Source organism: Puntigrus tetrazona, unplaced genomic scaffold (assembly GCF_018831695.1).
Source record: "Puntigrus tetrazona isolate hp1 unplaced genomic scaffold, ASM1883169v1 S000000001, whole genome shotgun sequence".
In the NCBI taxonomy this organism is placed as follows: Eukaryota; Metazoa; Chordata; class Actinopteri; order Cypriniformes; family Cyprinidae; genus Puntigrus; species Puntigrus tetrazona.
This window is the reverse complement of record NW_025047681.1, coordinates 21649-75036: the sequence shown is the minus strand read 5'-3', so window position 1 is coordinate 75036 and position 53388 is coordinate 21649. Positions and strand designations below refer to the sequence as shown.

At 38.8% G+C, this 53388-nt stretch overlaps 1 protein-coding gene and 2 long non-coding RNA genes across 3 annotated transcripts; 1 reads left to right on the top strand and 2 right to left on the bottom strand.

The window, feature by feature from the left end:
- The first annotated feature begins 4330 nt into the window (after positions 1-4330).
- On the top strand, positions 4331-4903 carry LOC122331686. The gene is made up of 3 exons (XR_006248267.1): positions 4331-4542; positions 4653-4765; positions 4827-4903. It is a non-coding gene; the product is annotated as an uncharacterized LOC122331686 (long non-coding RNA).
- A 906-nt stretch (positions 4904-5809) lies between these two features.
- LOC122331687 lies at positions 5810-6381 on the bottom strand. The gene is made up of 3 exons (XR_006248268.1): positions 6254-6381; positions 5974-6032; positions 5810-5887 (listed from the first exon to the last, which is right to left on the bottom strand). It is a non-coding gene; the product is annotated as an uncharacterized LOC122331687 (long non-coding RNA).
- Positions 6382-13360: 6979 nt separating this feature from the next.
- On the bottom strand, positions 13361-33606 carry LOC122331690 (probable serine/threonine-protein kinase DDB_G0280717). The gene is given in 14 exon segments (XM_043229190.1): positions 13361-14189; positions 14191-14771; positions 14774-14887; positions 14890-15190; positions 15493-15549; positions 15688-15769; positions 17616-17683; positions 17765-17854; positions 19568-19677; positions 19922-20012; positions 20144-20268; positions 25406-25490; positions 29534-29591; positions 33446-33606. Coding segments are annotated over 14 exon segments (1881 nt in total). The 5' UTR covers positions 33484-33606; the 3' UTR covers positions 13361-14108.
- Between the last annotated feature and the right edge of the window lie 19782 nt (positions 33607-53388).

Below are 53388 nucleotides of genomic sequence, written 5' to 3'. Positions count from 1 at the left end.
GCTCGTCAATAATTGTTGTTCGTTCACAATTTATGATATTTTTGATGAAAACCGAGAGGCATGTGACTGTCCCAATTGCCACTGTAAAGTCACAGGAACTTATTAAAGACGTCGTCTGAATCTTCCATCAGTGGTTCAATCGTAAAATTATAAAGTTACGCGAATACTTCTTGTATTATTGAGTGATTCGCCATTTTGTAGATCATCCGGTGCGCCGCACATTATGTACGCAGTTTTGGAAAGATACATCTTGTATGTGTATTTTCGCTTTAATTTGTACAAACAGCGTATCTTACTATTGTGTCTAACACAGTTCTGCGTATGTAGGATAGCGTCCACCGAATGATCTACAAAATGGCAGTTTTCATTCTGAAATTTTGTTCCGAGGATGAACTGAGTTTTCAGGGGTTTGTTAAGTGATTTACTGACAGAATTTTCATTTTGGGGTCGGGCAACCAAATCTTTCCATGTATTCGCGATGTATATGGATGCTAAAATGTTATTTATTGTATAATAATAAAAACTGGCAATCTTTTGCAAAATAAATACAACTGTAATATAATAAAACTGCAATGCATTCGCGAAATAAAGAAAAATTTTCTGTTGTCTCATTTTTCTTTTATTATGTAACAATAAACTAAAACTCAGCACATTGTTTCTTTTTGTTAATCTGTCGTTAATTTAGGTAAAATATATTTCATGTACAGGCCTATGACTTTCTTACTAAGTAAATCTATAGTTTTTTCCCCAGTCACATAAGTGTTGCGGTTGTATTTGATCTGTTGGACTACCTGTTATTTCCTGCATAGTTACTTGTTAGCAATGGGCCTTTATTTTAAAGTGTTACCAACAAAATTGTTTAAAAAAAAAAATGTAATAGATGTAACCAGTTTACATTTATTGCTAACATTTATGAATGGTATAAGTGTTTTTGCTGAAATGCAGTGTGTACGTATGTTCACATGTCGTGGGTTCTGGGGGCTTCGTGACAATTTAACCACTTAATTCCTATTTCCTGTAACACAGAAACAGCAAACAGGATGTGGGTGCACTGGCACATGTATGTGTTAAACACACACGTGTTGAACATACAACTTGAAAACTGAAAAATTATATAATAAATTCCATTATAGTCATGTATCTATACTGAAAACACACACACACACACACATATACATACACACATATATATATATATATATATACTACTTATTTAGTCTTGTGAACATCTAAAGGTTAATACTTAACTTCCAATCCAATTGTGAACAAAAATGCACATTTCTTTGGATTAGTTTGTAGGTTAGTCTTAATTAGAAGCAATTGAAATATAAATACCATGCACTGGAATGACATGTTTTTATCATAGTTTCTGATTATTAATGCAATTCAGGGACATATTTCGTGACATATCGTATCTGCACGTTCTTTGTAAGCAAGACAAAGCATTTATTGCAAAATGAAGCACTGCATGCAAAATATAAAAAAGATGCGTCAAAAGCAATCATATGTATACATAATATCATAATATTATTCTTGTTTGATTTTTGTGTTAGGCTTGTTTTGCAAAAACCTATGAAGTCATAGGCTAAGAATTCAGTGCATAAAAGTTTTAAATGATTCAAATATAGTTAGTCATATGAAATAGGACTAATACAAATATCACTATTTTTAAGTCAAAAATACTATTATTATTATTATTATTATTACTGTCCCTCAGAAACTTCAAGAGAGAGTTGTAGAGTCTCAAATCAGTGCATCAGAGGAAACCACAAAAGATTGTGAAGTCACTGTCAAAACAGCTTCTGCAGTCTAAAACAAATTTAAACCCATCTTTGCTGCAACAATGGAATCAAATCAGTATTTGCTTTAAACCAGTATCTACCAAAACCTGTTAAAAATGTCAAAATACAAATCTATAGTGATGTTTCCATCATGAGACCATTTTACAAAAATGTATTATTAACAAACATGAAGCAAGATATGAATATAAACACATTGAAAAATAACTGCCTCAAAATCTTATCTAAATGTTTTAGGAGCCGCATAACGGTGATTAGTTGCTGTATTCTGGATCGGCTCTTACCAAAGGACAGAGTTTACTGCTGTTATATGTCATATGTGTTGCAAAATAATCTAACAGGAGTTGCCTTAAAACATCTTTTAAACTAATTTCTTGAACATTTTATTGGTACCCGAGACTACATACCTGTTTAAAGAAACTTTACAGTGAGATTAGACATTATGAACCTCATTTTGATTGTGTATCATGTTGAAACATTGGGAACAAGAGAGAAACACCCAGTGCATTGTGCTGCCTGTGAGGCAGCATTTGGTTCCGTTTGTCAGTCAAAAGTGACCCAATTCTGATTTTTTTTTGGTCATATGCGGCACAGATCGGAACTGGTTTTCAATGACAGTGTAAACAGGAAAAACCCCAATGCATTCTTAAGAAGTATTAGAACCACCTGTTTCTTTTAGTTTTTGCTTTGCACATACTTCTCATAAACTATTGCAGAATTAATGATAAGTCCTTTCATAAAGTTTTGGACCGGTGACCAAGCTGAAGTCCCAGCGGTAGATTACTGGTTCCGAGAGAGCGAGAGGGAATGGGACTCAGCTCATGTCCATCTCCAGCAGGCAGTTTGGAGACATCAACGCCAAGCAGATTCCCGCAGATCCGATACCCCTGTCTATCACATGCGTCTCCAACTCCCCGGTATATAGGTCCTTTTACCATCAATCGGCAAATTAACAATGTCACCTATCAACAGATACCGGATATCCTCTTCTTTCCATGTGTACCTTCTTAAACCCTATACAGACCTTCTTCTTCCTCCCTCTCACAAGAACACCCGGAACCTCCCCCTCCTCCCGAGGTTGAGAACACAGAATCCATCTACCGGGTCAAAGAGATTCTCGACTCCCGAAGGCGAGGCCGCCCTTGCCGTTGAGCCAGAGTGTCAGGAGACACTCGTCGAGGGGGGAAAAATGTCACACCATCACTTCCGCCTTCCACCGAACTCACCACCTGGACACGATCTCAGTCACCTGAGTACTAATCACCAACACCTGCAACCACTCGTCTGCCACCCTTTATAACCCACGCAAACCACTTCATCTATGGCTGTTCTCAAGGTTACCAACCTGGAACTTTGGTTGTCGTCCGCCCGCTCTGTCTGTCTGCCTGCCTGCCAGGAGTATCTTGTCCTGCGATTCCGATCCTGAGAAAGGAAAGAACTGTTGCTTACCTGATTGCATTCTTATTTAGGTTTTCTCTTATGTTCGTATCTGAGGCTTAATGCGGATGTCTACCTAATTTTCATTAAACACCTTATATTGGATCTTACTTTGTGTTTGCTTCCTTGACTAGAGTGTGACAAATAAAGTAAAAACAATGATTTTAAGCTCTGTTTTCATGTCAATGTACAGCACATATTTACATTAAACATTACACTCTCATTAATTACATAAAGTCATTACGAAGAAGTTAAACTTAGTGGAATGGCTAAGGAGAAAATAATTTTTTAGTTTGAACAATGATCAATGATATTAATCAATTACTTCGATATAATGGCACACTATTGGATTTGGTGGCCGAACTGTCCATTTTTTGGATTGAATAAGTTTAATGATAGCTAAAAGCTTACTGTTCAACTGCAGCTGCTTACATGGAGGTGTTGATGTTGTGTGAAGGCATCTCTAAAAAATTATGAAAAATACTGCCATTTGAAAGGTAAGTCTACAACTATAGCTTGATAAAGTTGTGTTTGCTTGTAGTGGTAAGGCATTTGAGGTCAAATGAAGAAAGGAGTGAATGGAAATCTGAAGCATGAGATTTGTCTAGATGAATGTTGAAGAGTTGGGGTGTGTTGGAAACTTTTTTTTAGCTTCTTTATAAGAAGAGACCTGGGGGGTATTCCAGAAAGCAGGTTATGTGACATACCTGGGTATGTTTAAGGGTAAGTTCGTGGATAACCTCAACTTTCAGTTCCAAAAACGGAGGTAACTTTCTGGGTATGTATGTAACCATAACAACTGACTCTCCGAAGATAACCTGCTCGGGAGCAGGTTATGTTTCAGAGTAACTTCGTTTCAGAAGGTTGGTGAGCATGGCGTGCCCTTTTGAGGAAGATCCTGTGGACGTAGAAGCCCAACTTATACGAGGTTTTTTTCGTCGGGAGAGGGTTATAAGACCACGTATTGACGTGTTTGCATACCCCAATGAATATTTGAAAGAAGCGTTATCGTTTTCAAAAGATTCCTTAGTTTATTTAACACGTCTTTTAAAACCGCATGTCGCAAAATGTGACAAACGCAGTTCTGCGCTTAGCACAGAAAACATTCTGTGCATAGCACTTAGGTTTTTTGCGTCTGGCCATTTTTTGTACAGTGTGGGCGATTCGGAGCATGTGGGAAAGGCAACTGTGTGTCGAGCCGTTCGTTCAGTATGTCTGGCACTTAAACAGTTCTTACCCACGTTTGTACAGTTCCCTGGCCATAAACCTCTGTTTATTATTAAAGACGAATTCCACAGAGTGGCAGGTTTGTCCTTTGTAGTAAAATCTATGACGCATATTTAATCATATTATTGATATCTATACATGTATTCATTATGCACACACACTTCATACTTCCATAACTTTCTGTTTCAGGGTTTCCAAATGTAATTGGGTGCATTGATGGCACTCACATTCCTATTAAAGCTCCATCAATAAATGAGAGAGACTATGTTAATAGGAAATCTGTTCATAGTATCAATGTGCAGGTAACAACTTAACTTTTTTCCCTTCTTAAAATCATGAAAGTCTACTTTTTCCACTACATAGGTAATATGTGAGGCAACCCAAATAATTACCAATGTCGAGGCAAAATGGCCAGGATCTGTGCATGATGCCAGGCATTTCAGCAGGATATGTTTTACTTTATAGAATTTTTTTTTTCCTTTTTACTATATTTGTGTTGTACACTTCAATCATTACAGGACAGTACAATGGTTACTTGTTGGGGGACAGAGGATACCCTTGTCTGCCCTATTTAATGACACCCTGAACCTGAACCTGAGCCTGGACCACAGACACGCTTTAACCTGGCTCACAGCCGAACACGGGCCAAGGTGGAGATGACTATAGGGATCCTCAAATCTCGGTTTCAGTGTCTGCGTGGGCTCCGGGTTAGTCCAGAGAGGGCATGCGACATTATAGTGGCTTGTGTTGTGCTTCACAATATTACCACTATAAGAGGAGAGAGCCACCCTCCTTGTATTAAGGAAGATGGCCCAGAGGAACATCTACAGATTTTACAGGCCAACAGAGATGGAAGACTTTTGAGAGACAGGATCTGTCAAAATTACATTTATTAGTTTTTTTGCACTGGTCTGCCAGGCACTTCATTTCTTTATTTCCTGAAAAAATAAATAAAAGTACAATTCAATAAAATTTTTTTGTTGTTGTTGCTTTATACACACAGATATATACATATATACATGCACCCAACACTTTTATCATGCAACAGATTGTTCTGACAGAATATTCAGACAAGTTCTCACCTTAAGGCGATGCTCCAGTAATTCAACTTCAAGTGCTGCTTTTTAACGAGAGCCTTTTCTCTTCCATTTGAAGCTGTATAAGGTCCATCTCCACATCACTTTTCCTTATTTGTTTTTGAAGATGGACCTTATACAGCTCCTTTGCTGGCAACTAGGAAGGTGGAAACAATTTAATAAATGAGATTGTTTGGTCAGACAATATAATTAAAATATGGACACTTTAATGCAAAAAGGGGCAATACATTATAATGATATGCATCATACCTCAGTGGATCTACCAGCATTGTCCACTTCTGTCACAGCAGATGTGGTCTCTTCATCGTCATCTTCATCATCTTCATCCTACAGGAGAAATATTCAAGTATACATTATCTGAAAAAAAAAAAAACCTAAAAGCAACTAAAGGTACCTGACAACAAATCACTTACAACTGTGACAGACTGTGTTCTTTCTGGAGAGTCCAATAATACAATCCGTCCATCAGTTTCTATAAGAACACACAACCCATAAAATTCTCAATATTATCAAAGAAAATAATACATGAAAACAGTAACATGCCACTCTAAGATCACAGTAGCTTATACATCATATGCAGTTAAATAAAATAAGCCTACATAAAACATTTATCTTGTTAAAAAAGCCTTTAAGTGACAGAGATAGTCATTTATTAGGACAAAAAATTAAAACAAATCATAGAGGTAAACTCACATTGCACCATTTTTTCACCATCACTTGTGGTGCATGGTGTGTGTGATGAACTGCCCCCTGGATGCTCTTTATTAAGGGACAGTGCCAGCTCCTTGGACGGGGTGAGGGGAGGTGGTGGTGGGCTTCAGTCTTCTTTCTATTAGCTACATGACTGAATGAATACACTAAATCCTGTTATAATAATAGTTCAGTAATTGTGTAATCAAATATTACCTTTTTGCAGAATGTTTTTGTGTTTCATTTTGACTTGGCTTAAACTTCTTGCGGCTCCAGAAGGATTACACCTTATTAAATAAGAAACATACATTATTATTTTAAACTAAACAAATAAATGGCAGCAAAAGTAAATGCTTTCATAGTGATATAACATTCAAAAGGATGTATAAATCATACTTCATTATTTTGCATTATAATAAAACAGGAGCCAATATCAAATTTGTAATTTAATACACACTCACGCATTTACTCTGTCGGTTATTTTTTGCCAAGCCAACTCTCTTGCTTTAGCTGATGTAGCTGTATTGCTTCTTTTTAATATTATTGGCTTAAACTTCTCATAAGCGTGCATTAAAACCTCCAACTCTGTCTCTGTGAAATACGCGGCTCTCTTTTTTTTCGCTTTGAGTTTCCATGGTGACTCGTGAAATCGGCGATCCATTGAAAATGTCTTTCTACATGCACCGTGCACACGCACTAACTCTGGGTAACCAGTTGGAGGTTGACTAAACTAACTCTTCTCAGGTGTTTTGGAACCGACATACTCATGGTATGCCTGTTTGGGGTAAATCAACCCAGAGGTTTTGATTTATCAAATGGTAAGTTAACCAAGCTTTCTGGAATACCCCTCTGGGGGGTATTCCAGAAAGCAGGTTATGTGACATACCTGGGTATGTTTAAGGGTAAGTTCGTGGATAACCTCAACTTTCAGTTCCAAAAACAGAGGTAACTTTCTGGGTATGTATGTAACCATAACAACTGACTCTCTGAAGATAACCTGCTCGGGAGCAGGTTATGTTTCAGAGTAAGGTTGGTGAGCATGGAGTGCCCTTTTGAGGAGGATCCTGTGGACGTAGAAGCACAACTTATACGAGTTTTTTTTCGTCGGGAGAGGGTTATACGACCACGTATTGACGTGTTTGCATACCCCAATGAATATTTGAAAGAGCGTTATCGTTTTTCGAAAGATTCCTTAGTTTATTTAACACGTCTTTTAAAACCGCATGTCGCAAATGTGACAAACCTCGGTTCTGCGCTTAGCACAGAAAACATTCTGTGCATAGCACTTAGGTTTTTTGCGCCTGGCCATTTTTTGTACAATGTGGGCGATTCGGAGCATGTGGGAAAGGCAACTGTGTGTCGAGCCGTTCGTTCAGTATGTCTGGCACTTAAACAGTTCTTACCCACGTTTGTACAGTTCTCTGGCCATAAACCTCTGCTTGTTATTAAAGACGAATTCCACAGAGTGGCAGGTTTGTCCTTTGTAGTAAAATCTATGACGCATATTTAATCATATTATTGATATCTATACACGTATTCATTATGCACACACACACACTTCATACTTCCATAACTTTCTGTTTCAGGGTTTCTAAATGTAATTGGAAGCATTGATGGCACTCACTTCCTATTAAAGCTCCATCAATAAATGAGGGAGACTATGTTAATAGGAAATCTGTTCATAGTATCAATGTGCAGGTAACAACTGAACTTTTTTTCCCTTCTTAAAATCATTAAAGTCATTACTTTTTCCACTACATAGGTAATATGTGAGGCTTTTCTCTTCCATTTGAAGCTGTATAAGGTCCATCTCCACATCACTTTTCCTTATTTGTTTTTGAAGATGGACCTTATACAGCTCCTTTGCTGGCAACTAGGAAGGTGGAAAAAAATGTAAGAAATGAGATTGTTTGGTCAGACAATATAATTAAAATCTGGACACAAATTGTTACCCTGCTTAGATTGTGTGCTGAGGATGAAGGACCCTCATCTGTGGGCAAACACCTAGGTATGTTCTGTGAAAGGACAATGACAGTTTGTTACTTTAATGCAAAAAGGGGCAATACATTATAATGGAATGCATAATACCTCAGTGGATCTACCAGCATTGTCCACTTCTGTCACAGCAGATGTGGTCTCTTCATCGTCATCTTCATCCTACATGAAAAATATTCAAATATACATTATCTGGCAAAAACAAAAAAAAAAAACCTAAAAGCAACTTCAGGTACCTGACAACAAATCACTTACAAGTCTGTGACAGACTGTGTTCTTTCTGGAGAGTCCAATAATACAATCCGACCATCAGTGTCTATAAGAACACAACCCATAAAATTCTCAATATTATCAAAGAAAATAATACATGAAGAGTAACATGTCAGTCTAAAATCACAGTATGCTATACATCATATGCAGTTAAATAAAATAAGCCTACATAAAACATTTATCTTGTTCAAAAAGCCTTTAAGTGACAGAGATAGTCAATTATTAGGACAAAAAATGAAAACAAATCATAGAGGTAAACTCACATTTCATCACTTGTAGTGCATGCTGTGTGTGATGAACTGCCCCTGGATGCTCTTTATTAAGAGACAGAGCCAGCTCCTCAGACAGGGCCTTCAGTCTTCTTTCTATTAGCTACATGACTGAATGAATACACTAAATCCTGTTATAATAATAGTTCAGTAACTGTGTGATCAAATATTACCTTTTTGCAGAATGTTTTTGTGTTTCATTTTGACTTGGCTTAAAGTTCTTGTGGCTCCAGAAGGATTACACCTTATTAAATAAGAAACATGCATTATTATTTTAAACTAAACAAATAAATGGCAGCAAAAGTAAATGCTTTCATAATGATATAACATTCAAAAGGATGTATAAATCATACTTCATTATTTTGCATTATAATAAAACGGGAGCCAATACCAAATTTGTAATTTAATACACACTCACGCATTTACTCTGTGGGTTATTTTTTGCCAAGACAACTCTCTTGCTTTAGCTGATGCAGCTGTATTGCTTCTTTCTAATATTATTGGTTTAAACTTCTCATAAGCGTGCATTAAAACCTCCAACTCTGTCTCTGTGAAATACGCCGCTCTCTTTTTTTCGCTTTAAGTTTCCATGGTGACTCGTGAAATCGGCGATCCATTGAAAATGTCTTTATATATGCACCGTGCACACGCACTAACTCTGGGTAACCAGTTAGAGGTTGATTAAACTAACTCTTCTCAGGTGTTTTGGAACCGACATACTCATGGTATGCCTGTTTGGGGTAAATCAACCCAGAGGTTATGATTTATCAAATGGTAAGTTAACCAAGCTTTCTGGAATACCCCCCAGGAAATTCTTGGTAAAGCAGGAGTTCGTTTTTATTTCATTTATAAGTGTCCACCTTTTCCTGTATAACGGAAATCCAGAGGCCCTGGTCGAAGGTCAATGCGTGTTCAGTCTTTTCTTTGCGTCTCGTTAAAAATCACTAATATTTATTAATCTTTTGTGTTTCCAATTGTAGTACTGACCGTATACATAATTTTATCTGACTCCAATCTTTCGTGATTTTAGTTATATTTATTAAAATGTGACTGCTGATCCCTCTAGTTGTGATTAAATTTGGATCATTAATTAACTATAATATTTCCTGGTTTTGACTTATCGTTTGTTAGGAGTCTGGGTCACTTAGAGACCTTGTTTGGCCAGAACAGACTCACGACACATCTGGGCTAGTCCAGGTCTTAGTCAGAGGCTACCCCGTAGATCGCTTGTAATATAAGTGATTACTGTGAAATTGAGACCAATTTACCAATCGCACTGAGACTTTTCAAATGAGACCAAACATGAAAGTGAAGAACAATAGGTTCATAAGACGCATGACATATAATTCCTTATTCTTAATGAACTTTAAACCAAGTCTTTTGATTCACCTCCTTACAGCATTAAGAAGTTACTCATCATCCAGTTTTTCATGTTGACTATGCATTCTGTTAGATTCTCAATTTGGTGTGTATCACCAGGCTGCGCTGAAATATAGAGCTGAGTATCATCAGCATAGCAGTGAAAGCTAACACCATGACTCCTGATAATATCTCCCAGAGGTAACATGTAAAGGTTGAAAAGTAACGGTCCTAGCACTGAGCCTTGAGGAACTCCATATTTCACTTGTGATTGATATGATACCTCCTCATTTAATGCTACAAACTGATAGTGGTCAGATAGATATGATTTAAACCATGCTAAGGCGCTTCCTCTAATGTCAACATAGTTTTTTAGTCTATCCAAGAGAATGTTGTGATCGATAGGCAAGGCAAGGCAAGTTTATTTATATAGCACATTTCATACACAATGGTAATTCAAAGTGCTTTACAAGAGAGGAAATAAAATAATTACAAGATTTAAATAACAATAAAAGAAATTAAAATAAAATAAAAACACTGATTTAAGATAAATTGAATTTAAAGCAAAAAGAGATTGATTTAAAACAGTTTAAAATAAAACAAGCAAAATGTTTGGACGCAGCACAGTGCTCATTCTGTAAATGCACAACTAAACAGATGAGTTTTGAGTCTGGATTTAAAAGTGACTAATGTTTCAGCACATCTGATCTCTTCAGGAAGCTGGTTCCAGTCAGGATAGTATTGAATGCTGCGCTAAGATCTAATAGCACTAATAACGAGATAAAACCACGATCCGATGATAGAAGCAGGTCATTAGTAACTCTAATGAGAGCAGTCTCAGTACTATGGTACGGTCTAAAACCTGATTGGAAATCCTCACAGACACCATTTTTTTTTTTAAAAAAAGGAATACAGTTGTGAGGATACTACCTTTTCTAGTATCTTTGACAGAAAAGGGAGATTAGAGATTGGTCTGTAATTCAGTCTTAGGAATCAAGATGTGGTTTCTTAATGAGAGGCTTAAATGTATTTTAAGTGTATTTTGATTCCAGATCTGAAGTTCTGGAGTCACCCTTTCATTACTCCGAGACAATAAAGTGCTCTAGAGGTTCCTGGAGGAAAAATGGGTTATTGTGAGATATGTTAAATTTCAAGTGGTCTCTGGAAGATCTGAATTGTAAAAGCCAGCATCTGTAGGAACCCAGAGATTCATTTGACCAAAACTAAATAGGACAGATAATATTATTATCATTTACTTTTTCAGAATGGTACAGAAGGTAATGACTGGCATGTAAAAACCAAAAAAATCCACAAATCAGCCGCTGGCTGGCTGGCAGGCAGGCAGGCCTGTTAAAATTACATCATAAAAGCATTTATTTTCAATAATAATGAAGGAAAAAGTTGAAAATAAAATACTGGGTAGGATTAGGGTAGGTGTAGGGAGGGCTTTATTGTCCCAGTAATGGTGTCAACCATGGCATCGATTTAATAATTTGAGTGTAAATAGCATATAATTTATTACACATTTGCAAATAGCCACTGCAATACAATATATGGTGTTGTAATTGTACAAAAAAAAAAAAATCCATTACAATTTACCATCCTGATGAAACTTGTCATAACTGTCTTGTGAAATCTGGCCCATTCTGAAGTCGAAGCTTGAAGAAAGCGGACCTTTCATATGTTTTTTAGATGAGTAAATGTGTTAACATCTCATGAAATATAAAATAAGTTATACAGGATAACGTTTAGCACTTAGAGGACTGTGTTTTAATGAAATATGACTTTTTGCAATGACTATTTTTGTTCTTTTTTTGTGTATTCTAATTCTAATCAAGGAATTTCGCAACATATTCCTGTTGTTAGGCCACTCCTGAACCATAGACAATGTCAGAGTTGTCTTACCTTGGCTAAGGAAAAGAACTGGACTGTTGCCCAGTGTTCCAAAGTCTTGTTTTCAGATGAAAGCAAGTTTTGAATTTCATTTGGAAACCAAGGTCCTAGAGTCTGGAGGAAGGGTGGAGAAGCTTGAAGTCCAGTGTTAAGCTTCCACAGTCTGTGATGATTTGGGGTCATCTGCTGGTTTTGGTTCATTGTGTTCTTTGAAAACCAATGTCACTGCTCACGTTACAAAGAAATTTTGGAGCACTTCATGCTTCCTTCTACTGACCAGCTTTTTGAAGATGCTGATTTAATTTTCCTGCAGGACTTGGCACCTGCCCACACGGCCGGTTAAATAAGCGGTTAAATACGACTCCTTCAGTATCACATGATCATTTCTTCTCTTTCCTTATTTTTCTTCTAGTTAATGTAATGGTGTATGAGACTTTGGATATTCTCTAGAATACACTGATGAGGAAATTTGATATGGACAGATTCTTGATCACTCAATTTCTTGAGTTTATGCACACTCCAGGCCCTCCATAGAACACAATGCAACATGATTATGACACATTTAATTTACTATTAATTATATAGATATGCTTGCTTCAGATGTTGTCTGGCACTAGGGTATAATTTTACAACATTGTCTTGTCCTGGGCCTCCTTCTAGTATTTTTTGGGGTCCTCGTGTTATAAAGTTCCAATCAAATGTTAAGACAGGCTGTACTATTAAACTAAAGAGCTTTAAGCTTCCTGGCTAATAGCTACATCACATTTTATTATAGTTAGCATCATCAATTTCATCTTTGCAGCTAAAACTGAGTTGCCATCTCCAAAGTAGGAGAGAAATGCATCTTTCATACCACTTACCGTAGAATGAGAGAGTTCGGTTTTATTTGAATTGACATTTCAAGCTTTTTACAAATAGGCTATCTTACCTTAAAGAGTTGGGAACTATATGCTGAGTTTTCTTCATTTTGTTTCACGCTGCAGTTTGACCAAGAGAGCAGAAAGCAGAGCCTGTTTTCAAAGTTTTGTTGATATTGTAAGGTGTACACAAATAAAAGTAACAGTAAAATGATGGCTTATTTTATTTATGCTTTTCCATTGCACAGGCACCTTGTGCGCTACACTGCGTCCTGTCCATTATCAGAATAAAATAGAGTCAACCAAATATATAGATACACTATAGAACCTAGATACAGTGGTAAATTAAAATAGCTTGAGTGAAGCACATACTTGTTGGGCAAGGCTTAAAGGGTGGAACAAAAATCTCAAAATTTAACTGAATCAAACAGAATTGATTCAGAAGTGATGTAAACTAATGCACACTATGATCATCTATGATATTTTAATGCAGAACAGAACATTTTTATTTGCAAACATGCTGCTCAATCATTTAATACAGAAATTCACAGAATCAAATTAAAAGGCATTTGTGGTTAGTAAGATACATGCATAAATTTATTGTGTGGGCATCTATTAAACATTAAGTCCAATATATTCCCATACTATTCAACTGGAGTGCACCATCTTTTTATATTAAAAGCTTTTGATATATAAGCTAATATTTACAGTATAGAATCATTGCAAAAGTCTGACCCCCTACGTGATACATCTATCGTTTGACTGCTATTTGTACCTGACTGAGTTGTTGTGATCAACCTCTTGATTTTAATGTCCCCTTTTTTACATTATTAGATCAAACATGTGCTCACGTTCCAATTCCAATTTGGCCAATTCACATTGGTCAAAACAAACAAGGAAAAATGTGTTGTGAAAAACACATTTAAAAATCACCAGAAATCACAGACATCGCAATCAAATGGGATTAGTTTGATTTTCAGTAGATTTTCCTTTGGAATATTAAAAATCACCAAGTGCATTTAGAGCTATATTCACATGGGCCTAGATCGCACAACATCCCTAGATAATATTAATCCCGAATAGGGCTTGTGAAACACAAATTTCGCTAACGACCCCCTGTAAAACAAGTCCCGTCCAAACAGGGCGATAGACCATTTTCTCCACTAAGGCTTATAGACAAATCTAGGATGTTGCATAAGTCTGCTATCATAACATTTATATGTTTAAACTCTCAAAGTCTCTGTATAAATCTCTTTCAAGCCTGGCCACTTCTATATAGTCGTTTAGTTCGTCTCTTTGTGTCTTTAATTTCCTTTAAGACATTGCAAAGATCTTTGTGCGCTTTCCTCATTTCAGCAATGGACTTAAGTAAACTCGACTTAACATTTTTTGGATCATCTACTTTTCCCTTTCTCATCTGGTGAATGTCTATGGAGTCTTTCACTATGAAGACGGTGTCAACAATGACTAGGATTCCACTCAACACTCCTGTCACCGCAGCTGTTGCTGCTGCTGCAGCTCGTCCTACTCTGGCAGTTTGAGCAGCAAACCTGCCGACATTTGCTAGCAGAAGTAGATTCATAAGTTCAATGGCACACACTGATTTTATTTTCTCTACACTGTGTGACATTTGCACATTGTCCGACGAGTCACTGACAAAATCCTTGAATTGTTGGATTACTCTAAGTACCTTTCTCACTGAATTCAGTGATTCGAGAACTGGTGTTACATCTGTAAAGCCCTGCTGTATTTTTTCAATGTTCTCACGGAGTGACTTTTGTTTGACCGTATTGGTAATGCTGGAAGCAGCACCTGTTACACCACCTGCAACTCCAACTCCAACACCAACACCCGTGACGATCAGAGAGGCTCCAAAGTGAAAGGCGCCAAAACTGCACCAACCACTGCGGTGATTCCTCCAGCTGCTCCAATCACTGAACCGGACAGAGCACCTGCTGTACATTTATGATGCACCTTCTCAAGTGAATCGGTTTTTCTCCCCACTCTTTAACTAAAGCTGTAAATTGATCGTAGTGCTCTTTGTAGGCCTCATCAAAAATCTGTAAGGACTTCATGAACCTTTTATTCAGTGCTTCTGGAATCATCTTGTGTCTGTTTACAACACCTTTTAAGAATGGTTTTGCTAAAATGTCATCAACTGAAGGTCTGGTTGTAGGGTCACAACTGAGCATGTCTTCGATTAATTCCTTTAGCTCTGAAGAATATATATTTGAGAACTGAAGGAGGTGTCCCACATCGTGGGAGGCTTTTTGAAAGCGACGTTTTTTAACATCTGACTGTGCAGGAAAATTAAGGAAAGGGAAAAAAAACAACATAAGAAAAACACTGTTAACCCTGAGAAACAAAAGATCGTGAAGTCACATGTTTTAAGTCAAACATATTTTACCTTTAACAAAATCTACTTTTATCAAGCATTAAATAAAAATAAATAAATTAAATTAAATAGATATAATGACCAAATTAATTGTTGATTTTAAAATTATAACATTTATTTTTAAATGAACGCATTTGCAATTGTCTTGTAATTTGCATTATTTAATGGAGTGCTTTTGAGAAGGAAATAAAAACTAAAACTTACCCACACATCCAACATGCAGAGATCATGGAGCACCCATCCCAGTGAATAAATTTCACTACAAAATATAATAAAATAAATTAATAAAAAGGAAATGAAATACAAAATGCACATAAATGAATTAAAGTGCACTGTTTAGAAAGCTACAATAAGAAGCCTTTAAAATGTAAAGAATTTCAATATTTCAACTTTCATACCTTTTGAAGTATACATGTTCTCATCGACTTCTGGGCTCTGATAGAGCTCTGCACCTCTAACTGAGCATTGATAAAAATGTGCTCTAAAATAGAAAAATCAATGTAAACCCAAACTGATGAAACCACTTCTAAGGGATTCTATAGATCTCTCTCTCTCTCTGGAGAGGGTTTGTATGAGTGAATGTGTGTCAGCACATTTTCTAATAGTTATATTGTTTCATTAAATAATTGTTTTATTATAATAGAATACTCTATTCTGATTGACTGAGGGTATGCATTAAAATTGTTTAATGCACAGTTTAGTTCTGAGTCAGTTTAATCTCTGTTCCATATTTATGCGCTGCTTTAATTAATACACATAAACCCACACACACACAGAGAGAGAGAGAGAGAGAGAGAGAGAGAGAGAGAGAGAGAGAGAGAGAGAGAGAGAGAGAGAATTAAAAATAAATAGTATTAATTAAAATAAGTATGATATCACTTTTTCATCTCTGTGTCAGATTTGTTCACTTCATTGTCCCAAAGAACGATGGAGAGTTGTGTCCCATTAAACGTTTCCTCCGTGGTGTGTTGTATTTTTAATTAATAAAAGGCCTGACGCTACACCCACTGTGTCTGTCGTTAGCTCCTCCCGCCACAATGCCTATAATTAGGCAGTTAGCGTCTGTGGTTCCATGTTACTTCTTAACACTGTGTGACAGAAAATATTTAAACTAATTTTAACTAAAAATGTATACTCTGATACAAGCTACAGTATGTCAATTAGCGTTGCATTGCAGTTTATTGTCTTCCACATTTCATCAGTCAAAGCGTCTCTGTCTGCACCTTATTTAGCTATAGTGATATCCAATGCATTTGTCCACATAAAGGATTTCCTGGGTCCTACTTGTGAAACGGACCTTACTGTACATGAGTGTTAAGGTTTACACTGTTCCATAATGCTCACATAGAAACAGAAAATTTTTTACTCTTATTGAAGTCATATTATTTTTCAGTACTTTCACTTGTACTCAAGCAAATTAATCCTTAAGTAGCAATACTTTTACTATCTGTGCTAAAAGAAATTACAGTTAAGTAAGTGACCTTATTGCATTTTCACTGTGGCATAAAATGTCTGTTTTGTCAATTTCTTTGGTCAGTGCCGCACTGGGTGAGAGTAGCTGCCCTGTGTTTACCAACTTGTGAAAGAGGCCAAGCACTTATTGACACTGAATGCCGAGTTAGTACTGGCTACTCAAAGACCTTTGTGTAAAAGACACATCAGCTGGATGGATGTAGCCTGTGGAATTGTACAGTACAGCTGGGACTTGATAGAAAGGTTTTAAGCTCTCGAAAAGTTTATGGGAAAGTCACATGCTAGGACTGTCTGTTGCCGTTGTCTTTTGGTGTTCAATTGTGTCGAATTAAGTAATTTTCTTCCTGTTTGCTCTATGTCAAATCGTCTGGTCTCATCTATGCATACGTGTGGTTTTGTTTGTCTTCAGTGATGTCACCACTGTGGATTATTAAAGGAGACGAGCTAGGGTAAGCGTGTCCATGTAACACTGATACTAGCCGACGAGGAAGTGACTGAGGTGAGTATAAGTAGTGTGAACATGATTGCTGGTACAGGTGGTGGTGATTAGTATTCGGGGGATGGTTCACGGATATAATGAGTCTCTGATTAATCGGGTGGTGACGTGTCATGGTGACCGGGACTGAGGGAACGTGCCACTTATGAACTTATAATAATTGTAATAATTAGATTTTGAAGTTTGAATTTTGAACTTTGATATTTAAATATTTTTAAATAAATTATTAATATTAATATTTATTATAAACAAAATGAAACTATATTTTTCAAGTAATTTAGTCCAGTAAGTGCAGAATTTTAATGTCCAAGGATGTGAATTCATGTTTATGACTGCTAGTTTTTTGTGTTTATTTTACCTTTTCTGCACTTTTGAGTATCCAAAATCCCCTAGATTGATGTACCCATCTTCAGTCAGAAAAATATTCTACAATGACAACAGAAATCTCATCAATTGTACACATTTGAATTGATGTGAAATTTCCTAATGGATTTTATTAGTGTCTACCTGAGGACTGATATCTCTGTGAAAAATATTCCTCCTCTCATCATGAATATACTGCAGTGCCAGACAAATCTGAACGAACCAGTCAAGAATCTGTACACAGAAGATACACATGGAGAAAGAAGAAATCATCACTTCATACTCTTTAAAAATGAAGTAAGGTCCTATGGGGGTTAGTCTATATGAGTGAATTCCACAAGGCACTGGAAGGGGCTGCAGTCACATCAGAAGCGACCAACTGAAAGGGAACATCTTGGTTACTTTGTGTAACTCTCATTCTCTAAAAAAGGGAATGAAGACATCATGGCCCAATGCTACAGTCCACAAACTACCCACTGCCTGGGAGACGGCGGAAGTTTTAATGAATCAGGTCCAATGCATTTCTGGACTACACACCTGGCCAATGTGTCTGGCTATCCTCCTATCCCGGCTATCTGTGCCTCCGCCTTCCGTGCAAGAAATTAAATCCAAGGTATGTGGGTCCATTTAAAATTGTCAGACAAATAACCCCAGTTTCATATCGTTTAGCACTGCCACCTAATTCTCTCATTTCTTCTATCTTCCAAGTGCTGTTGCTCAAACACGCTGATCATCCGAGAGGAGAGAGAGACTAGGACGAGGCGGCAAAGAGCGGAAGCCCTCCCCTGATCATCAACGGTGAGGAAGCCTACTGAGTAAAAGAGATACTCAATTCACGATGCCGAGAGTGGATCCTTCACTACCTTATGGACTGTGGAGGTTGTGGGCCAGAGGAACGTCAATGACCTTCGTAGAACTGTTCCTCGTCTCAGGAGGGGCTCTGTCATCTGTTGCGCCTCTGTGACTCTCTCCGATGGCCACTGGAGGGAACGCTCTCCTGAGTGTTAATAGTCTCGAACTTCATTTCCCGTCATGCTCCATACCTAGGACTGTTTACTGCCCAGGTGTATATATAAGCTGTACTCTGACACACATGCATTGCAAAGTCTTATCCTTGCACTGGCTGGTAATTCTGAGCGTTCTTTTCCACTAATTCCCTGTGTTTGATCTTGGACTCTTTATTGTCTCTCTGATTGTTTGCTACCTGCCTTCTGACCCCTTGCCTGCGTACCTCACCCTAGATCACAGCTGCCTGCCTCAACCATTGCTTGACCCTGTTCACAATTCTGCCATTGCCTCTGATATCCCTATCGCTGTTGTCGATCTCCTGCCTGTCAGACTATTCTAATTACAGAGCTACCAAATGGATCCGACCGTCTCTGACTCTTTATTACAAGCTGCTGTGTAAGCTTCTCTATTAATATGCTTGTAGGTTAGGAATTATTATTCAAAACTTACCTCAGTGTTATCGCTTATATTATTTTGCTATAATCTCATTAACATGTAAATGCTACATTCTTACCTGTATTGATGGGCACTAAAACTTTCTAATACTAACTTATTTTTATGATTTCTGTATTTCTGGAACCTGCCTGGCTACCTGTATGAAAATATCCTGCTCCACCACTGAACCCACAAATAGCAGTACAAATGAATACTGGGTTGTAAACAAGACAATAATAATTTTGTTTATTTTACTAACAAAGGACATGCTTTTTAAATGTTTAACAGTGGTCCAAATACCAGTTATCTGACTACCGCGAACCTTAGTAAATCACCTTGCACCTTCCATATTTTTTTTGTTTGAAAGTAAAAAAAAACATTCAAATACATTATCATCCCCAAAATATTTTTTCTTCGCTAATTTTTCAATTTAATTCCTAAAAGTAAATTTAATGGCAAAATTTGAATGAATGTACATTTCTTTGGAGTATGTATGAAACTCACCTCTTGTTCTTCAAAAACAACAGCTCTCTCTTTCTGTAATTTCATCCTTTCATTAAGATTTCCACCTGCACAATACTCCATCACAATATAAAAGAGTTCAGCTTCTTTATCTAAATAAGGGAATATTCAGTTAAACATTTATTATTAATAATAAATCTATTTTTAATGTAATAGCGCCATTTCACAAGAAACAACTACACATCTTTTTGTTTTGTTCATTTTGTTGTCTCTCAATCTCTAAACAATATGTGTTGATTTTTTTTAATTTGTTTAATTTTATGAAATAAATAAATACTTCAACTTTGTAATGCAGGAAAATTACTTTTCTTTCTTCTAAAATTTAAAGGAACACACCTTCAAAAGAATCCACATAAGAAACAATATATCCGAAGTTTATTTTCTTCAAGATATTGATTTCCTGTTGCACTCTGTCCAGCTCCTTCCTCTTAGGGAACATTAGAAAAATAACCTACATTTAATAAAAACTAAAAAAATATCAACTTTTATGGCTTTTTAACAGCAAAAAAAAGATGATTAATATGGTCAAGGATTAATAAAATGCTTAATTGTACTTACATCTCTTGAATTCATCTGTTTGACCACATAGCGATCTCCATCTGTGTCAGTAATCAGAAACACTTTTCCTGAAATCCCTTGTCCAAGTTCTTTCTGCTTGGTGTATCCATGTTTTTTTAACACTCCTGTCATCAATATTAGTCAAAATAAACCATTACCAAGTTAAACTGCATTGTTTATTTACCTTCTGTGGGCACTTGTAAATGGCTTCTCATGTTTTTGATTTTATAAAAAAATATATATTTAGCAAAGAGTAGATTCGTAACACAAAGAAATATTCTCATTTATAAATAAATACAAATAATAATAAAAATAATATTAATAACTTGCCCATTGCCTGTGATAACGTTACTACGAGAGGATTACTGTTCCATCTTTGTGGCATCAATGTCAAGAGCAATAATATTGCAGTTACCAAAGACATTTACAATTACCCACAGAAGGTAAATGAAACAATGTAGTTTAATTTGTTTCACAGTGCTTGCACAAATGTATGCATGGTTTTATGTACACAAGAAAAAATGCAATGTGACACGTAAAAAGGCAGTACTAAATCATGATAATCAGTAATTATGTCTCCACTGGATGCAACACCTTGTAAAAGCATTTACAAAGGAGATTTAAAGGCTCTTTATTGATTTTTATTTTTCAAATGGAAAAGGTAAACTAACAAAACACGGAAGAATACAGAACACAAAAATGTTTTTTCAAGATGCAGAAAAATAATTGTACACTTCATAAATAAAAGAAACAAAGCTCTGAAATTTAATAGAAAAAAAACAAGTTCTATATCCCTCTATGTTTTTTTTTCTTTTTCTTTAGAACATAACAGCATTTAAATCTCATTTGTAATAGATATTTATACAAGTGACACGCAGTCCCTTACCTCACCAGCCCAACCAGCCTCATTCACCAAATCACAATCACCATCACCTTTCGCCACTTACCTTCTTCCTTCAAATACTCACACTGTTTAATCTCTCATTGGCTGGTTTCAAGGTTACCTACTTAACACTGGTCTCATCTGCCTGCCTGTCGATCTCCCTGCATACCTATAGGAACAATATCTAATAGGATTGTTGCTTTCGAGTTTGAGGACTCTCTCCCTCTTGAATGCTGTTTAATATAATCTGTGAATAAACTCACCTGCCCATTGAATCCTTGTTTCTGCCTTGTAGACCAGTACAGTTATGAGCAATACGGATCCTCAACCCAACCTTTTGAGGACTTTGTCCATGTGCTGCGAGCCGCTATGCCATAAGCTAATCAACCAGCTGCCAATCCCATGGCTAGACCCACTACTCCGGCAAGGCAGCAACGTGCAGCAGTTTTGGAAATGCAGGCCATTCTATTTCCATCCAAACTCTCCAAAATCGCCTTTATTATCTCTCTGTCATCTGTGAGAGCCCTGCAATGGGCTGAAGCCCTTTAGAATGCTAACAGTCTGCAAGTCAGTTTATTCGACAGCTTCGTGGAACAGTTCCAGATGGTGTTCAATCAATCCAACACTCAATTTACCGTCCAGGATGAGCTCCTCCAGCTGAGATAAACGGATTCCCCTATCCACAATTATATTTTCCGCTTCTGTACTCTCACCACGAGTAGCGGTTGGAATGATACGACTCTTCTTGACTTGACTTCACAAATCCACCAACAAATGTCCATCTACGAGGAAACAGTGGTTCTGGAGAATTTTCTGCGTAAAGCAGCCAGGATTTCGCAGCACCTAACAGCATGCCAGGCTAATCCTGTCTGTCCTGCTCCATCTCCAGCACTGACCACTCCCAAACCCATGATCACTGACCACTGCCACCAAACTAGCTCTTCTAATCCATAACAATCATTAATTCCCAGTCAAAGTGTTGGTGGATTCTGGAGATTCAGAAAATTTAATCTCTTCTCGCAGTCTGGCCAGTTTCAACATTCCTTCCTCCAAAGGAATAACCTCAGTTATCAAATCATCAACATCCAGGGAAACCTGCTGGGCAGAGGACTAGTGCACCATCACACACCAGAGGTGGAGTTGCAGTTCGGATGTCTTTACCGGGACATAATATCCTTTCTTATCTTGGAAGATTTCATGGTAGATATTGTCTTTGGCAGTCCCTGGCTAAACCAACATTCATCTAACAATGACTGGCAGTCTGGCGAGGTCCTAAAATAAGGGTTTCCTGTTGGAAAACATGCTTGAGTCAGGTTCCCATTCCTAGATCCAACCTGTCCAAATTATCTGTCTGGTCCACCTCTGTTGAGAGTCCTGTAACCAAGAAGATTATGTTGATCCCACCTGAATATGAGTCCTTTGCCGATGTAATCAGCAAAAAGGCTGCAACTGTCCTGCCACAGCAGGGGTCAAGTTTAGCCCCTGTCCCTTCCAGAGAGAGCGGTGATGGAATAATATATAAAGGGAGGCACTGGAACAGGATTTCTTCCGGCCATGAACATCACTAGCTGCATCAAGCTTCTTTATGATCAAGATGGATGGCGGTCTCCGACCTTGTATCGACTACCGAGCCTTCAATAAACAGACTGTTCACCTACCCACTTCCACTAGTACCAGCGGTGTTGGAGGAATTACAGCAAGCTTGAGTATTCAGCAAACTGATCTCAGGAGTGCATATAATCTCATGTGGATTCAATCTGGTGGTGAGTGGAAAACAGTTTTTATTACTCCTAACAAGATCTTCCGGCACCATGTTGAACCAATTCGTCTTAATCTACATAGACAACATTTTTATCTAATTATCTGACCTGAATGAACATCAACAACATGTCTGCCATGTACTCCAAAGACTCTGGGACCACCATTTACCTGAAGCGGAGAAGTGTGAATTCCATTGAACCACCATTCACTTCCTCGGTTATATCATCACATCTACCGGCATTAAGATGGACCTCAAAAAGGTGCAAGCCATCTGTAACTAGCCCAACTTCAGATATTACTAGGATTTGCAAATTTCTACCAATGATTCATATCCCACTATAGCCAAATAACAGCTACACTCACCTCCTTATTTCAGCTAAAATCAAAGACTCATTCTGTTCAGGACCTATAATTACCCTGAATTATGTGGTGGCGGTCGATGCAGTAACGTTAGCAGTCTGAGTCACTGTCCCAATATAAGGGGAGTCCGCCAGTGCTAAATCCTTGTGCTTTCTTTTTTTTAAAAAAAACTATCTGCTGCCAAACAGAATTATATGACTTGGAAATCAAGAACTGCTGACCATCAAGCTTACGTTGGAGGAATGGCGGCACTGACTGAAGGGATTTGTGTCAAACCACGTCAGGCCCGCTGGGCCCTATTCTTCACCAGATTCCACTTTACAGACCTGGGAATAAAAATGAGAAAGCAGACGCTCTTTCACGATTACATCAACCCTGTCCCAAACCTGATGAGACTGAATCCATTTCACCTACCAGTCTTCATGTCACCCATTCAATGTGCTCTTACAGATCTGTGAGATCTGTGCCACCACTCTAACTGAACGTGTTCCGCTGGAAACTCCCGCTGACAAAACCTATTTCCCATCCGCATTCAGATTCACCCTGCTCAACTCAATCCACACCTCACCTGGATCCTGACATCATGGCCGTCACTGTCTATTCCTCGCTGACCATGGTCCCACCTTGGGATTGACTTTGCTACTGACCTTCCGCCTTCTAAGGGATATACGACCATACTAGTCATTGTGGACTGCTTCTCCAAGTCCAAATTAATTCCCTTATGAGGGTTACCCACAGCCTTCGAAATTGCAAGAACTCTTTTCCAATATGTCTTCAGAAATTTCAGTTTGCCAGAGGACATTGTGTCCGATAGAGGGTCCCAGTTCATGTCAAGAGTCTGGAGGGAATTCTTAAGTTTATTAGGAGTGTCAGTCAGCCTGTCATCGAGGTTTCACCCTCAAACCAATGGCCTGACCGAATGGAAGATAAAGGAGATCGGTCGATATCTCCGGGCCTACTGTCACCAACATCTTCCCTGGGCAGAATATGCTTAGAACTCCTTAAGACAAGAGACCATGTGACTGACTCCTTTTTAATGCATTCTAGGATATCAGCCTGCCCAGTTTCCTTGGAACAGTAAATGCTCAGAAGTCCCAGTGGTAGATTACTGGTTCCAGGAGAGCGAGAGGGTATGGGACTCACATCCATCTGCAGCAGGCAGTCCGAAGACACAAGAAGTATGTAGATAACCACCAATCTACCAATCCCGAGTACCAACGTGGAGATCGTGTCTGGTGGTCCACCCGGCATATCTGTCTCCGGCTGCCCAGTCGTGCAAGACGCATCAACAAAGTCACCTACGAAATGGATCTGCCTGCTCAGTACCACATATTACTGACCTTCCATGTATCCCTCCTTGAACCATTTACTGACCATCTTCTTCCTTCCTCCACAGAACCCGAAGTACCCCCTTCTCCACCCAAAGTCGAACCCACACAGCCGACTACAGTATATTCTCTGAATAAACTCACCTACTCATTGAATCCTCATGTTTGCCTTGTAAACCAGTTCATGACAGTATAGACAGCACACCACAGTCACAGGCACTATTCTGGATTATTCCATGAATATGTGCCATTACCAAAATGTTTATTTTCTCCAGCACAGAGTCTCAAGAGCATGTAAGCAGATTCCAGGAGACAGGCAGTTAGACCAGGAGAGCTGGACATGACTGTAGAAGGTCATCAAACATTTAGCAGGACCGTTATCTGCTCATTTCTCCAAGAAGGAACAGGATCTGTCACAGCCCTACAAAATGACTTCCAGAAGGGTGTGAATTTCTCTCACAAACAATTTGAAAAAAAACTTCATGGGGTGGCATACAGAGCTCGACTCGATTTGCCATTGAAGACCAGAATTGGCAGGTTTATCCTGTGCACATGTGACAGACATGAAAGAGTCTGGAGAAGCTGCTGTCTATAACATCATTCAGCAATTTCATCAGAATAGTTTGGCATTCACACTTTCTAAATATCATCAGATTACAATCAAATACACATAAAAATCTGACTCTTTATTGGAAAATTAAACAACTACATATATTATTCAAACTACATTTTATGAAATGAATTATCCAATTCCTAGATTTATTCTTGTTACAAAGGGTCAGAGACGTTTGGATCCATGAGCAAGCTCTTTATTGAGAATGGTCTAACATGCAGAAAGTCAACAACAGTTAACCAGGCATGTCATTGTCATGTCATTCTGTTGACATGCCAACTAATGTTGCTCAAATTCAATATGAAATTTATACTCACTGGTCAAACTAGATGGTTGATCCATGCTGTGATCAGTGGCACTGCTGTCAACACTAGCACTAGAAAGTCTGCGATTCTCAGCCATCTTTAGGAAAAGAAAGGTAATAAATCTTAATTAAGCATCTATCATATTGACAGTTTTAATATTATTAAAGACCCTTTAATGGTCAAAATAAGAGACATAAGAGATGTCAGGGTTGTAGTACTCAGGTTACCAACTAGAAATTAGAAGAAAAGCACATACTCACATTTTGGTGTAATTATTTATTAATTCTTCTCCTAGGCTACTGTTTTACTACTATATAGTATAGTAATGTAGTAATAATTTAGTACTTTGTCCTATATTATAATTTGGAATGAGAAAAAAAATACAAAACATATACAGTATATATATATATATATATATATATATATATATATATATATATATATATATATATATATATATATATATATAATACAACAAACAAACATAGTCTTGCATACTGTTTAATTTACATGAACTGCAATGTTTTATATCAGTGTTTTATAATACAAGATATATATATTTTATTTTTATATTATTAGATTATAATACATAATATTCATGAAAAATGTAAGGAACATCAATGAATATGCAGTATTATTCAGCAAAAATAAAAAAGACTATAATACATTAAAGCACCGGTACTGCAGATTTTCTTTATTCAACAACTATGCCATCTATCCAATCGATGCACACTGCTCATTCTACAACACATTCTATAATTTAAGCATGAACACTGTGTGCAGAGCACTGTCATCTGAAGATGGTCCTCAAGCGGAATTTGCCGCCTTTGTGGAGTGGACACTGACGAGTGCTACTCCAGGCCTTGTGTCCCACCCCACGACTGACAAGGGGGTGGAGCCCATAGCGAGAGCAACAGAGCTGAGGATTGCAGAGGAGCCAAAGCCTCACATGCCAGACCAGGTGCGAGAGTTGGCTACAGAGCTCGCCATGGCAAGAGTGTGGAGTGAGGGTGAGCAGACAGTGCCTCTGGGTCTGCAAGAGGTAGAAATGGATCTAATAGACAGGGAATCTGAACTGGAGGTCAGCCATGTTGACCTGGCTCATTGGCTCTCTGGCTCTCTGGCTCTGCCTCCAGTTCCTCCTCCAAAAGTAGGCCAACTCGTGGACTGTTTGTTTGTGTTTTCAACCACCATGTGCCATATATATCATAGTTTCTTGTGTTAATTGTCTCATTATGTTCAGGTGTGTGTCTTTAATTATCTTTGCTTTCTCCCTTATATAAGTTACAGTTTGTTCAGTGTCTGATCTTCTGGTATTAATGTTGATTTGTGGTTCTTACTTTTGTCTTCATTCCACACTACAAATGTGATAATAAAAAAAAAATCTAATAGAACCTTATAAATTCAAAGGCGAAAATGTCTGTCTGTTGAAGTGTTTACCCACATCCATCATATAGGCCTAATGCTAAAAATCCAGCCAGTATGTTTGTCACTCTACTGAAGAGAGGGGCAGGCTCAGTAGAGCTCATTGGCATTTAAAACAACATGGACTAGATTGGATTAATGAAAACAAAGCTGATTTTGACCATTTTTTTACTATTGAGAAATTTTAACCAATGTATGTTAATTTAAGATTTCATAGGGAATTTGAACAGAATCCATGTTGCGCTGGCTGCGCAGATACTGGAGGGAGCGCACGGGGCGCGGGCACTGGACAGAGGCTAACAGGATGGCTGAACGAGAACAGGAACTCTGGATACAGGGGAGGTGCCCAGTCTATGTCCAAATCCACATCATCCAGCTCCTCTTCCAGCAGCCCCAGGTGGATGATCAGCTCATCCTCAGCCATTGTGCAGTGGGCGGAGCTCCACTCCGCACTCTCGTAGCAGTCGGCTGTCTCCACCGTGGAGAACTCTGTTGCCGGCTCACGCACCTGGTCTGTCGCAGTCGGCTCGGGTCCGGTGGCACTCCACGGCTCTGTCGCTCTCCTCGGCGATGGTTCCATGGTCGTGCCAGACTCAGAGACTGCACCATCGGTGGGCACAGACTTGGGTTCCGCGACGCGGGGAGATGATGGGCTGGGTTCTGGATCTGGAGTGGGGATGGATTTGCAGGACACCAGCACCCACTCGATGTATGCGGCGGTGCTCTCTCGAGGGCCGTCCCCTGACAGCTTCACTCGTGGGGAGTTGTCGAGTCCTCGGAAATAAAGTGAGCAGAGGAAGCTGTCCAGGTAGTGCGAGTCATTCGGGAGGGCGAGGAAGTCCATCGTATAACCCTCATGAGGATGAGGAAGTTGGGGTCGTCATGAAGGGAATCCATGACAAAAAAACAAAAAAGGGGAAAATACGCCGCTATTTACTTTTGGGGTCCGAGCGTACTGTCACGTTTACGGCTTCGCGAGACTGAGCACACGGCACGTAAAATGGACTTAAACAGATTTAATCCAGATGGGCAAAATAAATGTATAAAGGCAGGCAGAACAGGCAGACTGGACAAAAAACCACGTAAGGACATTGAATGGACATTGGGTAGAGACATTGACGTTCGGACCAACGGAATACAAACACACAGGACTTAAATACACAAGGTAATTAACTTAATTAACAAGACATGGCTGAAGACAATAGTACAATTAACATGAAGGGAAGGCAGGGCACAGAGAGCACATGGCACGAGACAAAAACAATAAAGAGTCCAGAGACGTGACACTAGGGCTGTAACTATTGAATATTTTAGTAATCAAGTATTGTACTGAAAATTCCACCAATTAATCCAGTAATTGGATAAAAAAAAAAACATTTTATTTTTTAAAAAGTAATCCTAAATATGCAAGAGAAAAAAGGCAGGTTTCTTAAAAATTATTTTTCTTTTTAGAAAAATAAAATGTTTTATTGCTGAAATTATGTATATAATAAACTGCCCAGTTTATGAATGCTGTGCATTCTGCATACCATTTCATGTCCAAACATGCCCATAGGCCTTTCTTTAAAAAAAGTAGTGGCCCCAAAGATGTCTAAAAAAATGTAATACAACTTGACAACAAGCACCAGTCTCCTTCTATTTTCAAATTCAGATGTGTTAATATTTTTAGTCAAAAGTATAATGCTAAATAAATAATAAATTAATAGTCCAAAGACCTAATGATAAGTCAGTGTTAAATTATATTATGCTCTCTGCCATTGCTTCCTTGCAAACCCTCCTCTCTTCTGACTCCTTTTGTTTTTCCCCACTGCTCCTGCCATGTTCTCTCTCTCTCTGGATATCTTTGCTCTTCTATAAGTGCATGCGCATGTATGCATTTTTCCACATAAATTCAAATGTTAAAATAGTGGAGGGTTTTGAAGTACTACAGGTTATTGGGTTTAGAATGGCCAGATGTATAATTGAGATGGAAAAAAGGTTTCCTAATGTGTCCAGAACTTCTTGTACATACTTTTAGTTTATTTAATGTGAATGTGAAAACTTAAAAACATATTAGGTGTATAATTTTCATTGGATACACCACACCTTGCAATGAAACTATATAATGTATGGATATAAACTTAAAAGAAGTTTATGAGCAGACATTTTGGTTCTTGTTCATAACCCATACAAGGACTTATCGAAAAATAAAGATTCTATTAATTAAAACTGTGTATTAAACAGAGTCCAATCAGTTAGAAAATATATAGCACACCAAGTTAGAACAAGTTTTATGTTTTATGTTTATCCTGTAATAAAGTGTCAATAAAAATGCACAAATTGAAAATACACCTAATGGAAATGCATCAATTACCCAAAAACTCCCAAATGTTGCAAATAAAAGTAATACGATCATTCCTTAATGTGTTTTAATCTGCCAGAAATACTTAATCTAAGAATATAAGGTCTTTTTCTGCCATTAATGATTGGACAGTTGCCTCCGTAAAGATGCATGCATATGCCTCATTTGTATAACTATATCTAAAATCCATCAAATCTAGCCAAAATCCATTGTCATGACTTATCCCAAGAGGAAAAGGTTACGTTTACGGTTCTGTTTAATGGAAATGCAGAATTTTTTTTTTATTTCACCTTTTTTTTTTTTTAAGATTTATCAAATAATGCCAAAGTTTTGCACAAATCTGTAATGGACACAGAAATGTAAATGAAACTTACCTGTAATGTATAAGTGCTGCCAAACTTAACCTCAGCGATAACGTCAGCGCTGTTTCGCCTGACAAGACATGAGACATTAAGTCCAGTGTGAGGTGCAACGGTAGTGTCATTTATAACCTGGATTCGAAGACTAAGAATGTGCATTATTGTTTTTCCTAAACATTAAAAAAAAAAAACATATTCTTGTAATAATATAAAACAACCACTAAAGTTAATTTCATACATTTCAAGATAGATTTCTTAATTTCTTAAAGTTTTCTCAAAAAAATACAGCTCTGTTTATTTTTGTGCATCCTTTAAAAAATGTGCATTACAAACTAACTCGGCATTTGAATATAGTGCAAATTAAATGAAAATAAATAAATACATATCCCTTCTCCCTGTCACGTCTGCGCTTTCGCGAGGCTAAGCACAAGCGACTTGAAATAAGCTTAAACGGATTTAATCCAAAACGGGCAAAAATAAAGATACAAAGCAGGCAGAACAGACAGAGCCCAGCCATGTTGGTCCACGGTGGAGCCGACGGAGGGAGGAGCCATGGAGGAGGAGCGGCCATCGACTCCATGGGGCCAGCCGACGGCGGCGGAGTAGGTGGCGGAGGAGACTGAAGCGGAGGCGGAGAGCTGAAGAGCCAAGGTGACATTGAGGCGCTGGAGGTCCTAGGCGACGCCGCAGGCTTCGGCGACTGACACGGAGACGGGGGACGGGAAGGACGCTGTGGAGCCAGAGCGACGGAGAGCTGAGGTGAAGCCGGAGGGAAGGAGGAGCCTGACTGAGCCGGTGGGATGGAGGGACAAGGCGAAGCCGGAGGAGAGGAATCCCGAGGCGACGGATGGTCGACGACAGACCAAGGCGGAGCCAGAGGGACGGTGGAGCCTGGTGGAGCTGGTGGACTGACGGACCACGGTGGAGAGGAGGGAGCTAGGAGCCCAGGGGGAGCCTACGGGTCCACGAGCCGAGGAGGAGTACGGGGCTCGGAGGCGGGGCGGTGAGGCGAGGGATCCTCCACCCTCGACGTCGATGGAGACCGGCAGACCCGTGGCGAGCTCCAGTTGGTGAACTGAGGATGAGCGTAGGGGCTGCTGGGATCCATCGACGTGGTATGACCAGAGTGGAGGGTGGGAAAACTGGAGCGCACTCAGGCGCGGGCACTGACGGAGCGCCCGTGGCGCGGGCAATGGAGGGAGCGCACATGGCGCGGGCAAAGGAACGGGACGGAGCGCACGTGGCGCGGGCACTGGAACAGGACGGAGTGCACGGGGAACAGTCTCTTGGGTGCGCCCTTGAGGCAGGCATACAGGATGGCTGGGCGGAACCAGCGGGCTAACGGGACGGCTGGGCGGAACCCAGCGACTTGCGGGACGCCTGGGCGGAACCAGCGGGCTTGCAGGACGGCTGAACGGGAACAGGAACTCAGGATACAGGGGAGGTGCCCAGTCTAAGTCCAAGTCCACATCGTCCAGCTCCTCTTGTAGATCCAACAGCCCCAGGTGGATGATCAGCTCATCCTCAGCCGATGTGCAGTGGGCGGAGCTCCACTCCACGCTCTTGCTATCAACGGCTGTCTCCACCGCGGCGAGCTCTGTTGCCGGCTCACGCACCTGGTCTGTCACAGTCGGCTCGGGTCCGGTGGCGCTCCACGGCCCTGACGCTCTCCTCAGCGATGGTTCCGTGGTCGTCCCAGACTCAGCGACTGTGTCATCGGTGGGCACTGACTTGAACTCTGCGACGCGGGGAGATGATGGGCTGGGTTCTGGATCTGGAGTGGGGCTGGTGTCATTGTCCTCCAGCGCAACCGTCATTGGCGAATTGCAGGACACCAGCACCCACTCGATGTAAGTGGCGATGCTCTCTCGAGGGCCGTGGGGAGTAGTCGAGTCCTCGGTAATAAAGCGAGCAGAGGAAGCTGTCCGGGTAGTGTGAGTCGTTCGCGAGGGCGAGGAAGTCCATTGTGTAACCCTCGAGAGAGCGATGAGGAAGTTGGGGTCGTCGTAAGGGGAATCCATGGCAAAACAAAAAACAAAAGAGGGAAAATACGCCGCTATTTACTTTTGTGGTCCGAACGTACTGTCACGTTTGCGCTTTCGCGAGACTAAGCACAAGCGACTCAAAATAAGCTTAAACGGATTTAATCCAAAACGGGCAAAAATAAACATACAAAGGGCAGGCAGAACAGACAGGCAGGCAAAAACCAGGTAGCGACATCGACGTTCGGACAAACTGAATACAAACACACAGGACTTAAATACACAAGGTAATTAAATTAACACGACACAGCTGGAAGACAATTAACTAGAACTGAACATGAAGGGAAGGTAGGGCACAGGGAGCACATGGCACGAGAAAAAAAACAATAAACAGAGTCCAGAGATGTGACACTCCCTAAGCATACACACTAGCAAATCACACACACTGTCATCTAGTACCAGGACTGGCAAATACTCATCAGCCATTTTGTTTCATGGAAACATGGTTCCATCACAGCAAGATGTATGTCTGTTTAATATCCCTGCTGAAGTGTCAAGCATCAACCACCATGAATCCCCAGCTGGTCCAGGCTGGTTTTTTAATGAGATCATGTCTGCATTGCTTTCAATCTGCCCTGCAGGTGTCACTCTCCTTAGGCTCTTTGTGTCATGTTCCCTCTCTGCTCTCTCTTAAAAGTCTTTCTGCTCTCCAGATGGCACCAGTGCCCTATACCATTTTCAATATCCTGCTCATCAGCTCTTGAGCCTATTCTGTGTATCCAGTTGACAGTCCTCAAGTTAACTTTATAGGTATAAGTATAACTTTATAGAAATTAGCATATTAATTATATTACAGTAAGCAGGCTTTTTTTTCATGAATGTGTTTCTAATATAAATGCTGAAAATGTATTAAAATATAAACATTTTGCTAAATAAATTCCTTAAAGAGCAACACTCTTGCGTAAATGAGACCGTAGATCCTTAAAAACAATAGCAATAAATTGAAATGGCCCATTACAGATAATATATTCACCGTATTCTGTGTTGTCTAGGTATGAAGACTCAAATACGTAAGCAGTCTTGCTTAGAAAGAATCAAGAAGCTGCTTTCAAGTATAGTTTAAGTTATGAGAGAATAAATGTTTGATGAAAAAAATCGGTTAAAATGTTGTAATAAGCATTTCCAAACAAGCATTCAGTTTTTAAATGGGAGCTCTCCCATGCAGTAAAGTTATTAAAATACAACATTTTACCAAATATATTAATTGAATAGCACATATCTTATGTAAATGAGACAATAGATTAACAACCATAAAACAATACACTGAAATGGCTCATTCAAAATAATGTACTCACCGTATACTGTCCTGTACAGGTATGAAGAGTCAAACGTGTAAGCAGTCTAAATTATACAATTTTACTTTCACTCTTAAACTGAAGCGACTTCCTGCATATTCCATCTGGCACATTCAATTTTATTCTGGCTTTGGCTTTGGTATAGACCTTTTTTTGTACCAAGGCTACTGTAATTATCTTATTATAGAATATTTGTCCTATCATAAAAGTAATTAGTTATAGTTACTAGTTACTTCTCACAAATAGAAGAGTTACATCATTCTAAAAGTCACTAAGGTAAACATTTTATTTTAAGATGTCCATAACCTTGTAAGTACTTAGTAGTAGCCGTTGCAACTTACATAAAACAAAATGTACGGCCAGGCTCATCCACCAGCCAATCACTGAGATCACCATCACGATTATGAGTTCTGAGCACTTGCAATCAGACCTACTCAGTGAAACCTCTCTCAAGATAATCACCTGTTTCACACCAGTCTTCACATACTCCAGAGATCTCCTCCGCAAACAATAAACATTTTTACTTACCTTCTGTCTTGAGTCCATTCTGTTACACCATGTAACTAAGTTATGGAACAGTTTGTACTTACAGTGTGTAATTACGTCGATGAAATAGGCTGTTACACATTAGTTATAGACCGAGTTTTGTTAAACAGACACCCTGATCCTGATCTGCTGTTCATATTTGAGGTGGATGCGTCTAATATCGGTCTTGGAGTTGTTCTGTCACAAAGCCAAGGTAACCTTGCAAGGATGTTCCCATTGCTTTCTTGCTCGAGGAATGGAGACACTGGCTGGAGGGCCCAACACCCATTTACTGTACTAACCAAGCACCACAATCTAGAGTATTGGAAATCTGCCCATAGACTGAATCTCCAACAGGCCAGGTGGTCTTTGTCCCGGATCATCTTCACAGTCACATATTGCTGTCTACAACAGAGAGCACCTCTGCCACACCTTCTTCAGGCCGTCATTTGTCATTTGTGCTTGGCTATTTTAGCTTGCTTGCTTGTCCTTATTACTTGTTTGTAAGTTCTTTTAACTGTTTTGAATAAGTGCGCCTTCTTTTAATAAACCAAAAATAATTCATGGTCTGTTAGGAAGTACAGACTCAGAATGAAAGTGCGTTTTTCAGAAATCAGTAGGCACAACTATTACAACACGTGAATATTCTGCCCACTCTGAACCGGGTATTTAAACTATACTGGAAACACAAACCAAGCTGAGTCTTGCTGTACTAAGCCATGCCAAGCTGAGTCATACCATTGCCCGTTTGCCTCGTCCTCATTATTTTGTTTGTTCATTGGACTGCTCTTGTGTCTTGCCCAAGCTATACCTGTGCTCCAGTTTGGTGAAAGATATGTAATGTAAGATATTTCCACAAATGTTTTAAGCAAACTTGATCACTTCAGTATTGTGTAAGCATATCCTGTTGTGTCATATTTTCTACTTATGCACAAATGTGTACAAATGGTTAAATAAGTTCAGTATATTTTCAAAGATAACAACGTCTAAATATTTTTCATGGTTTAAATGTTTTTTATTCAAAATTTTAGCAGACAGTTACTTGTAATTACACCCCACAAAGAATGTCAAGATAGTTTTGCATGAATATTACTACTGCACTACTGTGTATGTTGCATTTTATTTCTAAAATGTGTTCAAGGTTGTTAAATTTAAAGTTACCTACTTCATAAACTGTTGAGTTTAATTTACAAAATTGTGTAATGTTGTAAAACTCCTGTGAGAACAAAAATTAAGAAAATTTTGTACTTAATAAATGCACATCCTTGCAGTACACCACTGATTATTTTGAAAATAAAAGCTAAAATATTTTGTCAAGATTTTAACAAATTGATGCTTGCTATATTTTAAAGTGAAACAAACACTGTTAGTATATTCCGTTATATTGTCTTAAATTGTGGCTGGTTAATGTTTCCTTACTAATGAGTAGTATTGGTAAATTATACAAGATTATTGAATGGGTTATATTTATCTGTAAAAAAAAAAAAGAGGCATTTTATTAGTGTAATGTTACATTTGAGTATATTGATCATGCATACCTGACAGTTGTAGAGGTATTTGAATATACAGGATACAATTAACTTTGTAAAATGCATAGTTTATGATTTTACTACACTGGTAAAAGTCTGTGAGTTGAGGTAAAATACATTCTGAGATTATAACAGTACATGCTATTTCCTATTCTTTTGTTTACGTTTATGTTGATATTAGTAAAACACATTTTCATGTGAAGTATCGTTTGTACTTTTTGAATACCTACAGTGTTATCAGGTTTTAAGAACTGAAAACTGCTGTCTCTAAGTATATGTGGTCCTACTGTTTCTGCGGTCAAAGATGCTGCAACCTACGAAGAGGTTTGCTGTGGCTAAAAAGTTAAACACATAGTATTGTGCAATTACATAGGAAGTCTGCACCACTTCCTCTTAAACAAATCAAGCAGATAATTTTTGCTTCCTTTTAAAACAAAACAGGAAAGAGGCTGTATCACCTCATCTCAAAACAAATCAAGATAAGGTAATGCCATGTTCTCATTCAAAAAAGACTAGAAACAACCTCTGAATGGATTCCATCTCATCCTGGGGTGGACAATCAGGGTAGAAGCTGCTGCGCTTCCTTTTAAAACAATCGAAGCCGAGGTTGTGCGACAAAAAGAGGTTTTTATGATTATGCAGGCTCACCACAGTCTATTCCAGCAATTGGGGTAGTGGCTACAATACTTCAACTTAAAATATTAAAAGCCACTTTGTCCTAAAACACAGGCAGTCTTGCCAGGTATATCTGCCATCGCACTCCAAATAAGTGCCATCATGCCCCAAATCTGCAGGTTCCACTCCGTCCTGCAATAAAAAGAGCTAGAGGCTACATACACAGCTCCCTACTGAAAAAAGTAGGGCACAGGTTTTGCCGCATCTTCTTCAACAACTGTCCACAACAGGGACCACAAAGTAGCAAAATTCTACAGAAAACCTGCCAAAAATTCGGAACAGAGACATGTTTCATTGCTTATTACAGAACCATAAAGTCTATGTAATGTTATATTAGAAAATAAACAATGTGTTTTAATCTAAGGTGTAGCAGTATAATTGCCATGACATGGGTCATATATTGCACAATAAACATATTATTGTCGCTGTTTTAAATTCTCTACTTCAGGCAACTTGGATTAGAAACTGTATGGTATGACTAGAAGATGAAGTGTGAAACAAAGCACAGTAAGTATTTACAGTTTTGTTTTGTTTTTTGGCTACCTTGTATGACCAATTCTGATTAGAAAAACAGAGGTGACCATGTAACCTATTGCAGCAGAATTTATATTTATAATATATTATATTATACTAATATATATTATATTTTATTATTTGTTACATGATGGATGTCTAGTAAATTTATATAAGAATATACTAAATAGTCATATGTTGCATGTGTCCTGATTTTTAAACATCATTCTGTAAAACATTGTAAGTCATATACCCTTTCTCATTAAATTGCAGGACATTCAGCATGTCTGAACAAGACCAATTGCCAAAAACCTACGAAATCGAGGACGCCGATCCCTCCACGACTCTGCCCAGCAAGTACGCTAATGCCCTGCCCGGAACTTCAAGTGAGCACACGGCTTCATCCAGAGGCAGGAAACTAACGCAAGTGACTATCCATTTGCCAATGCGATTAAGATCATGTTCGCCTCCACCTTCCAGATGTACTCAAGTTTCTCCAGCTTCTTCTGACCATTCAGCATTTTCTTCCGTTCCAACGGTGGAAAAATGGACAATTCTGGCTTTGCGTCAAGCACTCGCAAACGCGAACATTCCGCTATGCTAATAAATTCTAATTAATAATTCTCTCACTGTACTCGGCTTATCACATAGGTGCAGCTTCGCCAAATATAATATGCCTCAGCAAAGCCCAGGACCCAAACACCAGCAGCTCCCTCTCCAGTTTCCAACAGGCAACCCATGCAGCAGGCACCACGGCTCCAGCCCCCATAAGCCATCAACCTAGCCCGCACCCACTCTGTTCACTGGATCAAATGAACCCATACCAGCCGTACTCTGCCCAAGTCTATCTCCCCAATGCCTGGCCACCAGAACCCCTGCATCCCAAACAAAAACTCCACTCGACCGCATACAAAATCCGCCACCGCAGTGGCCATCCCAAGCTAGAGCATTGCACCCACCACCCTGGACCACTCCTGCTATAGACGGCCCTATACAAGATATGCCACCGCAGTGGCCATCCCAAGCAGGAGCATTGCACCCACTGCCGTGGACCGCTCCTGCTGTATATGACCGTATACAAAACCTGCCACCACAGTGGCCAACACAAGCAGGAGTTTTGGACCCACCGCCGTGGACCGCTCCTGCTAGAGAAGCTCACTTGCACCCACTGCCTTTAGCAGCAGACCAACAAAAGCTGGAGCTCTGCACCCACCGCCGTGTACAGCTCCTGCCAGAGATGGTCGTTCACACATGCTGCTTATTACAGTGGATCGTTCTAGCTGGAGTACTGCACCCACCGCCGTGGACCACTCCCGCTAGAGACGCTCACCTTAACTCACATCCCCTCCTCACTCATATTTCAGTCACACACATTCAATGCCCATTATCCCACACCTACATAATATCATCCTAATATCATTCCAATTTCAACCAACATATCCATGCTTTTTAGTTTTTAAGGGCTGTCTTAATTGGCCTTTTTGGGGGTACTCAGGATCGCGTCAAAGCGCTCTCCTGACAGTACGCCAAACACACTAACTTTTACCGTTAATATGATTAATTATATGTAAGTGCTAACTCATGAAAAGTAGTTTATTGAGAAAAGACATTAGGTATGACATAGGTAGCATTTAGTTAAAGTACAGCCAGAGATAAAATATGTATTAGTAAGAACGTTGCTTTTCAAAAAAATAACACCAGTTACTTTGTTTTCCCATTCAGTTATTTGCTGCTAACCTTTGATGATCCAGTTCAACCATATGAGTAAAAATTTCCCAAGGGTCGAATGTATCCACAACCATTGAACCTGCTCTGCTGGGAGGTCCAGAAGGGAAGATGTATGTACCATCCTCGCTCTGCTTGACCCTTCTGGACCTCTCCGGGATAGGGGAATCCAGGTAGCTACCGAACCCTCTCACTCCTCCAAGATCGCTACTGGTGGCCCCGCATGGCCCGGGATGTCGGTCGATATGTGAAAGGATTTTCAGTTTGCGCCATTAGTTCCACCCCCCGTCATCTACTAGAAGAAAAGCTCCTACCATTACCCATTCCACGCCAACCCTGGTCTCACTTAAGCATTGACTTAAGCATTGACCTCCTGGAGGTCTCCGTAAGTCTATCCTCCGGCTATCAACCTCAAACCATCGGCCAAAATGAATGCAAAATTCAGGAAATCGGCTGATATCTCCGGGCTACTGCCACCAAAACAAAGAGAGTTGGAGCCAGTACCTACTCTGGGCAAAATATGCACAAAACTCCCTCCGTCAAAGCACAACCGGTCTAACTCCCTTTCATTGTGTCCTAAGTTTCCAGCCACCTCTGTTCCCCTGGTCCAGTGATCAAGCAGAAGTCCCAGCGGTAGACGATATGTCACTATGTTAAAGCCTCTCGCACTAACACGATTAAATAGATCCATATTTAATTAAACTGAAAACTTTTATTTATCAAATATTATGTAATATTATTATAATATTAATGATGATAATAATAATATAATTTTATATTATTATTATTATTATACTTTTTTATCTATTATTAATTATTTCTATTACATTTAAATTTCTCTTTAAAGCCATTAAACAGGACTGGGTCTGCAATAATTTGAGTTTGGCCAATAGTTAGTTTACTGTTTACGTATTTCTGAGTGGACCAGCAAACACTTCAGTTCTGTAAATACGAGTAGTCTGCATCTGTGCTGTCTGTGTGCGCGTCTGAACTGACTTTACAGATTTGTTTCAGTGTCATCACATGCAAATCTTCAGAGATCATTGTGGTATATACAAATAAGTACAATGCATCTGTAATGAGTATTTTCCTCACCACATTAAGAACAGATGTTTTGTGCATGCATGCACTATGATTGCTGACAACAGCGAGCAGCATTGTCAGAAAACCGGTGATGATCAACAGCATCAGACCTGACAGACGAAACACACAATATCGATGATAAGCTTACAGACTGAAAAAATGTAAAGTGTAATTATCATGTAACGCATGTAAAATGAGAAACAACAGAAAGACGAACCAATATTGAATGGTGATATTTTCTAACCGATTGGGTAAAATCCCGAAATTGCAGCCATGACAAGAATACATATTCCCAGACAGGTTAGTCCAAGACCCACGATCTGAAAGAAACACATCGGTGCATCACAATCATTATCATCACAATCAGGACTGCAAAACATACAATTTTAGCATCAGTATCGCAACTGAACTGCAGTATGCGCAATTTAATATTTAAGTACTTTAGTATATTTTATCTAATAATTTTGTTTTGAAATGGTAATTTGAAATAATCATTAAAATTAAAAATCAATGACCAAAAGCAATAAGAAAGAACAGTATCTTGTTAGCCTGCAATCAGTAATTATTTTCATATGATATCATTATATGATGATATAATCATTCCCAACGATATCGTTTCTCTGTCCTTTATCGTGATAGTTGTGGTGTGGACACTACTATTCTTTAACACTGTAAATGATTTGAAGAACTGCATTTTTATCGTTATCGTGATTGGTGCAAACAAATTTTAATAATATCACTCCTACCGCTGTATAATGCAATTAATGCAGAGACGTAACTTTAGTAGAAAAGTGCAAGCAAGACAAAACGTTCATGTAAGGCAGACTCCAGAGACAGAGTAGAATAACATAACACAAGCGTAGGTCAATACCAGGCAGGCAATCCAATCAGCGAACAGGTTCGCGATAGTAGTACAGCAGAGTCAATCATAAGGCAGAAAGCAATGGGTAAACAGTCCAATCAGGCAAACAATACAGAGAGGCAGAATCCAGGGAACGGTAGTCAAAACAGAACAGGCTATGGTCATACACAGGGAAATCAGAACAGTAGTAGTATAAACGCTTGGTAAGACAGTTAGAGAGAGCTACAAGGCAAAATCATGCCCACCGTTTGGTAAATCAGACCATGCCGCCATCTTCCTCGTGCCTGTTTACAAACAGAGGCTGAAACAGGAAGCCCCGGTACAGAGGGAGGTGTCACGCTGCTCTGACCATTCGGTGGCCGCTCTGCAGGACGCTTTGGATGACGCGAACTGGGCCATGTTCAGGTGTAGCTCCGAGGGCGTCAACGTGTTCACGGAAGCGGTGGTGGGATTCATTGGGAAACTAGCGGATGACACGGTGGAGAAAACCTTCATCAGGACGTTTCCCAACCAGAAGCCGTGGGTAGACAAAACTATCCGCGACTCTCTGAGATCCCGCTCCGCAGCCTATAACACGGGGTAGTCACCAGGGATATGACCGAATACAAGGCTGCGTCAGACAGCGCGCAGAGCGGTAAAGGAGGCAAAGAGGCGCTACGGGAGGAAACTAGAGTCACAGTTTCAACACAGTGACTCTAGGAGCCTGTGGCAGGACTGAGAAACATCATGGACTATAAAACGCCAACCTCCAGAGTGGAGAGCGCGGATGCTTCTCTGGCAGACGAGCTAAATAACTTTTATGCTCATTTCGAGGCTGCAGCTAATCATGCTAATCATGCTAGCACCGCTAGCGGTATGATGAACAGCATGCATGCCGAGAGTGAACACTAGGAAGGCAGCAGGACCTGACGGCATCACAGGTCGGGTACTGAGAGCCTGTGCTGACCAGCTAGCACCGGTGTTCGCTGAGATATTTAATCTCTCCCTGAAACAGTCTACAGTCCTCGTGTTTCAAACAGTCCATCATTGTTCCTGTGCTGAAGAAACCTCAAGCATCTTGCCTGAATGATTACCGCCCTGTAGCTCTGACGTCGGTAATGATGAAGTGCTTTGAGAGACTCGTCAGAGACTTCATCACCGCATCACTACCGGACACACTCGACCCACTACAGTTTGCCTACCGCCAAAAGCGGTTTACGGAGGATGCCATCACATACCTCCTCCACACAACCACAAGCCACCTGGATTTTAGAAAAGAGAGATGGAGAGATGGTGTCAGGAGAACAATCTGCTCCTGAACGTCAGCAAAACAAAGGAGCTAATAGTAGACTTCAGCACGAAGCAGGTGCGCTCTTACCATCCCATCATGATCGACGGGACCCCAGTGGAGAGAGTGGACAATTTTTCGGTACCTGGGTGTTAACATCACGCAGGACCTGTCTTGGTCCTGTCACATCAACACCCTGGTGAAGAAGGCCCGGCAGCGTCTATACCATCTGAGGCGCTTAAGGGACTTCAGACTCCCATCTCAGGTGCTCAGGAACTTTTACACCTGCACCATTGAGACTGTCCTGACGGGAAACATCACCTCCAGGTTCGGGAACAGCACCATGCAGGACAGGCAAGCCCTTCAGAGGGTGGTGCGGTCAGCTGAACGCACCATCTGCACTGAGCTCCCTGTGCTGCAGCACATCTACAACAAGCGGTGCTGTACCAGGGCCAGGAAGATCATGGAAGACCTCAGCCATCCCAACAATGGACTCTTTTCTCTGCTGCATTCAGGAAAGCGCTTTCGTGCCCTGAAGGCAAACACAGAGAGAATGAGGCGGAGCTTCTTCCCGCAGGCCATTCGGAGTCTGAACCAGAGAACACCCAGCACCTAATCACCGGTATTCCCATGTCTACCCCTCTTTCACCAGATACCCACTTACAATCGGGCAATTACACTGGACAAAATTGCACTTTACATTGGACATTCACACAGCCACTTTATATTTTATATTTTATATTCTATACTTTATATTTTATATTTTATACTATTTCATTTTTACCTTTTAAATACGGCGCCATATTTTATACTTATATTTTATATTTTATACTTTATTTCATTTTTACCTTTTATACTTTGCACATTTCTTCATATATATATATATATATATATATATATATATATATATATATATATATATATATATATATATTTTATATTTTATATTTATATATATATATAGATATATTGTTTTCTTTCCGACGCTGGACGGTTGTATAAAACATTTCACTGCATGTTGTACCATGTATGTATGTGTATGTGACAAATAAAATTTGAATTTGAATTGAGTTAGACTGGCAATACTTCGCACTGATTAGACCAGGTGTTCTGGCTTTATGCTGAGCCAACAGGAAGTAAGTGGAGAAGAAGCCGGATGGTTGAGTACTGCTAGTATTCCGTTGAGGGTTCCCTCTGCTGGTCAGGCGTTACAGAATCGCCCCCCTCTAGAAGCGACTCCTGGAGCTCCACGTGGTCGTCCCCGTGGTTCGAGGAGCTGGTCGGTCGGGTCTGGCTCTGTGGAATTCTTCGATCAGTGAAGGGTCCAAAATATCCCGGGCGGCTACCCAGGATCTCTCATCGGGTCCGTATCCCTCCCAATCCACAAGGTATTGGAGCTGACCCGTTGTCCTGGTTCGTAGGGAGGATGTGGGTGTCAGGCGGCATGATTTTGAGAAACGATCGATAATGACAAGGATAGTGGTGAAGTTATTGGAATTGGGGAGATCTGTGAAAAAGTCAGGTGAGACCAGGGTCGTTGAGGAATGGATAAGGGTTGAAGCAGACCACAGGGTAATTCCTTGGGGGTTTTGGATTGGGCACAGATAGAGCAGGATTTGATAAAGGAAGTGATCATTGGCATCATGTTGGGCCACCAGAAGGCATTTTGGATGAGTTGTACAGTTCGGGAGATGCCGGGGTTACCAGCATTAATGGAGGAATGGACCCATTGCATGACTCGATGCCTGAGACTGGTAGGCACATATTTCTTATCAGGAGGACATTGAGCGGGGGGTGGTCTTGTATGTGTATTTTCGCTTTAATTTTTACAAACAACATATCTTACTATTGTGTCTAACACAGTTCTGCGTATGTAGGATAGAGTCCACCGAAAGTTCTACAAAATGGCGGTTTTCATCCAAAATATCTGAAATTGCGTTCTGAGAATGAACTGAGTTTTCAGGGGTTTGTTAAGTGATTTACAACACAATTTTCATTTTGGGGTCGGGCAACCAAATGTTTCCATCTATTTGCGACATATATGGATGCTAAAATGTTATTTATTGTATAATAATAAAAACTGGCAATCCTTTGCAAAATAAATACAACTGTAATATAATAAAACCACAATGCTTTTCATGAAATAAAGAAAACTATTTTCTGTTGTCTCATTTTTCTTTATTATATAACAATAAACTAAAACTCAGCACATTTTTTTTTTTTTCTTTTGTTAATCTGTCGTTAATTTAAGTAAAATATATTTCATGTACAGGCCTATGACTTTCTTACTAAGTAAATCTATAGTTTTTTCCCCAGTCACATAAGTGTTGCGGTTGTATTTGATCTGTTGGACTACCTGTTATTTCCTGCATAGTTACTTGTTAGCAACGGGCCTTTATTTTAAAGTGTTACCAACAAAATTGTTTAGAAAAATAAAATAAAATAACCAGTTCACATTTATTGCTAACATTTATGAATGGTATAAGTGTTTTCGCTGAAATGCAGTGTGTACAAATGCTCACATGTTGTGTGTTCTGGGGCTTCGTGACAATTTAACCACTTAATTCCTATTTCCTGTAACACAGAAACAGCAAACAGGATGTGGGTGCACTGGCACATGTATGTGTTAAACAGACTTACCCAGAAAAATTAAATAATAAATTCCATTACAGTCATATATATGCTGAAAACACACACACACACACACACACATATAGACACAGACTACTTATTTACTCTTGTGAACATCTAAAAGTTAATACTTAACTTCCAATTAACTGTGAACAAAAATGCACATACCTTTGCAGATTTCTTTGAATTAGTTTGTAGGTTAGTCTTAATTAGAAGCAGTTAAAATGTAAACTGGAATCATGCACTGGAATGATATGTTGTTTTGTCATAGTTTCTGATTATTAATGCAATTCAGGGACATATTTCATGACATATTGTATCAGCACGTTCTTTGTAAGCAAGATTAAAACAAAGCATTTATTGCAAAATGAAGCACTGCATGCAAAATATAAAAAAGATGTGTCGAAAGCAAACATGTATACACCTTTGTCATAATATTATTCTTGTTTGATTTTTGTGTTAGGCTTACACAGAAAATTGTGTGGTGTGTTTTACAAAAACCTATGAAGTCAAAGGCTAAGAATTCAGTGCATAAAAGTTTTAAATGTTTCAAATATACTTAGTCATATGAAATAGGACTAATACAAATATTACTATTTTTAAGTCAAAAACACTATTATTACTACGGCCCCTCAGAAACTTCAAGAGAGAGTTGTAGAGTCTCAAACCAATGCATCAGAGGAAACCACAAAAGATTGTGAAGTCACTGTCAAAACAGCTTCTGCAGTCTAAAACAAATTTAAACCCATCTTTGCTGCAACTATGAAATCAAATCAGTATTTACTTTAAACCAGTATCTACAAATCTATGGGGATGTTTCCACCATGATACCATTTTACAAAAATGTATTATTAATATTATTCATATGTATTATTAATAGATGTAGTATTTGATATTGAAGCTGAAATGCTTGTTGGGCATTTAAAATAAATGTCAGAAATTGTATTGTTTGTTTGCTTGAAATTACAGATACACACAAAAAAAAAAAAACACACATTTATAGGGTAATACAATTTGGGTAATTTCATTTGTGAAACTCAAAATGCAAAAGTTAATAAAAAAATTATATCAAAATGTATGGGTGACTTCAATGTTTAAAGTTGGTAGAAATAAAAAAAGTTATTTGCTATCAACTTGGGTATTTTAAGTATTTTGTATTTTCAAGTACAACAAACTTTCTGCTTACTTAAAGTTGGAAATTTCAAAACTTAAAAATTTTATGTAACTAGATTTTTTTTCCACATTATTTGGGATTACAGTGTAATTTGACTCCATTTTATTGATTAATCTGACTCCATTTCATTATGACCTAGAGTTGTAGGTTCAAATCCAAATTGGTTAATTGTCTATTTCTAATTAGTATTTTGATATTTGGTTACTCTAGTTAACTCTTTATTATTCACTCGTTCATTAGGGTGCACATGTTGCTAACAGGGATACATTCTAATTTACTAGAGTCAATAATTGCAGAGTGAAACAATATGAGACCAAATGTAACAATTTATTATCAGTCAGGTAAATATGTATTATGCCAATTCAAACACATCGTATTTATACACAACATCAAGTTCTCAGAGAATAAACTAACAGTAAAATGTGCATACCTAACCTTGAGAAATACATAGTATGAAGTGTAGAAAAAGACTTCATACTACGGCATTCTGGTTACAGAATCTGCCCGACCCTTTTGCTACATTCCTTTAAATACCAAACCAAGATTAAACATCCACACAAATGAATTTATATTAACCCAGGTGTCAGACTCAATGGGAACATGAGGTAATTTACATGGAATGACCTTTGGAGAGGGCACACCCATTGCAATAAGTAAATATCTATGAAATCTTCAAATCTTTGTTACTGTTAAGTTTACGTCTGTAGAAATAAGACCATTGTACCAGTCATTTCAAATGATACTAGACATGACTGTTAGTTCACTCGCATTGGCGTTTTCATGTAGTAGAAGGAAAGATGTTTTTACTAAAAACCAAATGGGAAGGTAGTTTCCTACACCTCCACTCTGTGGGGTGTCTTGAGATGTCTGTATGTTTGCATCGTTTGTTTGACAGGAAATGGAAGTATCTTTTTGTCCTCAAATTAGTATACAGTTGATATGTGATCAGTCTTTAGAAATATTGCCTACACTGCAAAAAAAAAGCTTTTCGACATTTTTCTTTTGATTTCAGCCTAAATTTCAAAAGTCCAAATTAAAATTTCAGAAAAAGCAAGTCAAAATAAAGTTTTCCTTGAAACGATCAAAATGATCTGTCAATGGGGTATGCTAAATAAGTTTGAATTTCTTACCCCATTGGCAGATTATTTTGCTTGTTTTAGGCAGAAAGACTAGATTTTCTGAAAACAAGACAATTCCTTAATTTAAGAATTTCTAGATTTTCTTTTGCTCAAAACAAGAAAAAGAATCTAAACTAGAAAGTCAGTTTTTTGCAATGTAAATATAAGCGATTCTCAATCCCATCACCGGATATTCCGCCATGATTCCAGAAGCAAACTTGCACGTTCCATTCAAAGTGCATTGAAGTGCATTTACCCTGCTCAGGGAGTAGGGAGCAATGAACACTGTGTAGGCACCATGTCGATCAAAACGCAGTTCATGCAAAAAACTCTCTTCTAATGAGCTGATTGTCAGTGTTAACAAAGAGACAAAATATATTGCCTAAAATCTTGTTCTCTAGCTCCTTCATAACATTAAAAAGGTGGACATTCTATAGCTCTATTTGGACGGGACTAGTTTTCTAGTATGTGTGAGTTTTGATTCTTATCACCTGATGTCTGTGATATTAACGTACCATTTTGGGATTTTTTTTATATCAATATGCATTCTATTCTATCTATTGTAATATGGTATGGAAAGTAGATACACAGATTGTCACAAACTTTGACTTTGGATCAAGGATCATGGAAATTCACACAAAACACATGCATGTGATGATCACTATGAGTTTGTGTTTGCTGATTCTGTTGAATGTGATGTCTGTCTGTAGTGGGACTTTAATCACCGTCAGCTGTTTCAGAGAAGATCAAACTAACATCTAAAACCTGTAGGTAAAACAGACACTTGGTGACATTGCTGCTGTATCCATCTTAGAACAACTTCAACATAAACAATTGTCGCAATTAGAAATATAATACAATATGATACATCCCTGTGATACATTGTGTCAACCCAAATAGATGGGTAAAAATAGTTTTGGGGTCCATTTTAATTTGACCTTTGCCTTTTTTAAAATTAAGTATGATTTAATATGATTTTTTATCTTCTACTTCTAATAGAAGTGGTAATAAACATTACCACTTCCATTAGTACTTTATTAAAATTAATTTAGTTAATGAATTTTTAATCTATACTTACAGAAGCATCTTCAGTTTATATTGTCCACTATCTCTACTTAGATTTGCTGGAACCGGGAACACTACTCCTAAAATACGATGTACTTGTGACATCATAAAAAGAATGGCATCTACACTAATATTAGTCCTGTCTCTTTCTTAATCTGTTTCACAGTTTGTATCCAGACTAGATGGTGTATCAGCAAACAGAGATTATGTTCATCAGAGACCAGAACACCTAGATGCGTTCTGTGGACAGATCACCAGATCCTGATGCACACACACACATGCACACACACTAAGTCATTTACACTACCTGACACAGCTGCGTTTAAAAGTGAACTGGAAGTTAAGTGCTGGGAGTCCGGTCAGAGGACACTTAACTTCTAGTGATTATCGTTGAATTGATTACAGAGACCATATCTGCATTAAATAACAAATTGGTCACTCTTGTCATTATACATCCCTGTCATTGTACTCTTCTACATTATACTGTACAGTGCTTTGATGCAACCTGTGTTGTTAAAAGCACTATATAAATAAAAATGATTGATTGATTCTGCCCTGTGGTTTTACTGACCAGTCTTGTAATTCGTGATTTCGGGTTTTTTTTGGGTAATATAAAGTCTGGTTATTGGCATTTTAATACTTCCTTGTTACAAGATAACTTATTTTTTTTTTGAAAACAGTTCCGTTCTAGGAAGAACAATTTCAGTTCTTTGCAGCAATGGTGGGACCATGGGAAAAAAGAGATACAGCAACTGTGCCGTCAGTATACGCTCAATGTATCTATGGATATTTCCCAGTCAATGAGAACCTTGGAGATTGAAATTTTGCATCTTCAGAATCTAGTAGAATCTACAGGAGATTATGGACATATTAAGATGTACAAGGCTAAAAAAGGGTTAGATAGTTTGTTGGGCATCAGAGTAGAGGGAGCTTTGATCCCTTCTCGTTTTCAGAGCAGAGCAGAGATGACAATATTTGATAATATTTACCTAATTCTAGATATTTTATGTCTCCAGAAACTCTTCTAGTTTGGGTTTAGCTCTGGTTTTATTCACATGATAAGGTTTTGTATCGAGACGTTGAGAGTATACTGAAAATTAATGGTGGTCCTTTTAAAATCCACAGAGGTATTAGACAAGGTTGTGCTCTTTCTGGAATGTTGTATGCCCTGGTTATTTAACCTGGTGGCTTCAGCTTTGTGGATTAGCTTGGCCTGTGTTGATCTGCCAATTAGGCTTTAGAGTAAAATTCAAAAAACTTTAGTAGACTTTTTTTGGAGCACTTTTCATTGGGTACCTCACAGTATACTTTTTTTACCCCGAGAAGGAGGACAAGGACAAGGATCCTAGTGTAAGGAGTGAAATCAAAAACCTGTAATGCAATAAGACTAATCTGAGAAGGGATATCCAAAGTGTTTTATGGTGCGCAAATCTCCTGCACCTTCTACCTCATTCAGTTTATCCTCAGATAAGGTAAAGTAAGTCGAGTCTGTCCCATCTCTAATAAGCATTTAATCATACTCACAAGACAGGTCACAGGAGACTTCTCTGTGGTCTGTTCTGCTCAGGTCTTGAAATCAGAGTCTTTGGCAGGCGAGCGTATTGGTTATAATAAGATATAGTTTTATTATATATAGGTTAAATACATTACAAATAAAACACTAATATAAAATAGAAATAAAAACAAAGTTCTATAATTTGCAAGCTCGTCGTTCTGAGGCATCGTGGCAAGGCTGTCTGGCATCGGAGAAGTGTGTCGCCGAGGTTCAGCTTTATCTTCTGGTTCACTTCTAAGTGCAACCTCCTATATAGACTACAGGTGCAAGTCCACACTTTTTTTGGGAAAGTCCCGGACAGCTGGAGACCTCCTTTCAAGAAGCTCACTATAAAAACACAGCCATCTTATCAGTCTGCTCTTCTGTGAAGATCTTTCTAAGATGTCCTCCTCTCCGCGTCGGGAACTCAGCACTCAACGGTAACATTCCTATTCTTCAAAGTTCTTACTAATACATATTTTATCTGACTATACTTCAACTAAATGCTACATATATCATACCTAATGTCTTTTCTCAATAAACTACTTTTACACATGATGCTGTGGTGGTCTTTCTTTCTACTATTCAATAAAGTGAATACAATACCATGTGTACTGTGTATCTTATTAATACTTATCAAATAAAAGAATACAATATTCTGTGTGGTCTCTTCTTCTTGATAAATCAGTAACACATCCCAATGTGTTTACAATACAAGGTATCACTCAAATAAACAAGGCAAACTTACAAAATTGGGAAAACGTCCCGTTTTCCTCAACAAAAGGAACAAAAGGACTTAAAAAAAAGAGCAATCAACATTCTCTCTCTTTGTTGTTTTATGACACCCCCTTCACCTCTGCTTTTACTGACTACCCTCCTTCTGCCCAAAAGAGTTGGCTTAAGATTCACTAAGAATAATGTATTATATGTTATGTGTCTTGTGAACCTCAATTTTATGTTTAGTCTCATTTGAAAGGTATCAGTGCGATTGGTAAATGGGTCTCAATTTCACAGTAACCACTTATATTATGGAAAAGATTAAGAACTTGATAGAACAGTGTTTTGTGGGAAAGGGTGTATCAAAAAGGGATCAGCAGTTACATTAAAATTGGAATAGCAAAAGATTAATAAATATAAGTATATAATAAGTATAGTAATATAAACGCGAGGAAAAGACCGAATGCGCATTAACCTTCGACCAGGGCCTCTGGATTGCATTCTTCAGGAAAAGGGGGACCCTTACACAAGTCTTTCAAATGGAGTACCAATAAGGGGAAGCGGTTATAATGGTGCTTTTGACGGATACTTGAGGGAAACCTTTTGACAGACAGGACAGCTTTTACAAAACTGAGCCACATCTAGTTTCAAACCAGGCCAGAAAAAAATACTTTTTGATTCTTGCAATTGTCTTGTTCTTCCCCAGGTGGCCAGCCCAAGGTATCGAATGGCTTAGATGTAACTTCCCTTTTAGTCTTTCTCCTCTTCGGCACTCCAGCCTCAATCTCCTCATTGAAAAAAGGCAAAGTGTGTGCCCAATCTCCTCTGACTGGTTCAGTTTTGCTCGAGTTACCACCATCTGTCACTGCTGTACTGTACGCAACAACTCCCTACAATACTGGTATATCCTGACCCAGAATCACAGGGAAAGACAAGTTATCAGTCACCCCCACCTCCACGAGATAGGTCTGGTCCCCTATCTTTACATAAACACTGGTGGTAGGTAACAATTTCTTGTCCCCGTGCACACAGCAAATAGGTAGTCTGCCCCCTGAACCAATTAAAGATGGCGGAATAAATTCTCTTCTCACCAGAGTCTTGTCACTGCCGGTGTCAATCAAAGCAGTCAATTTCTCGCCATTTATCTCTACATTTATGGTTCTCAATGGAATTGGGCTCTTTGTTGCCTCCATTCTGGGTACTACGCATACCTGTGTAAGCTGAGCTGATACCTTTAAACCTAAATTTGGCTTTGTATGCCCTTCTTGTCCACACAGGTAACATGTGGGAGGTTGTTTAGGAACACAATTTAAAGTTAGGTGCAGCAGTTTTTCCCATATAGGGCTTACCAGACCCCCCTACCTTCCTTGGCTCAAAGTGAGGCACGTCAGTTATTTGTAAGGATGGATTTCACCAAGCAAGAGTTCCAGTCTACAGTAAAGTAATCAAACTCTCTTTCATCTTGCGAGAAGATCTGCGGGAAAGCGTAAAAACAATATGTGGCTCAATTTGGTTGCTCCCCTTTCTACCCCTCATGTTTTTGGTTCCTGTTTAGGTAAACCTCTCCTTCCCTTGAGTGTGACAGATGCAGATGGGAGGCTAATGTAAATGGTTGAGGTGTGACTGGTGAAAGGGTTTCTGGTCTCCTGGTGAGCGTGTGCCCCAATAAAGACCATTTGATAACCATTTGTCTTTGCTCCAAGGATGAGCACGGGAATGGTTTGGGGAGAAGTTTCACATTTGGGTGCTAAATGTTTGATTCTTTGATCAGTCTGGGTATTTAAAGAAAGTGGGCAAACCACTCAAGGAAGCTTTCTGTAAACAGATCTTCCCGCACAACTTCTGTGTGTCTTCATTGCCAGGTACGGTGACCTTTAAATGATGCTTTTTATAATTTGTTTTATCTGTTTGTTTGTTTTTGTTTGCTTTCTTTATTTTTGTGTTTACTGCTGATCAGTTGTGTAAATGTAATGAAATTTCATGAATTGGAAAACAGTACTGCCTGGCATAATAAAAGTAAATCTTGATTAACTTATAATATTGTCTGGAATAACTTTTCTAATAGGTTAGTGACTTCTGAGGTTTTCCGCATTGTTGGCGTGCTAGGGTGAGTCAGATCAATCATCGGATAGATTTTTAAATCCTATTAATTACCTATAAAGCCTTTTCCTATCTAGCACCTAAACTCTGGAACAATCTCCCTAACTCTGTTTGGGAAGCAAACACACTCTGCCAGTTTAAATCTAGATTAAAGACACATCTTTTTAAGACCATCTTTTACACATAACACACCAACACACTTTTTATTATTCAAATCCGTTAAAGGATTTTTAGGCTGCATTACTTAGATTTGCTGGAACTGGGAACACTACTCTAAAATACGATGTACTTGCGACATCGCAAAAAGAATGGCATCTACGCTAATATTAGTCCTGTCTCTTTCTCAATCTGTTTTCACAGTTTGTATCCAGACTAGATGGTGGATCAGCACCCAGAGATTATGTTCATTTAGAAACCAGAAAACCTAGATGAGCCCGTGGACAGATCACCAGATCCTGATGCACACACACACATTTACACATTTACACATCAAGTCATTTACACAATCCGACACAGCTGTGTTTAAAATTGAACTGGAAGTTAAGTGCTGGGCGTCCGGTCAGAGGAGAACTGACCCCAACTGAGTCTGGTTTCTCCCAAGGTTTTTTTTTTCTCCATTCTGTATGCATGGGGTTTTGTTTCCTTGACGCTGTCGCCTCTGGCTTGCTTGGTTGGGGACACTTAACTTCTAGTGATTTAACGTTGAATTGATTAAAGAGACCGTCTCTGCATTTAATAAGAAATTGGTCACTCTCGTCATTATACATCCCTGTCATTGTACTCTTCTACATTATACTGTACAGTGCTTTGATGCAACCTGTGTTGTTAAAAGTGCTATATAAATAAAAATGATTGATTGATTGATTGATCAATGATTAATGGATGGAGCAGAGGGCACAGTTTTGAGATCTTGACTTCTGTCCACCAAACTGGCTTAGCATGCTATTACTTAGGGAACGCATAAAAATTACTCTTTTTAAGTCTATCGAGGAGATGGCTGCATTAAGGTAAGCGATCTACGGGGTAGCCTCTGACTAAGACCTGGACTAGCCCAGATGTGTCGTGAGTCTGTTCTGGCCAAACAAGGTCTCTAAGCGACCCAGACTCCTAACAAACAATAAGTCGAAACTAGGAAATATTATAGTTAATTAATGATCCAAATTCAATCGCAACTAAAGGGATCAGCAGTAACATTAAAATGAATATAGTCAGAATCACAGAAATTGGACTCAGATCAAATTATATAAGGTCAGTACTAAACTTGGGGAAATAAAAGATTAATAAATATAAGTGATTTTGCAGAAGCGCCAGAAAGAGTCTACACGCATACAGCCTTCAACCAGCCACTGGATTCTGGCCGATGGGTGGACCCTGATGCTATTTACAAATTATTAAATAGATGCCATGGTTGGGACAATAAAGCCCTCCCTACACCTACCCTAATTCTACCCAGTATTTTATTTTCAACTTTTTCCTTCATAATTCTTGAAAATAAATGCTTTTACAATGTGATTTTAACATTTAAAAAGGTAGAATACAATAGCCATGAGTTTCACCATCTGCACCACTGGAACTAATAACAAGTAACTATCTTTTTGTAATGCTGACTATCCAAATTGCATGTTGGTGGGCAGAGTTAACATAAATAGCCACTGCTAACAAGGTGGGCTCTTTGCACTAACACTCCATATATGGCATTATATTACAATTGAAAAACAAATACATATATGTTTACTCACACACACACATACAAATTTCCTTTGGTGTTTCTAATGCTGTGTTAAGGGTTGGGCAAGATAGCCAAAAAATTATCACAATAATTTTTTTCAAATCAGTCCATATCGATAATTATCATGATATATATCAAATGTATTTATTTATTTCTGTTTGAAGACAGAGTTTAGCTCTAGAGTGAAAGTTGTAGAAACCTGACCATTAATTTTCCTTTAAAATAAAGTGACACGGCTTCTAATCAAGAAACAGATTTGGGTTGTCTGATAATATTAATAACAACA